General features: G+C 50.5%; 2 protein-coding genes across 5 annotated transcripts; both read right to left on the reverse strand.

The window, feature by feature from the left end:
• Positions 1–3764: 3764 nt before the first annotated feature.
• Positions 3765–17373, reverse strand: ACVRL1 (activin A receptor like type 1). 4 transcript variants are annotated; one of them, XM_068970985.1, is made up of 10 exons: positions 17276–17373; positions 12520–12588; positions 11725–11973; positions 11328–11539; positions 10979–11078; positions 10474–10620; positions 9915–10190; positions 8999–9196; positions 6112–6242; positions 3765–4825 (listed from the first exon to the last, which is right to left on the reverse strand). In XM_068970985.1, exons 2-10 carry the CDS (start codon positions 12581–12583, stop codon positions 4691–4693), a joined length of 1512 nt encoding a protein of 503 aa, XP_068827086.1. In that variant the 5' UTR covers positions 12584–12588; positions 17276–17373; the 3' UTR covers positions 3765–4690. The 4 variants fall into 4 exon arrangements, with proteins under 4 accessions (XP_068827086.1, XP_068827085.1, XP_068827087.1 ...); XM_068970984.1 differs by lacking the exon at positions 17276–17373 and having other exon boundaries at positions 12520–12637; XM_068970986.1 differs by lacking the exons at positions 10979–11078; positions 11328–11539; positions 17276–17373 and having other exon boundaries at positions 12520–12637.
• A 13434-nt stretch (positions 17374–30807) lies between these two features.
• ANKRD33 (ankyrin repeat domain 33) lies at positions 30808–33053 on the reverse strand. The gene is made up of 4 exons (XM_068972054.1): positions 32933–33053; positions 32614–32754; positions 31154–31543; positions 30808–30959 (listed from the first exon to the last, which is right to left on the reverse strand). Exons 1-4 carry the CDS (start codon positions 33051–33053, stop codon positions 30808–30810), a joined length of 804 nt encoding a protein of 267 aa, XP_068828155.1.
• Between the last annotated feature and the right edge of the window lie 36961 nt (positions 33054–70014).

A 70014-nucleotide genomic window follows, 5' to 3' on the forward strand; every position in this document is an offset into this window, starting at 1 on the left:
TGTCCAAGAGGGATAGCTGGGCCAAGCCAAGCTTTATGGTGGCTGAGAGGAACAGGTGTATCTAGATGTCTTCCTTCAAACCGGCAGAAGACTAAATCGAGGGTATGGGAACTGGCTGTTCTGGTAGAAGAGGCGGGAGCAGTTTGTGCAGAACAGAGCATGAGCCAGCCACCTTGTTTCCCGTTCCTTGCCTCTGCCTATCGGCTGCCCTTGAAAAGCTCCACACTGCTGGTGGTAACAAAGGAAATGCCAGTGTGCCTTTTGCCCTGCCCCTGTGTCTCCCCGGACAACCCGTCTGCCCCCCACCCTGCCACTGGCTCCTGCAGTCGGGGATCTAGGTCAGTAAGAGTGGGTGGGTGAGAAAGAACAGAGAAGAGACTCATCCAGACGTGACACCCCGCAGGGCAGCAGTGGCAACACTTTAACCTGAAAGCTGCCTGAAAATAGACTGTGTGTCTATGACATTATGCAAATCGTATGCAAAGTCAAGAAGCCCTCTGTCTCTATTTCTAGCAAACTGAATATGGTCCTGGTGGAAGCAGCTCATTCCAAGAGTCGCCCACCCACAGTGACGGCTGCACAGTCAGCATCCTTCCCCCCTCTGGACATGCACCCCTCCACACCACCCCCGGGGCTGAATAGACATGGAGATTTGCTGCCTCTTGGTCTGTTAATCTTGATGTGAGTGAAGCTCTGGAGGAAGAAGAGCCACCCTCTGTGAGGGCAGATGTAGCCAGGACTGAGGGAGAATGGTGACTTCGAGAGTAGGGAGAGCTGGGTACCACAAGGGCTTGGCAAAGGAAGTTGTGGTCATCAAAGCACATGCTCCAGGAAACAAGCTTCACTCTCATTTGGGCATGTTATAGACACTATCACCCCTGAGGGAGCATTCTTACCGCTTAGATGATCCCCTCCCTCTTTATATAGGTAAGGAAATTAGAGCCTGGGGTCCCCCCAGGAAAGCAGGACAAAACTGAGAAAAAGTTGATGGAGTTTCTTCTTTCAAAGGCAGGCAGGTTCCCTGAGGCTCTACATGGAGGCAGGGGCTTGGATGTCATGACCTTCTAACTCTGGAGGGGAATGGGCCAGTTCTTCTTTCCCAGATTGCAGCCTGTCTTGTGATTTCTTTTCCGCAACGTACTCACTGCATTTCTGTCCATAGTCAACGGTTATGTGGACATCAAGGTGGGATGTAAGGATCAGGGTCTGGCAGGGACAGGAGGGGAAAAGAACGCTCTCATTTTCTCCTTTTTCAAGCTGGTTTAAAAGGTCCTCTGGGAAAGAGCGCACTGTCCGCTGTGGGGGTCCATGGACAAAGACTTCTGGAGTCAGCAGCAGGCTCCAGGCATGAGCCACCTTGCGGGCTGCTAGGAGGAGGGGAGGTCCTCCGTGGTAAAAGAGAGGTCATCTTTTGATAAGGGTACCCCAGTTCTGTGATTCCCTAAGGGAGCCTCTACTGCAAAGGCACAGATTTCCTAGGCTGGGCAGTCAAATGGAAGAGTCACCTCTTGGCTTCTTCCAGTACCTGCCTCCCCTATGGCATGTCCCCACCCTCAATTTCGGGGGTGGGGGGAGGTGCTTTCTGAGGCCTCCCTGGACGCCAAGGTGGGTCCCGAGGATGGCGGTCACTTTCCCATCCTGGGGATGAGGAGTGACTCCTGGGAAGGGAGGGGTGGGCATTTAAAGAGGGAATTGAGAACAACGAATTCAGGCGGGCGTGTCCAAGCTGCCTCTGAGTGAAGACGCAGCTCCTTTCTAGATGTGGTTTTCGGGGGATAGTCCCTACAGAACAGAAGCATGGGTAAGCGCACGCACACTGCGGCCTGGGCGCGGCATTAAGAGGATCGCCAGCAGGGAAGGGCTCGCGGCCCCAAACGCGGGGCGGGGAAGGAGGCGGCTGCTGGGTCGCCCTTTGGCCAGCAGAGGGCGTGCGGAGGCGCCGCTAGAGGGCTGCTCCCAGCCGGCGGTGGGAATAGAGATTTGGGCGGCAGCTTGGCGTTCAAGCAGCCTCCTCCAGCAACTTTGACTTCTCTCTGCAGGGCAGAGCCCAGGCAGGATACCCTGGGACCATCTCCTTCTGCGTGCCCTGTTGTTCCCTCGGCGAACCAGAGGAAACCAGAGGCACCGACCTGGGAAGACTTAGCCAGAGCTCCGGACTCAACCGTGCTTTATTGAGGACCTACTATATGCTAAGCGGCTTCCCTGATAGCTCAGTTGGTAAAGAATCTGCCTGCAATGCAGGAGACCCCAGTTCGGTTCCTGGGTCGGGAAGATCTGCTGGAGAAGGGACAGGCTACCCACTCCAGTATTCTTGGGCTTCAGCTGGTAAAGAATCTGCCTGCAATGCGGGAGACCTGGTTCCATTCCTGGGTTGGTAAGATCTCCTGGAGAAGGGAATGACTACCCACTCCAGTATTCTGGCCTGGAGAATTCCATGGACTGTAGAGTCCATGGGGTTGCAAACAGTAGGACATGACTGAGCGACTTTCACTCACTCATGTGCTAAGCAGGAGTTAAGTGCTCCCACAAACAGTACCTCCAGGCTGAGAGACTGTAATATTGAGCCTGGAACACCATCCTGAACTCAGCAGCATTATGCCGACTTCTTTCACCAATGTCTCCAACTCTGGCCCCTTCTCTCAACCCTCCCCCATCACTTGGCCTCCTGCCTCAGACTTTCTCTTCTTAGGGATTTTCCAGCCTTTGGTCAGTCTCTGGCTTGGAGCCTAAGGAGACGTTTTGCCCCCAAAGTCCAGTAGAGAGAAAATCCTTCATGGGGATTCCTGGTCTAGGTGGGTTTCAGTGACCCAGAAGACATGACTCTGCCAGGAAGCAAAGTGCCCTGCGATGTTGTGGGAGCCTGGCAGGTTCGTGCAGCTTTCTATTTCACCCAGTTTCACTTCCTGCTTCTCCTCTGGGCCTTGCACAATGCTGGGAGGCAGCCTGGGAAAGTGCTGCTCTGATGGTGGAAGAACACTCGAGAAGCTGACCAGGGAGGCTGTGCTGAGGCGTTCCCAGCAGGAGGGGAGGAGGCTGTTTCCTTCACCTCCCGTGGAGAACTGAGGGCCCTTCTCCATGTCGTGCCATGGCCGAGGGATGCGAGACCAGGTCTTCCCAAGTTTGGGGCTGTCGTGTTCCCTAACCTGAGCCCCGAGCCTCACCCCCCAACCCTCAGGCCCTACCTCCAATCCAACTGCCCTCCACCCATCTACCCACTGAGGGCTCGGGTAACCTCCTCAACGCATGGACATACACCCTGGAACACCAAAAATTTGTCATTTCCAAATGCTGAACTTTCCATGTGTTTCTCTACAGCCATCAGGTTCTTCCTAGACACATATACTCTGGGGTCTGGCCAAACATGTGGGACTAGGAAGGCCACACAGGGGCCCGTGGGGGAAGAATCTGGGTGCTGGAGGTTTGTTGGCTACAGCCAGATTTCTTCTGAGCCTTGGATGCCCTGCAGGAAGCTCCCTCGGACCCTCTCAGCCCTGTGGAGAGAAGGTGAAGCCACAGAGCAGGTGAGTGGCTGATTCGCCTGGCGACGACCCAGGGTTGTCTGAGCCCAAGGATGGCCAGAGGCATGGGTTAAGACAGGAACTGGAGCTTGCAGAATTAGACCAGGAAACATTTCAGATACTCTTGGCCTCAGATAAAGTTATTTTCAAATTTCCATCTTGAGGCAAATTGCCAGGGGCTGGGGCATAAGGAGTACAAGGCACTGATGAACAGAGTTCTGACACAGGCTGATATTTCAAAGAACTTTAGAGCTGAAAAAACTTCTAAGGACATCAGGAGGAAACCTTTCGATACAGAGATGAAGAAACAAAGGTCCTGGTACAGGGAGGACCTCCTTTTTGTCACATAGAGCAAGCACCCAGACCAGACTCTGGGTCTCCTGACTCCCAGATGGGCCTTTCCCCGGCCACGCTCGGCCCCAACATCCTCTCATTTATTCTGGAAGTCTTGGGCCTTGCCCATCTGACCTGCCACTTCTCCACTGGCCACACCCACAGTAAGACTCCTTGGGTTTCATATCACAATAATTCAGCTAGGAAGGGGTGGGGGAGGGGCCGAGGATCAGGCTCCACCTCTGCAGGACAGAGGCAGCGGGGATGTGGGGGGTCATGTCTAGGAGACAGGGGCCCAAGGTGGCCTAGAGCTGAAATACAAACCCACAGAGAAAAGCTGATGGGCCCTGGGTGTCTGGGGCTTGGGCCAGAGGCTGAAGCCTGGCAGGGCAGGGTGTCTGCTGAAGGCTGGACAGGGCTCTGGGCCACCCTGGCAGCTCCAGTGGGGCAGTGGGGTTGACAGAGGGCAGGGGGTAAAGTGCAGGTCCAGGCTCTGGGCCCAGGACGGTTCCCTGGCTTGACCACTGTGGCTCTGGGATCTCTTGCATCCTGTCCTGAGGGTGGTAGGGGGTGCGTCCAGGGCATGGCGGGTAGGGAGGGAGCCAGGCGGCAGAGAGCCTGCTGCCTGGAGCAGGCCAGACAGTGGGGGATCGGGTTTCAGCCCAGCTGTATTTTTGGCTGGATGGGCTGGGGGCCGAGTTGGACAGGCACAGCTGCCCATAGAGGGGCACCCCCTCTCCGGCACACACACTCACAGAACGTCTACTCAGGCAGGCTGCCATCCACCAGCCACCCCACAGACACTGCAGGCAGAGGGGAGTCAGGCTTCAGCCCCATGGCTAGGGAATAGCTTTGGGCTTCTGGAGACCATTGCTGAGTTTCTGTAGGGTCTTCTTGATCCGCAGCGCAGTGAGGCGGGCAGAAGGGTTGGGGTACCAGCACTCCCGCATCATCTGAGCCAGGCCTGAGAGGACCTGGGGGGAGGGAGAGTGAAGGAGAGGGGAGGAAGTAGAGACATGGGTCAGGGACCGTGGAAAGGAAGAGGCAAGGAGGATGCCCAAGCGGACAGAAAAGTCAAGAAGAGGGAAACGAGAGTGTCGAAAATGAGAGGAGAGACAGCAGTGGTGAAAGGGAGATAGCGGGAACAGGGCAAGGATGAGAAAAGAAAGACAAAAATGGAAGAGGAAGGGAGTGGAGTGGGAAGGGCATGGAGAAAGGTAGGCAGGATGGAAAGAAGATGAACTCAGGCCTTCATGGACACCCTCCGGTGAGTACCCCCACTCTCACTCCACCCAGACCCAACAGAGGGGAGACCTGCAGGCCTTGGAGCTCTCAAATTCCCCTCTCTGAGGCCAGACCCCACTGCAGAAGGCAGCGGCTCCCAGTACCTCCACCAACCCTGGCCTGGTCCAGTGGACACTGGGAGATTGGGTGGTAGGTGCTGCTCTCAAAATGCATGTGTCCAAGAAGCTCAGTGGTCGCAGAGTGAGCCAGCCTCACCTCTGCCTTGGAACTCAAGCCAGTTCCTGGCAGGGACTGTATGTGTGTGTGCATAGGGGTGGCTTTTTGTGGCTCTGTAAATGTACTTGGGTCTGTGTATATATACATGTATACACATGTCAGTGTTCAGTCATTCATTCCATAAACATTGGTTGAGTACCTAGTGTGTGCCAGGCACTGTGACAGGGAACAAGGAGAAAAGTGCCAAGAGAGACAAAAGGTCTTTTTCTCTGTCTTCATGGGGCCAACAGTCTGGTATATATATGCATGTGTGTGTACCTGTGTGTACATGTGTGTGTACCTGTGAGTGTGTGCATGTGTGTGTACCTGTGAGTGTGTGCATGTGCGTGTCCCTGTGAGTGTGTGCATGTGTGTGTCCCTGTGAGTATGTACGTGTGTGTGTGTTTGTACAGAAGTGTGCATATGCCTATATTTGCCTATATATATGTATGTGTGCATTCTATACAAAGTATGTGGAGTGCTTTGAGAAAAAAGAACAACTAACTTCACAGCAAAAAATAGCAGAGAACCTCTGTCTTTGCAGGCAAGGTGAAACATTCTAAAAAAATCCCAGAATAACTGGAGGGTCTCTGGAGGTCCAGAGGCAGGAATGTGGGAGGGAGTACCCAGAGAGGTCCCCCGGGATCTCTCCCCTAGAGCCTACCCAGGGGAAGCAGAGGCCAGACATGAGTTCCTCAGCCTAGAAACCCCAGTGCTGAGCCACCACCCCACACCATCCCAGCACCCCCAGGGGTCTCACCGGGTCTGCAGCCAGCCGGTTGGGGATGGTGGGGGTCTGCTGGTCAACACACACCACTTTCTTCATGTCCTCAAAGCTGGGGTCATTGGGCACCACATCATAGAAGGGTGGCCGGTAGTCCTCCACGATGCCTGGGGATGTAGGACAATGGGACAGTCACTTGGGACCACAAACACGTCCCATACCACCCAGAAGTGAGCCTTGCCCACACTCAGTCCCAGGGTCCAGGAAACCAGCTGCCTGCCCATGCTACCTCTGAGAGGGACACCATAATATAATACATATATTTATAAACAATAATTACTGCCACTTATCTTACCCTTACCAAATATGCCAGGCATTGTGCTATAAAATGCACAATCCTGTTAGTCTTCACAGCAACCTGACCACCCATTTTACAGATGAAGAAACTGATGCTCAGAGAAGTTGAGCCCAAGGTTACACAGCTTGTAATGACAGAGTCAAGACTTAAACACATTGCATTCACAGGACAGATCTTGTTCCAGTCTTTCCACAGCTGCCTCTCACCCAGGGTCTGGGTGCTGCTTCCAGGCCCCAGCTATCAGAGATGCCCCAAAATAGCTAATGTTTACTGAGCAATTACTATGTGGCAGGCACTGTCCTAACCGTATGGCATTAGATCCTCACAAAACAACCCTATCAGATGAGGAAGACTATTAGCTCCACTTTATAAGCAATGAGGGGGCTCCCAAGTCACACTAGTGGTAAAGAACACATCTGCCAGTGCAGGAGGCTAAAGAGACTCGGGTTCTGTCCCTGAGTCAGGACGATCCCCTGGAGGAGGGCGTGGGAACCCACTCCAGTATTCTTGCCTGGAGAACCCCACGGACAGAGGAGCCTGGCAGGCTACAGTCCATGGAGTCGCAAAGAGCCGGACAGGACTGAAGCAACTTAGCACACACACACACACACACTGAAATTCAGGCCAGATTCAGGCCAGAGAGGTTAAGAAGCTTGTCTAAAATCACACAGATAGTAAGTGACAGAGCTAGGAGTTAAGCCCAGGAAGTCTTACCAAAGCCCATGCTCTTGACCTCCAAGCTACACTTGAGGGAGGGGGGCAGACTGCTGGGTAAGGATGTAGAATGAGGAGAAGGGGAAGAAAACACATCTTTGAAGGGAAGGAGATTTACCCAGGTCCAGATCACATCCACTCACTCTCAGGGGTGGCACAGGCCTCTGCTGACCCCCTCAGCCAGCAGTACCCTCTCCCCTCATCATCCCAAGTGTGCCATCCTGAGCAGGATCTTTCTGAAGATGATGCTGGTGGAGCGGCAGTCACTGAGGCAGAAGAGGCCAGACCCCAGAAAAGCACCTTAGGCCCCACCCTTCTTCCAGCCCGAGGCTGGGGGCTGCAGCCACACAGAACAGCCACAGCCTCAGGAGAGCCCGAGCCAGCTGTGCTCCCCGTGGCGGGCGTCCAGGCCGGCCCCCGTGCTGCTTGAGCCCTAATCAGTGCTGCGCAGAGGCCTGAGCGTGTCTAATGGGCCTTTAATCAGCGCCGGGGCTGACACCAGATTACAGTGTTTATAATGTGCCGCGAATCTGTGTGGAGCTGACAGAGCTTCCCTCCTCCCCAGGAGTCTGCAATCAGCCTCCTCTTCAGCCCAGGCTGGTCCAGCCTTCCTTTCCTGCCTGTGGCTGGGTCCAAGGGGCCTCGGTTGCTTCCAGGTGCCCCCTTTACCAGCCCCAGCCTCTGGAGTTTGTGTCTGAAGCTGAGCCCAGCAAGAGGGTTGTCCTCAACCTGTCAAGACTCCTGGCAGCCCCTCTCCGTGGACAGCCTCCACAAAGACTGACCAGCCTCCCTACCTGGTCCAGAGCACCACCCAGCACCCATCCACCCCAGGACTGGGAGGGCACCAGCCACAGGGCAGGCCCTCTCTGGGACCGTGAAGAATGAGGCTCCTGCGCCTGCTCCTCTCCGAGCTTCGGTTCTCTGTAGCACCCGTGGTAATAATGAGGCAGGAGGGACTTCCTTGGTGGTTCAGTGGTTAAGACTCCACTCTCAGTGCAGGGGGCACTGGTTCGATCTCTGGTCAGGGAACTAAGATACTGCATGCCGCACGGTGCAGCGAAAAATAGCAATAATAATAGTAAGGCATCAATAAGCAGGAAGTGCAGGCACTATTACATCCTGCATTTCTGTGGGAACAAGGACCAAAGAGGTGGAAGTAGCACAGTAACAAAGAGCACTGGTCCTGAGAGTCAAAGTGCCTGGTTTCAGACCCCAGTGCTGCCGCTAGCCAGCTGTGATTCTGTGCCTCAGTCCCCTCACCTGTAAAATGGGGGTGCTGCTCTGTCACGTATTTGTCATTACAACAATTGCCACCAATATTTACTGAACTCCACAACAGTTCCAGATACTGCCCTGATTACCTTATTTGGATTATCTCAACAGCTGGAAATTATTTTTCTTCTCGTTTTACAAATGAGGAAACTGAGGCACAGAAAAGTAAAGTACTTTGCACATGGCAAAAATCAGGCACTGAACTTAGTCTGATTTCCCTCCGTTGCTCTTAACCACTAAAGCATACCACCTCCCTGCCAACACAGGACAATTCAGTAGGATAATACATGTATACAGCATGACATCTGGCACATACTGAAACTCAATAAATGTTAGCTGCTATTAATATTTCTGTTGTTACCAATTACCCGAGATTTCGCAGCCAGAATCAGACTCAGATGAACCTGCAAAGGTCGCTCAGCTGAGCCAGCTGGTGAGTGACAGGAAAGGGAATTTGGAAGCCCCTCAGGCCACGGGCCGCCGCCGGAGACAGGAAGCCCCGCCTCCCACCTGTCTGCCTGGGCATCCTCCTGCCCTGTTCCCCTGTCCCGCCCTGTGCAGGGCGTGCCGGAGGCTCACCGTTGACAATGGTCCGGCGGGTGATCTCCCACAGCACCAGGCCAAAGGCCCAGATGTCCGTCCACTTGTAGGATTCGAAGCAGTCGGTTCGGATCTGCTCTTCCAGCACCTCGGGGGCCATGTACCGCTTGGTGCCCACTCGTGGGTTGTTGCCAATGTCCAGGTAATCGCTACCCTGGGAGTGCATCACAGCCAGGCCTGTGGGCACCGGGCCTGTCACTGCCGCTGCTCACCCGGGCCCACAGACAGGGCGGCCCTGGGGAGGCTGGAATCCCGGCGTGAGGTGAGAGGGCGACAGACGGCAGGACACAGAGGGGCCGGCAACTGGAGCCCGCCCTGAGCTGGGCTGGGAGCCAGCAGCCACAGGGAGAATAAGTGTCCCTGTCATACTTGGCCTGCGTGGCGCTCTCTAGGCGCAGGAATCCGGTGAGATGCGAGTAGGCAAGGCAGGCATATATTTCAGAACTGAATCCCAGCGCACAGTGACAGCGAGCAATGTGCTCAGCAAAGCCGGGATGAGAACCCAGGTTGCTGGCTCCCTGCCCCTTTCTCCCCACACCTGGAGCCTGGCTGAAGTGGTGGAAGGAGTCTGGGCTTGAAAATACTGTTAAGGCCGCTGGTGGTGTGTGGGGTTCTTGTGGAGGTGAGACGAGAACACACAGACACACATGCCTGTAAGTTTTAAAGTGCCAATCAGTGTACACACACACATACACACAGGAGGTGAGATGAGAACATACACACGTCTGTAAGCTTTAAAGCGCCAGTGTGTATACACACACCCCCACACCCTTGTGAGTTTTAATTCCGCCAGTCAGGCCACTGAAGCCAGGCATCCAAACAGGCGAAGGCAGAACCGTGGAGAGGGTGGGCGTTCGGACTCCACGCCTCTCAGAGGCCCACCCTCCGCGCTCACCCAGGTCGGCGATGCAGCACTGCAGGTTGCTCTTGACCAGCACGTTGCGGCTCTTGAGGTCGCGGTGGGCGATGGCCGGTTTGCCCTGCGTGCCGAAGATCTCCACGTGCAGGTGCGCCAGGCCGCAGGCCGCGGACACGGCTAGCTTCAGGGCCAGCTGAGGCTCCAGCGTCTGCCTCTGCAGAAAGTCGTAGAGCGAGCCGTGCTCGTGGTAGTGCGTGATGAGCCACAGCTGCGTGCTCGAGTTGCGGGAAGTCATGTCCGAGGCAATAAAGCCTGTGGGCGGAGGATCAGGTGGCTCACCGCGGGGCTAGGGATGAAGGAGGCCGGCCCGGTCAGGGTCGGGGCTGGGGAGACAGGATGGAGAGGTCAGGGCAAAGCTGGGAATGGGGTGGAGGCTGGTCTGGCTTAGGGCAGAGAGGAAGCTGGAGTCAGAAGCTGGGGCCGAGCGCAGCTGGGAGTCCTTCAAGGTTAGGTCGGTGTCCAGAGGCCGGGTGATGGGGCAGGGCGACGAGAACCCCGGGCCGGGCCCAGCGCTCCCTGCCCCCTGCCCGCTTGCCTAGGACGTTGTCGTGTCTGAGCAGCACTGTATTGTAGATCTCAGTCTCCCGGAACCAGGACTGCTCATCTCTGGAGGAGAAGATCTTGACGGCTACGCTCTCACCATGCCACAGGCCCCGCCACACCTCGCCGTAGCGGCCCTTTCCTGATCCAGCAACCAGAGAGGAGGGAGGGGGTCACATACTGAACACACAGAGCCCTTGGGCACAGTCACCCTCAGAAGAGGCCCCCCGCCCATTGCTACCCTGGCTCCGACTGCAGAATCTCTGAAGATTCTGTTTAACTGAATTCAGACCCACGCGCCTCTGGCAGGCCACCTCCATTTGCCTCTTGTTCCACCCCAGCTCCTGGCCAAGGATCAGGCACTGCCCCATCTCCAACCCCCTCCCTGACTGGCAGAATTCCTGTTCTGACCCAGGCCTGGGCCCACCTCTGACTCCCTCACCCCTCCAAGCTCAGTGGGAGCACTTGGTTCCCATCCCCTGAGCTCACCCACTGCTCACCCACACACTCCACCAGGGCAACCTGTCGAGCCACTGTCCTCTGCACCAGGAACGGGAGCCCTGAGCCACTGCCCGTGGTACAGCTACTGTCCAGGAGGTCCTGGGAGTACCGAGAGGCCACTGAGGGGCAGGCCCCACCCACCAAACCCATTTCCCTGTCCTCAGCCTGGGCCCCACTGCCTCATCTCGCCACACTTCTCACTCACAAACCCCTCCCGCCCAGTGCCAGCCAAACCTGAGTGCCCGCCTCGTGCCTTTCTCAGCCACCTGCCACTCTGTGCCCCCTCTGACTCTGTGGCTCCTGTCTACCCCCCACCACGCGGTGTCCCAGGTTCCCCCAGGCCCGCACCCCCAACATGCTGTCCCCCTGCTCAGATGGCTTCAGGATGAGGCTGGACTCGCCCAGCTCACTGTTCGCGCCCCGCTGCCTCTCCTTCCTCCGCCGGACATGCCACAGGCCCAGGGCACCCAGGACTACGAGCACTAGCAAGGCCAGCACGGGGCCCAGGATCAGAGGCAGCTGGCCATCTCCTTGCGGCTGCTCCGGAGGAGTCTGGGTGGCTGGCGGAAGAGGGATACTGAGGCCCAGCTTCCACCAGGCCGGATGCCCCCCACCTTCCACTCTGCCAGTCAGATCCCGGGGCCCTGCCTCCCCCACCCCCCAGGCCAGAGCCTGAGAGGCAAGAAGGGCAGGGAGGGCAGAGTCAGAGAAGCCCAGGAGGGGTTTCCGGGGCAGCCGGACGTACCTTCTAGCACCAGGGACACGTTGTGGTTGCAGAGGGGGCTGTGGCAGCAGTAGTGGTTGACGAACTCCGTGGGGCGTGCCCTACAGACCTCGGGGTGCATGTTCCCGCAGCCCCGGTATTCCCGGAGGTGTCCGTCCTCCCACACCAGCACAACTGTACACCAGGACCCCTGGCAGGTAGGCCCCTTGCAATGTGGGTTCTCACACGTGCAGGTCACCAGTGGGCCCCGTGAGGGTTTCAAGGGGTCACCTGAGGGACACACTAGAAGCTCAGCCACTCTGGGCCCAGCTCTCCAGGAGGAGCCTAACCCCTAAGTCTGCCCAACTGCCCCCTCCCTTCTGAGCTCTCAAACCAGCCCTTTGAGGTCCCAGTCCTTTAGTTCCATCCTCAGCCTTCCCTCTAGTGACATATCCCCACCAGGGGCAGCTGCCACCGTGAGAACCAGGCTTCTCTCCCTTCGCTGATCCTTGGACCTCTCCTCCAAGTTCCAGGCGCAGCAGGCCCCCAGCCCCAATGCTGAGAGCTCTACCAGGCCCCTCTGCCAACAGCCCCACTGTCTGAATCCCCATACACATGTTCCCACCCTGGAGTCTGAAAGAGCTCCAGCCTATTGGTTTGGATCAAGAAGCTAGCACAGGAGGGTTAGGGTAGCTGAGAGCTCAGTCTCACTGAACCCTGTCTCCCCAGTCCCTCTCCTCCCAGCTCCTCAGACTCAGCCCAACAAGAGCTGAGCCCAGACAGCCCTTTCTTTATCCCCTCAGGCCCCTGTTCCCTACCTGCTTCCCCAGTACTCACCCTGGGTCAGGCCCAAGGCCATCAGTAGCATCAGAAGCCTTCTCCTGGGAAGGTTCAAGGTCATGATCCCTGGAGAGGAGAAGGGGTACAATAACATCTATGAAATGTGATTACCCTCAGTGTTTTCAGCCACTGACTGTGGGTCCCTCCCACCCAGAGGAAATTGCTGGGAGATTTTTTTTTTTGTGGGGGGGGCAGGCAGGGAGGCCTCCTCCCTGCGTCTGGCTTTGGGGCGGGGCCTGCAGGGGAAGTCCTGGTTCACTTCCCCATGGAAACCATCCTGTTAGGGGTAAAGGGTGGGGAGCCATGCTTAAGTGAGTGAGAGCTTGGGGGACTCCCAGCTGTCCTGCCGCTGAGTGCAGACTGGAGGGCGCAGAGAGCGTGGGGCTGGGGTGGAAGGAGCATCTCTTCAGCAGTACCCCACCCCTGTCTGTCCCTGTCCCTTGCCCACCCCTTCCCAGCCTCCACCCCTGCCCACCCCTTTCCCAGTGCCCCCCCACCCCCACCCCAGGCCTGGCTGCCTCAAACATAAACAGGCTCCTGTCTTCACTTCCTGCCATTCAGGGTCCCGCCAAGCTGGGAACAGGAATCAAGATTGTTTAGATTGGGGTCTGGATAGAACAGGCAGGAGTCACGCACAGCAGGGAGCTCAGGACATGGTCTCAGGGCAGGCTGGAGTCGCTACAGGGTCTGCAGGAGCCACCCGGGGCTGGGACACCCCCATGACGGAATCCTCATACACCCTGTGGATCACAGAGCCCAGTTCCTTATTTCAGAGAAGATGGGGGTCAAGGCTCAGCCAGGAGAGGAGGCTTGTCCAAGGTCAAGTGGGGTTCAGTGGCAGAGGCAGGGGTACAACCCAGGTGTCCAGACGCCCAGTCCAGTGCTGCTTCTACTCCTTATCCCAGTCTGGGGCGCCAGCCCATGTCTGAGGTTGCATCAGCCACACCAAGCCTGGACAGTGCCAGGCCGCACTGTCTCTAAGGAACCTCCCTGCACCCTCATTAGACTATACGATGTCCTCTCTGAGCCACTCCCCTGCTTCTCTCTGTCCTTGAGGTCCTGGGAAAGAGTGGGGGTAGGGCCAGTGATGTGGAAGGGAAGTGAAACATACTTAGACATTGAATGTTTGACCTTCTGTTGTTGGTTAAGATTGAATTTTTCCAAAAGTTTGGTGGGGATTATTAGGGGAGTAATTCTGGTCTATGACAGTCCCATCTCAAGTCCCAGACCAGCTAGTGCTTCAGAAGTGACCTCCATCTTCATCTCTCAAAGGCTTAGAATGAAAAGATTAGGGCTGAGGCTGCAGCAAAAAGGACTGAGATCAGACAGCAAGAAGAACTTTCCGAATGGTGGAGAGTAGCAGATGTGTGCCTGGGGACAGAATGCCCAGGTAGGGGTAGCAGACATGAGGAAAGAGAACTGTCTTCTGGTGTAACATGGTAAGGCTGGAGGGCTGGGCATAGGGCCATATAGGCTGCAGAAGGCCCCTAGTCTAAGAATGATGCCAAATGAAGATCCATGATGCTGAGACTCTGAGGGCAGGATGACTGGGGGGTGGGGGGTGCTTCGTGGGCCTCGCTGGCTGGTGGCAGCTCTGGTCTTCCTGCCTGGGCTTCCTCTGCCCCAGAGGCCCAGGGCTGGGGGAGGAAATGGAGCCCTGGTCTGCTGCAGCTGTGTCCCCAGCCTCTGCCTGACCTCCTGTCTCATGCCCCTCCCGCAATACAGTGGGGACTCTGGCAAACACTCTGCAGTGGGACTGGTGGCCGGAGAAGGAACCCCAGACAAGCTGGCTTTGCTCACTGGGGTAAGGGCGGGAATCCATCCTTGGCAGTCTTTGCTCAGAAAGCAGCTGAAGGAGAGGGGATGAAGCAAGTAGGAAAAAGTGGGTAACAATAAGGATGATAGCCCGCATCCTTCTAGAATCCTCTCCCCATGCTTTCTCTTCTCTGTGCTCCGGTGCACCCTCTCACTACACTATTAAGCAGCAGAATCATCTCAAGTGCTTCATTAGAAATGCACTCTTTTTGGTCTCACTCCTGCTCCAGATTCTGGTTCAGTCCACTGGGACCAGTAAGAAACATGCATTAAAAAAAATTTCCCCAGGGAATTCAGATCAGTTTGTGTGGGTACCACACTTTGAACTGGGTCCTATTCAACTCCACGCTGGAGTGGAGTACAGAGGGCAGGGATTCTAATTCCCATCCAGGGACCTCTCCCCCACCTGCTTCCACGGGAGAAGGGACAGAAAAGGCTAAACACCGGAGCCAAGGACTTGGAGATGCTGCAGAGAGAGGGTGGGGTATGGGCTTTGTTCAGGCCATCTCCAGCCTGTGGGGCCCAAGAACAGTGCAGGGAGGGCTTGGCAGCATTTGCAGAATCTGCCTCTGGTCTAAAACTGGGAATGCAGTGAAGGAAAGCTGTGACTGTCCAATTTTTTACTGGGCTCAGAGTAAGATTCAGTACAGGAGGGTGCTGAGTCCAGATCAGTCCCAACTCAGAGCTGACCCAGCATAATGCGCCCTGACACCTGACTCCAGCACAGACAGACTCCTGGGGACTGGTAGACTCCTTTCCCACCTAACAAAACTTCTTGAATGATCTCCTGCTGACAGAAGCATCACAGTTTTTAGCCAGAAATCACAAATGCTAGACTAACTTCAAACATTAACTTATCCACTGTGAAATTCTTAGTAATGAGTTAGCCTTCTCTGAGTACTGCTTATGTGCTAAGTACTGAACTTTGATGGATGATCTCATTTAATCCTCACGACAATCTAATAGGGAAACGGAAGCTGGGGGATGTTAGGTTTCTTGCCCAGAATCACCATGTGTGTCTTGATCGACTTAAATTGCTGGTAACACATCCTCACTTGGTCATTTAATTTCTGCAGTTGCTTGGTGTTAGATCGGTCCCTCAAAGGAGGAAAAAGAGCAAGTGGGGGTTGTATTAACAGACTACAACTGTCATCGCCTGGCACCCAACATGCGTTTGTCTAGAAATCATCTATGTGCTATAGCCTTAGTCTTAGGTGGGGAGAACCAGAGGAAGGGTGTGCTCAGAAAGTGGAGGTCAGTTTCCTTCTTCCCAGCACACCTGAGGGATTGATTTAATGAGCTCCCATGAGTAGCAGTTTCTCAGCACAGCAGTACTGTCCTGGGGCTCCAAGGGCCTTTCTCTGTACATCAACAGGTCTTCCCCACACAGCAGAGGACCAGACTGAACTGCTCATGCTGGGTGGCCCCTTGCCATCACAAAGCACTTTCCTCTGCATCACTTCATTAGCCCTTCACAGTGCTGGACTGGGATGGAGCATCAGGTAGGGAGTTTAGGATCTCAGACGGAATGCAAAGGCAGCACAGTGTAGGACAGGGGTCAGGTTGTCGTCTCTGGATCATACAGACCCAGGTTCAAATCCTGCTTCTACCACTTAGGGCTGTGAGAGTTAGGGCAAGTTCCTTACACTTTCCTAAGCTTAAGATCCCCTATAAAAAATGAGAATAATAACAGTGCTCATTTCAAGACTTTCCTGGTGGTCCAGCGTTTAAGAATCTGCCTTGCAATGGAGGGGACACAGATTCAATCCCTGGTCCGGGAACTAAGATCCCACATGCCTCTGAACAACTAAGTCCACTCACCACAGCTACTGAGCCCACGGGCTCTAGAGCCCAGCACAACGAGTTCATGTGCCTCAGTGAAAAGATCCCATGTGCCACAATTAAGACCCAACATAGGCAAATAAATAACATAAAAAATTATAATAGTGCTCATAAGTGTACTAAGTGGTACACCATAAGCACTTAACAAAAGTTACTAAAAACCCAACTATCCGTGGAGCTTTGGACAGATGACTCACATCTGAATCTCTTTCCTCTTCTATAGGATGGACATAATAACACCTCTTGTTCTAGGTTGCGGCCAGGATTACTTGACAAAAATGTATTATACCTAAGTGTCCACATAGTAAGTACTCAATAAATAGAGGCTGTTTTTAACCACCTGATAGGATGAAAGGACAAATAAACAGTCAGAGATCAGGGATGTCAGACAGACGTTGACTTAGCCAGAAGCTGCCCATACAGAGAGGGTGAGAGCTACTGTCCACTATCCCCCTGTCCTTAGAAAAGAAAAGAGAGGGTGAGTGACCAGTTCACAGGTGGTCATAACAGCACTGGCCTCCGGGGCAGACTGAAAATCTGGGGCCCCAGACTGGAGGAAGAGAGGGATCCCCTTTGACTTGGATCCTGAAAGAAGTCCATGGCATGGGGGCTATGTGACCATACAGGGCTGGAGGTGAGGTTTGGGGGAAGGGGCCAGAGTGTCAGATTCCTGTAGCAAGACCCGCAAGGGCTGCTCTGGGAAAGATGGGCCTCATGGAGGGGCTCAACAGTGCTGGAAGTGGACACCCACCCCCAGGTCAAGCCAGGAGCCTGGAAGGACATGTGACCCCCTTCTCCATTAGTGAAGCAGAGTGGGTATCCTTCTGCCCATTTTATGGATGAGGATGGGAAAACAGCGAAGCTAAGTGGCCCCAGGAACAAAGTTTTCTGAATCCCAGTTCAGGTTCAATCCAATCCGCTGTAGTCTTAGGTGGGGTGATGGGCAGATGTTCGCGGAGGGCGAGGGGCAGCTTGCCCTACGAGGAGCTGGGACTGACCCTACGGCCACCTCTCTGAGGGTCTCTCTGGGATCTGCCGTGGCAAAGGGCCCATTGGGGTGGGGGTCAGCTGCCCCCCTCACCGGACTTCGACTCACCTCTGGGCCTGCCTTGAGGTCGGCGGGGCGCGGACGTGCAGCGGGCGGCCTCCTCCCCTCCCCGGCGGCGGCCGCGGTCACACGACGGGCGCTGGACAGCGGGCCGGGGTCCGAGGTCCGGGCGCGGCCCCAGGCGGGGCTGGGGCCGGGGAGGGGCTCGCTCGGCGCGGCTGGCGCAGCGGACTCCGGGGACTGGGAAAGGGGCCGGAGCAAAAATGTTTCTTATTCCAGCGTCTTCCTGCCTGGCCCGGCTCCACCACTCCCTCCTAATAAACCGTTTCCTATTGCCCAGCTAGCCGACGGCCGCCCGCTCGCCCCTAGCCAGGGCTCAGAGCCGGACCCTCCCTTGCGCGCAGCAGCAGACCCCTAGGGCGGCCTCCCCCTCGGCTGCCCCTGCCGGGGGATCAAGGCCGCGCCCCCGCCTCCAGCCTCCCACATCCGCCTCCCCGAGGGGGCGGGCCTTGGCCTTGGGCTGCAGGGGGTCTCGTGGGGTCCAGGCCCAGAGCCATCCGGGCCACAGCCTGGATGCGAGGCACCCTCCGTCGACCGGCCTGGGGAGGGGTGGAGTTGGAGGCTCCCCTCCCGCCTGGAGCCGCTGAGGGATGCCGCGGAACCCCTGACGAGAAGGAGGCACCGAGGGAAGGACATGCGGGGAGGGCAGATGGACAGAAGTTACCTGTCTTCCCACCCACAACTCCGGATCCTCTGCGTGCCTACGAGGCTCAGCAGCAAGGGCAGACTTTGGGGCTAGCAGCCTGAAATATTTTGTCTCCGCCCTCTGTCCCCCTCCCTCCGAGATTCCCTACATCGTCCAACTCCTTCAGCCTCCTCCCCGGGGCCCCTTCACCCCCTCTTATTCCCTCCCCTCTTCCGCAGCCTCTATCTGCGCAGCGCTCAGCGCAGGGCAAACAGGCCCAGAAGCGGCAGCTGTGGGTCAGTGGTGACGGGTCTGAGTCCTTTCGGCGGCAGCGCAGCTCAGTGACAGGGACGCCTCTTCCCACCAGGGGCGGCCAGAATGGAGTGAGAGGCCTTGGACTGCCCCCTTCTAGGCTGGCCCTTCACCCCACCAAATGGACCTCTAGATGTGGGGAGCCCCAGCTCCCTGGGGACATTGCAGGGACAAGGTGGAAAAGATGCGTTGCGGAGGGGAGTAGAATGGCTTCTCCCAGAGAGAGAAGCAAACCCTTCCTCCTAATGGCCCTCCCGGGGATCAGAGCAACCACTGTGAGCACCTTGAAGGCAGCACTCCACTTTATCCCTGTGCTGTGCTTAGGTGCTCAGTCATGTCTGATTCTTTGCCACCCCCTAGACTGCAGCCTCCTCTGTCCATGGGGATTCTCCAGGCAAAGAATAATGGAGTGGGCTGCCATGCCCTCCCCCAGGGAATCTTCCCAACCCAGGGGTGGAAGCCAGGTCTCCAGTATTGCAGGCAGATTTTTTAGTGTCTGAGCTACCAGGGAAGGCCACTTTATCCCTAGTCTCTAGATTACCCACAAAGACTCTGAAATCTGAATCCGGACTAGTTGTGTAACCCTAGACACGTGACACCTCTCCTAATTCTGACCTTCAGTCTCCCATCTGCTAAATGGGCATAATAAACAGTTCTGGTCTCATATGGTTGCTGGGAGAATGAAGGGACGTGATGCTTATCTTGGCTCATAGCAAAGGCACTAGCTGAATGAGACTGACACAGGCTGGCTAAAGCCCTCCATCAGAGAGTATAATTAAGTTAATGAATGAAAAGGCTGGGGAGAAGATGGCCTCAGAGCTAGGTGGAAAGACATGGGTGTTAGAAGCAGAACAGACTTCTAAGGTGTCTTGCTCTAATATGGGGATTCTGTAAGATGGGCCAGGACATCTCCAGCCACCCCCTCCACACACACACCCTTTGACAGGAATAGAGGCTGGGGGAGACAATGACTAAAGGCTCAGGCAGGCATCAATTGTTGACTGACCTCACTTCCTCCGCTGAAACCCTCCCCAGCCCCCACCCACAGCAGCTTCACAGCTTGCAAGCATTGTGAATTCCAGAACCAAGGCACACCCAAACTTCAGTGTCAGGGCAGAACTGTGTCCTGCAGCCAATAGGAAGTACTATGGGATTACAGTATCTACTCTTTCAGATTATAGCAGCTGCTTCGGCACTCTATTAGCTAGAGAACTGGGAGTGTGGCTGGTGTCCATCCTTCATACCCACTCTCACCTTGCTATGGCTTCTGATAAACCCTTCTCAATCCCAACCCACCGATGTCTGTCCTGGGAGATGGAAGTTGGGGCTCCCCCAAGGGAAGCATTCAGTCTGAAACACACACCGAGAACAGAAACATGGAGATGAACTGAGCACCGCTGGGGAGAGTCGGGGGATGGGGGGCTTTATCTAGGAAAAGCTCATGAAACAGATAAAAGGAGAGAAGGGTTTGGAGGAGGAAGTCGGGGTCCGATGGGGCGGGGGTGGGGTGGGTGGAACGGCTGTTCCTTAGTGCCTGAGTCTCCCCACCTCTCCAGAGCATGGAATCTTCTGGACTTTGTGTTCTTTGGGGCTTCTTGGGGACTCTGTGCTTCCCCTCCCTAGGGAAGACATCAGAGGAGGGATGCAGAGTTGGAAAAAGCGCTGGAGACTCAGCCCAATGAGGAAAGGGAAAAGGAATTACAGACTGTGTCCAAGTCTACAAGAATTAATTACTCAAAAGGACCAGCTGTTCCTTATATTCAGTGAGGACAGAACAAAAGGAAACAGGCCTGAAGGGCTAAGACTTATATTTAGACATTTAGAAGGATTTCCCAGCAGTGTGTAAAGCTGAGGCCCAGAGGTCCTAGGAAGGGTAGGTGGGGGTGACCTCTCAAGGAGATTCTCACCATGCAGGAGATGTGGGCCTGGCATGAAGGCAGGGGATTGAACAACCTGACCTTTCAGGATCAGCTGAGTACTGAGTTCAAGCATTGCTTCTGACACTAGGGCAGGGCCGACTTTGTGGGTGTCTAACCTGTGCAGACCCACAGCTCCCTACACTGGGTTTAATGCTCTGCTGTTGCCATCTTAGAATTCTGACTCATGTTTGAACAGAAAGCCTAGCATTTTCATTTTGTACTGGGCCCTACAAATTATGTAGCCGGTTCTGCACAGGATGAGTAGGAAAGAAAAGCCAGGCATAGGAGGTAGGGCTGGGTGGGTGGGGAGTTAGCAGAGGGTAAGGTGGGTTTGGTTTCATTTTAATTGTAGAGTGGGAAATTAAAGTCAGACAACCTAAGGATTTTTCAAATGTGAGAGACATGGAAACATTAGAACAGGGTACCAGAGAAGGAAGAACTGTGGGTCTCTTCACGGAAGTGGGGTGGATCCCTGTGAATTCCATTTATGCACCTACTCAACACATAGGAGAGGGTCTCAGCTCTGTGGGCTTCAGGGAGAGGATATTCCCTCCCTGGGCCTCCTCTGCTGAGGCCAGAGGCACCATGGAGTCCTGGCAAGAGAGGTAACCCTGGGGAAGTGGGGCCTCAGTGCCAGCCTGACTTGGACTGGATACCCCCAAAGGCTCTTCCCAGCTGAGTGCTGTTTTCTTTGATTCTAAGATTCAGGAAACCGCCTGCTCCCAGGATCTGACACCATAGCTCAGGTGAAAAGGCAGTTTGGCCAATGCTAAGTTTGATGAGGGTGGGGCGGCCAGAGCTCTGCCCAGCACCTCAGGAAGAGGTTGGCAGACAGGGACCACATTTGCGTCACTGAGTCACCTTCCTCTTCCTCTCCAGCTCCTCCAGGATGTCCCCAGGATGGCTTTGTCCACTCTTTGCCCACCCAGAGCCAGAGCCCCAAAGATGACTCATCTCAGGAGAGAATCTCTTAAGAAACGAGAGCATGTCAGGGCAGGAGTTTGTGACAAGATGGTGCCCGCACGATGCCGGGGGGACCTGGGCTCTGTTCAGAGGCTGCCCCCGCACCACCTCTTGGCAGTCCAGCCACCTGTGGATTGCCCCTTCCCGTGAGCCTCCTTGAGGATGACTCTCCTCCACCCAACTGCCCGTGTTGGAGGGCAGCATCCAGCCTCAGAGTTGGAGGCCCTGCGTGTGAGGCTCAGGTTCCATATCTGTATGAAGGGGATGCCAACTCTGTCTCTACCACATTCTCCAAATAAAAGCAAAAGACCCAGGACTCCCCTGGTGGTCCAGTGGCTAAGACTCCATTCTCCCAGTGAGAGGGGCCTAGGCTCAACCCTTGGTCAGGGAACTAGATCCCACATGGTGCAACTAAGATCCAGTGCAGGAAAATTATTATTATTATTATTTTAAAGGCCTGGAAGCTTCCTTTTCCAGATGTAAAACCCTCACAGACACCTGGTTTTGAGAGAGGGAGGCTGAGCTGTGGGGCAAGATAAACAGCATGAACGGAGAATGAGGAGGGCGGAGGCTTGGCTGTGTGGCAGGGGGGTGAATTTCCTTACCTGTTCAAATACCAGGGCTAAATGTTGCCTCGTCTATGAATAGCACTCTGAGGGGTTGTTGTAGAGATGAGTGTAGAGCCGCTGCACAGGACTTTGAGGGATGAGGCAGCCATTCTGAAAATAACTCAGGAAATCCCAAATAGGCACCAAGTAAATATATATATATTTTTAATTCTGCAGAAGAGTTTACCGTGACAAGCGACTCTCATCCCCAGACCCTCCTGCTGGGGCCAATCCCTTCCCAAAGCTATTAATTTCTCTGACATTTACTTCGATCACTCTAAATAATATGCATACACTTGGTATCTCTAGATTTTTTTTCAAGTTTATTGAGGCATAACTGGCAAATATAGTTGTAAGATATTTAAAATATAAACACTGTAAATCAACTATACTTCAATGTTTTAAAAGATGCAAGCTTTTTTAAAAAGATATTTAAAGTGTACTTCATGGTGATTTGATGTACATGGTCATTGTGAAAGGATTCTTCCCATCTAGTTAATCAACACATCCATCACCTCACATATTCATCTTTTATTTATTCTTTTTTGGTGAGAAGTTTTTTGGGCAAGTAAAATTTAAGTTCTATTCTCTCAGCTAATTTCAGTTATCCAACACGGTATTATGAACGACAGTTGTCACTGAGTGAAGGGTTCCTGTGCCCACTGTGGAGAAAACCCAACTCCGACAGTGGGAGTTTGCAGCAAAGTAAGGAGTTATTGCAGGGCACCAAGCGAGGGACTGGAAGACAAGCCTCCCACTTGGTCTTGGAGTTAGGGATTTTTTAAGGGGAAGAACAAAGAGGCTGGGATTAATCATCGTCTTGTGACAGTTCTGTGACTTTTCTTAATCGTAGTATTGAGAATCGGGATATCTCTGGTTTATGATTCTCTGGCCAGGTGGTTCGTGGCTTTGGGGTCTGTTAGTTCATCTTGCCCTGGAGAAACAACCTGAGTTTGTACATTAATGACGATATTTATATTAGCAATTTTAGTCATGAACGATGTTATCAGCAACAGCAGTTTTAGTCATCTGACTGATGGATTGGTGTTCAGTTAGCACAGGATTGAGGTCAGAGGGAACAAGAAAGGGAGCACGTTTTGGATAAAGAGATTGATCATAAACTTGGTAAGGGAACTCTGTTTTAGGGGGTCTCGGTGTCACAGTTGCCATGTTATACATTAGATCCTCAGACCTTATTCACCTTAGAGCTGAAAGTATGTATCCTTTACCAACCTCTCTCCATTTCTCCACCCCTCTGCCTCTGGCAATCACTTTTCCACTCTCAGTTGTTATGAGTTTGACTTGCTTTTAGATTCCACATGTAAGGGATCCCATGCAATATTTGTCTCTCTGCTATCTCTAGATTTTAAAGCTTCAGAATTAGGTCACTTAGGTTCTCTTCCTTCTAATTATTGATCATATGTCATTCTTTTTGTAAATTTAACAATATACCTTTGTGCTTAGTCGCTCAGTCGTGTCTGACTCTTTGCAACCCCATGGACTGCAGCTCACCAGACTTCTCTGTCCATGGAGATTCTCCAGGCAAGAATACTGAGAGGTTGCCATGCCCTCCTCCAGGGATCAAACCTAAGTCTCCCACATTAGAGGTGGATTTTTTACCATCTGGGCCACAGGGGAAGCCCAATATACCTTTAGTTCCTGTTCTGTTTGTATCACACAGTGTCTCTTGACTTTTCAGTGCGTCAGGAGAGTGAAGCTACGATTCTGCCACAGTAAAGGAAGATGTGGGGTTCAGTGGCTAAGACTCCGTGCTTCCAACGCAGAGGAAGTGGGGTTGATCCCTAGTCGGTGATCTCACATGCTGCATGGCATGGCAAAGCTAAAAAGGGGAAGAAGAGTCCACTGATTTTGGTTTGGGAGGATGTTCCTTTGAAACTCAGGACATGAAGATGCCCTGCAGGTCTAGTTGAGCATTTTGTATGCCACAGGAGTTCCCAGGGCATCGAGGCTTTTGCCCACTCTAAACAGAAGCAGGGCCTGAGTTTGCTGGAGTGAGGGTGGGCAGAGTTGCCCAGCAAGGGGAAATGGGCCTGCCAGGCTCTTGAGTGGTACTAAGGAGATCCTTGCTGCTGGAAGAGAGAGTCTGAGGGGTTAAGGGAATCATTCCCAATGGGGAAGGCTTGGTATTTGTTCAAGGAGGGGGGTCTCTAGGAGAAGGGGGAGTCCTCGTTGTACACGAAGGCTGGGAGAGAGATTGTTTGAAAGAGACGCCGAGTGGCTGGGTGAGGCCAGAGGCCAGCGGGATTTCCTTCAGCTCCCGCCACTCGGGTGGGTGGGACCGGATTGTTGGATCGGGACACAGGAATCTGCCTTTGTTTCCAGCTGGAGGGGAAATGCCACAAATCCTGCCCCTTTCCTACCCCTTCCAGCATCCGTGCCCAGACGCTGCCCTTCCCAGCGCCAGGGGGCCTGGCACTGAGGGTTCCCAGCGACCTCTTGTCTCCAAGACTCCCTCATCCGCAGGCTCTGCCCCTTGTTCCCCAGGGCAGATCCCAGATGTAGGACGAAGGGGAGGGGGCTAGCCAAGGCTGGTGTGGAGGAAATAACCATACAGCTGGATTTAGGCTTCATCTGCCCACCTCTCTCCTTCCCCTGAGAGGACCGTGGATTTCACAGTTGAGGAAGGTACCTAGGTGTGTGGGGAGAACTCGAGGGTCAGGCTGGGACCTCCCTCGACCCCCCAACTCCCGCTCCCCACGGTTAGACAGACTCTGCAGCCTCCAACACAGTCACACAGGCCATGTGTGGAGCCAGGTGGCTGGGGGACCACACAGTGTTGGGGAGCAGTGGGGATCAGAAGGGGAGGGGTGGGCCAGGAACCTCAGGGAGTAGGGGGACCCTGCCTTTATTTTTTCCTTTGTCAGTGAACAGATGGGTTTTGCAGCTGTGTGAAGGGGTGTTTATGTGTGCTTGTGTGGGTGGCTTCTCTGTGTGTGACTAGGAGTTTGTGGACCAATGGGCCTGTGTGTATTTCTGTGCCTGTGTGCCCACAGGCCCCCGTGGGCCCTGGCTGACTGTGTGTCCGCATGTGACGCTGCGTGTGCGACTACGAGTGATGCAGAGTCTGTCCAACCCCATGCCTTGCATGCCTTGCATTCCCTTCAGTGTGGTATCTTCCTTAAACATGGGAAGCCATGGGCCCTCTGAGGCAGAGAGAGCATGACTGGCTGTTGACCGGTGGGGTGGGTGATACATAGATGTTTTCAACTATTTGGAAAATAAGACAGCTGGAGAGGAGGGAATCCTGTCCAGGTGCCCCAGGTGGGGAAAAGCGGGACAGAAACCAATGAGCCCCAACTTGTCTTTCTGTCCTCCCCACATATGTGCACTCCCTTGCCTTCTCTTGACCTAACAGGGGTCTCCTAGGCCGTTTCCTGGAATAACCAGGGGCACTGCCACTCCTGGAACCAGGGCAGCCCCTGAAAAGAAGAGGGAGATGATAACGGCACCTCTGAGCATCCCAGAGAATGGTCAGATACAACTTAGCAACAGAACAAGCATCCCAGGCCTTGGTGGAACCTATACACATTCACTGAACCTGTATGGGTCAGGCACAGAGCCAGGGGTGAGGAAGACAGACATGGTTTCTGCCTTTGCAGGAGTGAGGGGGGGGGCGGTTTCCCAGGAGTCCCCACAGCCTGGCTGACATTCCAATGAGGATAGTCAACCTGCAGTCCTCTCTGGAGGAGCCAGTCTGCCAGGCTGGTGGGCCATGCCTGTTGCAGTGTTGGGAATGGGCTTAGGCTGCAGAACTGTGTGTGGGAGAGCAGATCTGAGAAGGTCATCTGGGAGAAGTGTGTGTTCTCATTCAAGGGCCACCAGAATAGTATCCAAGACTCGCAGGGGAAGCCATGGGGTTCCAAGGACACATCCACTGGCCCCCTCCACGGAACTGCCCCCTCGCCACTTCCTTACCCATTGCCGCCAAGTGCAGTAACAAAAGCTGCTGTTTACCAGGTGCTGACTGTGAGCCAGGGCATGCTCTATGCCTGGCGTGCCTCCCACTGTTTAGGCTGCACAGCAGCCCTGGGAAGTAGCAATTGGGTATTATCACCATTGGATGTTACAAAGGAGGAGACCAAGGCTGGAGAGGACCTGGTCACAGAGATAAGAGGCCAGGCCAGGAGTCAAACCCAGTTCTGCGGGTTGCAGCAGGGCGGCTCTGATGTGGCCTGTGTTCTTTATCGCCAGGGGCCTTGTCCTGGGCTCCTTGGCCTCTGCTGACCGGGACTCAGTTGGGAAGCATCATGAGCCGGGCTAGGGTGTGGAGAAGCTGGGATGCTAGTGGAGGGGTTGACTCACGGCGGCACAAGTAGAATGACCCACTAGGCTGCTTTTCTTACTGGTGACCTGAAGGGCTGTCAGGAGCTGCTAGAGGATTAAAGAGAAATGGCTTGACCTGGGACTCTAGCTGCCCTGGAGATGGCCAGGGATGGAGAGGTGGGTATTCTTCAAGGTGGAAAGGCTCCCTCTGCTGGAAAATGTTGTATGACCTGTGGCCCAGGTGTGAGTGCCTGCCCATGGAACCTCCCAGCCCAGATGTACCCCAGGCCAGCCCGCTGGGAGGGAGAGCCACAGGGGATAGTTCTCTGGCCCTGAGGATGCCACGGTCACTGCTGCACATTCGTAAAACTCAAACCGGTTAGAAGCCGGGGAGAGAGTCTCAAGAGAACCGGGGAGCCTGGGCTGTGGGTGGGGGCGTGTGCTACAGTGGAAGGGACATGGGATCCAGAGCCCACAGACTTGAACTCCAAGTACCACTTAGCCACTCACCAGCTGGTGACCTTGGGCAAGTAGCTTAACCTTCACCTTGCCTCAATTTCCTCAACTGTAAAAGAGGAGGGTTGCAAGAATTAGGCCAGGCACAGGCTTTCCAGGTTGCACTAGTGGTAAAGAACCTACCTGCCGGTGCAGGTGCCATTAGAGACTCCTGGGTGAGGAAGATCCCAGGAGAGAAAACTTTGCAACCTATTCCAGTGCTTTTGCCGCGAGAATCCCATGGACAGAGGAACCTGATGGGCTGCAGTTCATGGGGTTGCAAAGACTCAGACATGACTAAAGCAACTTGGCGCATGGTGCAGACAGCTGCATTTGTTCATCTAATCCTCACAACAGCCCTACGTGCTAATGTTACCTCCACTCTACATATGAGAGTCTTGAGGCTTAGAAAGTTCCTATAACTTACCAGAGCCCAAAGGCAAGCTCCTAGGCTGAAGCATGTAACCCCCATGCTGTTCCAAGCCTGTCACGTGGTTCCTCTCCTGGCTGCAATGCCCAGTGCCAGGGCTGGCTTCTTGGGCTTTGATTGCAGCAGTGGTCGAGGAGGAAAGAACTCTAGCTCCATTCTGGAGGCTTGGAAGCAACTCAATCAAACTCAGTTCTCCAAGGCCCTTCCATAGCACTTCAGCTCTTGGCAGCACTTTACAGTACATAGATCCTCTTTACCTTTATTAGCTAATGCACCTTTCTAATAATCCTGTTTGCCCCCAATTAACAGACGAGAAAAAGAGAGGTAAGAGAAACTTAAGTGTCTTATTCAGGATCACACAGGTAGGGAATGGCAAAGTTAGCCTTGAATCCACTCTGGTCCACCACAGTTTCTAGGAGAAATCACAATCTAACCCTAATAGTTGCTGTCACCTCAGCATGGGTGTGTGTTTTCCTCTGTTTAAAGAACAAATGTGTTTTATTTATTTTAAATTGAGGTATATACATGTACACCCATGGCTGTTTTATGTCAATGTATGGCAAAAACCACTACAATATTGTAATCAGCCTCCAATTAAAATAAATTTTAAAAAATAATTTGAGGTATAATTTACTACAATACTATATAAATTTCAGTTGTATAGTGATTTACAATGTTAAAGGTTATATTCCATTTATAGTTATTTTAAAGTATTTGCTATATTCCCGTGGTATACAGTATTTCCTTGTAATTTTATTTTATACATGGTAGTTTGTACCTCTTAATTGCCTAACCTTATCTTTCCCCTCCCACTTCCCTCTTCCCTTGGGTTACCACCAGTTTATCCTCTTTATCTGTGAGTCTATTTCTTATTTGTTATGCTCACTAATTTTTTATTTTTTTATTTTTCACACAGCATTTGTCTTCCTCTGACTTATTTCACTTAGCATAATACCCTCCAAGTCCATTCATGTTGTTGCAAATGCCAAAATTTTATTCTTTTCTCATAGTGGTGTTCCATTGTGTGCATATGTATATATACATAACATATTTTTATTCATCCATCTTTTGATGGACACAAGAGCAGATTCATTTTTAAGTCTTTCAAAATTTGGTAATACATGACTAAAAAGTCAAAACATTTTGTGCGGAAGAATTGCAAATAATTTTTGTAGATATTCCACCCCCAAGAGAATGCAGTGTACTTCCCCACTCTTTAAGTGTGGGCTTCAGATAATGACAGTACAATATAGAAAGGCAGGGCAGAGTAACAGAACAGTGGAGAACCTGAAACAAATACCACTTTAGCCAGGTGATCGAGTCATGTTTCTAACAGGGTATGTATCCTGGACACAATGTTAAGAGAATGGCACATAACCTCTGTGGTCTTCTTCCCCAAAACCCACAACCCGGTCTATTCAGAAAAACCTCAGACAAATCCCAGGTAAGGGACCACCTACAAAATACTCACCAAGCATCCTCAAGACTGTCAAGGTTATCGGAAACAAGGAAAATCTGAGAAACTGTCACAGTCAAGAGGAATCTTTGGAAACATGATGGCTAAATGGAAGGAATCCTAGACAGACAAAGGATGTTCAGAAAAAACTAAGGAAACCTGAATTAAGAATTCAGTTCAGTTCAGTTCAGTCGCTCAGTCATGTCCGACTCTTTGCGACCCCATGAATCGCAGCACTCCAGGCCTACGTGTCCATCATCAACTCTCGGAGTTCACTCAGACTCACGTCCATCGAGTCGGTGATGCCATCCAGCCATCTCATTTTCTGTCGTCCCCTTCTCCTCCTGCCCCCAATCCCTCCCAGCATCAGAGTCTTTTCCAATGAGTCAACTCTTCGCGTATGGTGGCCAGAGTATTGGAGTTTCAGCTTTAGCATCAGTCCTTCCAAAGAACACCCAGGACTGATCTCCTTCAGAATGGACTGGTTGGATCTCCTTGCAGTCCAAGGGACTCTCAAGAGTCTTCTCCAACACCACAGTTCAAAAGCATCAATTCTTCAGCGCTCAGCTTTCTTCACAGTCCAACTCTCCCATCCATACATGACCACTGGAAAAACCACAGCCTTGACTAGATGGACCTTTGTTGGCAAAGCAATGTCTCTGCTTTTGAATATGCTATCTAGGTTGGTCATAACTTTCCTTCCAAGGAGTCACGTGTCTTTTAATTTCATGGCTGCATTCACCATCTGCAGTGATTTTGGAGCCCCCCAAAAAATAAAGTCTGACACTGTTTCCACTGTTTCCCCATCTATTTCCCATGAAGTGATGGGACCAGATGCCATGATCTTCGTTTTCTGAATGTTGAGCTTTAAGCCAACTTTTTCACTCTCCTCTTTCACTTTCATCAAGAGGCTTTTTAGTTCCTCTTCACTTTCTGCCATAAGGGTGGTGTTACCTGCATAATGGACTTTACTAATAGTAATGTATTAATATTCACCCATTAATTAACAAATATACTATACTTATGTCAATAAAAGATGATACTGGATGTGAGGTATATGGAAACCTTCTGCACAACCTTCACAATTTTTCTGTAAATCTAAAACTGCTAGAAAAAAATTAACTTTACTTTTTAAAGAAGCTTGAAGTTTCAAAAAAAAAAATACTCAGTGAAAAGTCTCCCTTCTACCCTTGATCATCTGCTCAGTTTTCTTCCCCTCCAAACCACCATGCCTCTTTCCAGGAGGGTTCCAATGAGGCAGCATGGTTTTGTGTTAAGAGTCTGGCCCCCACAACTGGAATAACTGGCCCTCAGTCTTGATCTCTGTTGGTTTCTAGCTGTGGGACCCTGGCAGTTCCTTACCCTCTCTGTGCCTTGTGCCCTCAAAGCTAAAATCCTCATAAAATTATTGGGAGTGTTAAATGTATTAATGTATCTAATAAGCATCTTATAAGTGTTTGCTTTTATTATTGCATATAAGTAAGCAAATATATTTATGCAACAAATATGCTAATAAAAAATATCCAAAACTTGCAAATAAGGCACATCAAAAAATCACTAAGTGCCCTTTTAGAGTTATTTTAGATCACTGGCTAATAACCCCACCTATGGGTCAGCCGGGGGAAGTAACTGCTATATGATTTGCTATTGATTGATTAGTGTGCAGACTCTATAAAAAGGTTAACTTGTAGAAGATTGATGAATAGCAATTATTTTTGCCTGGTAGGAAAAAAAAATGTTATGGTTTTATTGCCAAGTAGGAATTAATTTCTTTGTATCTAACTTTGCGATCTTATTCAAGCATTCCTTTTCCCCCTGTCAATAATAATTTTTCATTTCTTCCTTTTTTCTATATTTATTTTTTTAGTATTATTCGTTTGGCTGTCCCAGCACATGGAATCTTGTTCCCTGACCAGGGATCAAACCTGGACCTCTTACATTGGGAATGTAGACTCTTAATCACTGGATCACAAGGGAAGTCCTCATTTCTTCCTTTGATCCATCCTGCTGGTTTACTCATTAAGCAGTTAAAAAACCTTGGTTCTCACTACATATCTGTATTAGCCAAGTTTACCTTGGTGCAAATTTTGCTCTGACAAATCGTACCATGCCATATACACGGTCCTACCCTTTGGGTTTTTTTTCACTTAATACATCTTGAAGATAGTTTCACATCAGAATATAAAGAGCTTCCTTACTCCTGTTTTGCCACTGTATAGAATACATCATATGGTTATGCAGTATTTACACTCAGAATCAATTTAGCCAGCCCCCTACTGATGAACATTTAAGTTGCTTCTACTCTTTTATTGTTGCAAACAATGCTGTATGAATAACCCTGTGCACAGCCAGAGACAGAGCCACTCAGAAGCGGATGGGAAGGCTGAAGGGCCTCTAGAGGGCAAAGGAGCCTAAGGGAGGGGCCTGGTTACCTGCTCCCAGCCCAGCCTAGCCGGTCTTCCCCTGGGTCTGTGACAATCCAGCCTCCTCCTGTCTCCTCCTCTCCATCCTGAGCTCCTGGTATCTCCAGACAGGAAGGGACAGCCTTCGGTTCCCTGAAGACCTGAACTCTGGCTTCCACTGAATGCCAGTGGATGGTGCCTTGGAGAGGAGGATCTTGGGGGCTCGGGGCCTGGGGCTGGTACTATCCCTGGGCTGGAGCCACTGAGGGCACATGCTTAACACACCCTGAGGGCTCTGGTAGGGGATGAAGACCCGGGGCCCAGGGACTTCCTGAGGGGGCTGGGGGTCAGGGGGAGGGGGCGGGGCAGTGCCTAGCAGCTCTGGTACAGACTTCCTTCGGGTTCCCAGTGCAGGGGGTTGGTCAGGGCACAGGGTGTGGCAGGCGGTGGTGAGGAAAGGACTGGCCAGGCTGGTCGTGATGGTCACAAGGTGGTCCAGGACACCCCCTTCCTGAGGAGACTGGACAAAAGGGAGGGTCAAGGTGGCCTGCAGTCGCTCCAGGAGAGACGGGGCGGCCTGAGCCTGGGCCACGAGCCCGGGCAAGGCTGGCCACTCAGGCTGATAATGCCGGCTGAGCTGCTCCACTTGGGGCCGCCGCAGCAGCTGCCGGATCCTCTGCACCGTGTCGAAGCTGTCTGTCAGAAATGCCCACTCCAGGGCGGTCTTGCCCCGGACGGGATCCGCTGCTGTCAGGTCAGCACCTGGGGGGTGGGGGGCACAGGAGTGTCATGGGGTGGGACAGGGAATTGCTGACTTGCAGAAGGACAGGTTCTTTAGCAGTAGGACTTAGTGTCTCATCCTGTTGCAGCTGGAAGCTGAGGATCCTCAGTGGCTACAGCCCAGGGTCAGTACCAGCCCCAGATTCAACTTCTGGTTTAGGACTGATGAAGAAATTGGAGTCCAGCGAGGGGAAAAGACTTCAGAGAGACCTACTGGGGGGATCTCCAAACCTGGCGTAGAACAGAGACCCTCTGAGCTAAGGCACTGACCAGAGGGATGGTGTGCAGGTTGCCCAGGATGGGGGGGTCAAGCTGCATCCCCTGGAGCAGGTGGGGGGGATCCTGCTGGTTCCCACTCCTGGTTCCTCCCTTCACCACCACACCCCCCTAATCCTGGGACGCAGGGAGTGGCTGTCACTTTGAAACAAAGGAGGGGGTGCAGACCTTCCTTCCTTCTCACCCCAAACCCAGTCTGATGCAATGGGGAAGGGAAAAGCTGGAGGCTGGGGGTCCCCAAAGTGAACAACAGAGGGCAGACCCACATCATGGAGTAATGAGGGTCTGAGAATCCCCAGACAATGTGGACTTCACCCCAGGACAACTCTACACTGCCCCTACGTCTCAACTGTCCATCACTGCATCCCTGGAACTCTGGCTCCTCAGAGCTGGAAATCAGCCCAGAGAAGGCCATCACTCTTGTTACACTGGGTAGGTTCACAGAGGGAAGCCGTTTGCCCACAGTCACTCAGCTGGTGGCAGAGCCGGGATGAGAACTCGAGAATCTGGTTCCAGACTCCAGCTTTTTTTTGGTATTAGGTTATCTAGCTGGTCCAGTTATCCTCCCAAGCTTTTTTTTCTGGGACCATCATTCACAGTGTAAATAGAGCTCTCAATAGCTGGACCCTTTGTCAGAAGCCCCAGCACACTCTCAACTCCAGGAGGTCAGTCTGGATTGATCTTCCTTCTCCATCTCTTTCCTCATTGCAACTATGACAGCAGGCAGTGCTGGTGGGGAGGGATGGGGGAGGGACTCGAGGCCACTGATCCTGCACCTGCCATGAGGAGGGCAGCGACACATTCCGAGCGATCCCGCATGGCGGCCTTCATCAGCGCGGTCAGTCCCCGCTGGTCCCGGCGCTCCAGGTCAAGGCCTGCATAGTAGTTGATCAGGTGACTCACCAGAGACACGTGGCCTACAAGGCACCAAGGGCTGAGCTTAGCTACTCAAGAAAGGGATGACAAAGCCCCAAACCCACCCTCCACCCAACAAGGCAGCATCTGGGGTGTGAGAACGTCATTGCAGACAGTGCGGGGCTATGGTCAGGTCTGGAGCAGGGGTACTGATTAAGGATGGGGTTAGCAGCCTCTCACCTGCTTGGGCAGCCAGCATGAGGGCTGTGTCCCCTTCTTTGTCCTGCTGGTTCACATCCAGGAAAGGACAGCGGCTGAGCAGGGCCACCACACTTTGGAAACCATGGTAGCAGGCGACCATGAGGCCTGTCTGGAGGAGGGGCAGCTCAGCCCCTGTGGTTTCCTCCAGGAGCTCCTTGGGGGCCCTGTGTCCTCTAACCCACAACTGTCTCAGAGATGTCCCAGGCCCTGGGAAGACCCACTCTTACCCACTCCCTCCTGAGGACCCAGGTGATGGGTGCTGACCCTGAAGCTCACAGCGCCCTTGCTGCCCTGCAAAGCCCCCTGGGGTGGCTCACCCTCCCGTTGCCATCCACCTGGGTGGCTTCCTCTGGGGAGACTCCATCATCCAGCATGGCTTGCAGCTGGGCAGGGTCATTGCGGACACAGGCCCAGTACAGGGGCCCCAGTGTGCAGCTTGGGGTAGAGGCCTCACTGCCCAGGCAGGACGGGGCCTCAGACGTGTCCAGCCCTCCCTTCTGCCAGGTCGGCTCCTGGTCTTCCATCTTAGAGCCAAGAAGGTGATTGGCTCCTTCTCACGCAGTTTGCATCTATAACACAAGATGAGGGGAACAGTGTCTCCCTGGACCCCAGGAGGGATCCCAGAAGTTGTGACTGCCCACCTGGCCCTGGGGAGAGCTTTTTCTTGCTGGAGTCTCCCGTCCCATTCTTGGAGAGAGGACAAACGCCTGGCAGAGAGTTGCAAGAGTCTTAAAAGGACAGGAGTCCTTCACTATTAAATGAGGATCCTAGTAAGATTCAAGGAGAGGGGCGGTCTTCTCTTTCCCATGGGACCTTACCTGGGGTTCGCAGGGTCCCTAGCAGGCAGTCACTGCTGGGGCCCAGCCTGGAGCCCACAGCAGCCCCCAGACTCCTGGAGCACACTCACCGAGTCTCTGGAGTGTCTCGAGGTGGACTATCCGCCCCAGGAAGCAACGCTGGTAACAGATGGCTCGACTTAACGGAAAAAGCTGCCTGTAACACCTCGGAGCTGAGCTGGATCAAGCCGGGTTAGTTGCGGGGAGGCGGTGGCGGGGGAAGCAGGGCGGGGCCGGCGCTCTCCTGTCCAAGATGACAGAGACCCGCCCCCAAAGCCTGCCCAGAGTGGGCGGGGCCCGAGTCAGGGCAGCTCCGCCCCCGCGGAGGCGGTTCTGGGAGTAAGCACCCCATCTCCCGCGACGCACTCACCTTGCGCCTTAAGCGGGGACTGGCTGTCTCAGAAGCCGATCCTTCGATGGTGGAAGGGCTACGACGTCCCCAAACTCACTCTCAAAAAGTCCCTTCTTCCTTGGTGGAGCGGGGTCTTGGTGAGGGGGTGGTGGTGGAAGAGGGTGCTAGTGACGACATCTCACTAAACAGGGGCTGGAGCAGAGATGGGGGTTCCAGGGGTCACCCGGATCTATTTTTTGAGGTTCTGGAGAAATTAAAGTATAAAGAATTGCTAATTAAGGGTACAAAAATTATGATATAGAAAAGTTACTGGATTCGTTTGTTGTGGTAAATTAAATATGAAATATTTAAACTGTTGATATCTAAATGAATTCATTTGATTATGTAAGCCGTTTATTTATAGTTATTTATAAATTAATAATGAAGTATTGTTAAACCATTCTTTAAGTTAAATTACTATTAAATATCAAGTTTAATGAATTGGTTTGGGGCCTCGGGTGTAGAAAATGGAGAAAGTCATATTCCTCTGCTTATATCAGTCCAATTATAAGACTGTATGAGCTCTCTCTCTTGTTTTACTTTACTTTATTTGGTTTATCTCTTTCATCCCTGATCTCCAGAGCCCATTCTCCTTTCCTTTACCAATTGACACAAATATCCTTGAAAATGTACATTTCATTGAGAAAGGTAGTGTTGATTTGTGTACGTTTTAACTAGCACCTTGCTTCCCTTGTGGCTCAGCTGGTAAAGAATCTGCCTGCAATGCAGGAGACCTGGGTTCGATCCCTAGGTTGGGAAGATCCCCTGGAGAAGGGAAAGGCTACCCACGCCAATATTCTGGCCTGGAGAATTCCATGGACTGTATAGTCCGTGGGGTCACAAAGAGTCCCACACGACTGAGGGACTTTCACTTTCACGTTAACTGACACCCTGGATTGTGCTAAGCTCATTGTGTTTCTTCTTTTCACTCACAGCTCTGTTTTCAGCTTCTGTCCTTGTTGCATTCCTTGCAGTGTATCGGTCAGGAGTGCCTTTGGTTGTAAGTAATCAAAAACTGACCTCAGCAGTGTGGTGTCTGCCACAGACGGTTCAACATCCATCCAAAACTACAGATGCTGAAAAGCGAAAATGACACCTCCCAGATTCTTGTGAGCTAGGAATCTATGATTTATGTTCTGCTCTTGTGCGAGACATAAATTTGGAATACAGCTAAGTAGCATGGGACATCCGTTTTGCTGTCACAGATCATGATAGATGCAGGGGGATTCTGGTGAGTAGCTTCCTGATTCATCGGCTTCCTGTAGTAATGACTGTTGTTTTCCCCATCACAGGCAGAGGTCATGTGCCTCTCGAAGCTGGGAGTTGTTCCTGGACCTAAAGCCTGCTTCTCCATTTAAACTAGCCAGATTTATTTCTATTGTCTGTAATTGAACAGACACTCTGACACATGCGGCTTAAACAAATAGAGATTGATTCTTCATACAAGATAAAAAGTGCAGGGATAAAAAACTGTTGGTGTTGATTTAGAAAGTTAAGATGTCAAGGTCTGGGATCCCCTGGTAGCTCAGTGGTAAAGAATACGCCTACCAATGCAGGAGACACAGGTTCGATCCCTGATCCAGGAGGATCGCACATGCTGAGGTGTGCCACAACTATTGAGCCTATGCTCTCCAGCCTAGGAAATACAGCTACTGAACCCATGTGCCTGGAGTCTGAGCTCTGCAACAAGACAGTGTACCGCAGTGAGAAGCCTGCAAACCACAGCTGGAGAGCAGCCTCTGCGTGCCGCAGCGAGAGACAAAGTCTGCGGAGTAACAAAGACCCGGCACAGCCAGTAAAGAAAGAAAGAAAATGATATATATATATATAAAGATGTCAAGGTCTTCTCTAGGAGTCTCTTGGCTTTCCCTCATGGTCACAAGATGGCTGCTGTACCCATAGCCATCACAGCAAAATGTGGTGAATGCACACTATGGATTTTGTGCAGCGGCTGGAAGAAATCGACTGGATTATTTGTTAGACATCACTGATAGATAATGCAGTTCCTATCCACAGCCCCCCATTCTCTCTCGTCACCTTTTAGTTAGGTAAGGCAAAGTAACACAATTTTGGCCAATGAAATGCAAGCAGCACTCTGATAGGTGAGGATCCTGGAAAAATCTTTGTTCTCTTGATAAAATATGTGCAGTGTACCTTTTAACCTGTCTTTCTTCCCTATTCCTGCTGCATAGAATTCTATAGAGTGCATCCATTGCATTTTACTTATCTCCTCTTCCAGTGTTGGATACACATGTTGTCTCCAACTTCATGCCACTGCAAATAATGCTGCAGCGAGCATCCTTGTACATCTCTAGTTGTAGAGCTGAGAAAGAGCTTCTCTGAGACTGCTAGGTCATAGGACATACACATACTTATTGACCAGGTCCTGTCAGATTGCTCCCTATCTTGCAGTGTACCCGCCAACAGTGCACTGAAGTATCCCAAATCCGTACCAACCCTTGTACTTATTTGGCCTTTTAATTTAAAAACATATATATAGTTATGTATTTGGCTGCACCGGGTCTTAGTTGTGGCACACAGGATCTTTACTTGCGGCATGCAAACTCTTAGTTGCCACATGTTCCCCGCCCAGGGATCAAACCCGGGCCCCTTTCATTGGGAGCACAGAGTCTTAGCCATTGGACCACCAGGGAAGTCCCCTTCGATTTCTAATTTTTGTCAATCTGATAGTACAGAACTATAAAGGGATACGGCTATTTTGCATTGGATTTTTCTGATTATTAACAAGTTGAGCATCTCTACATACCTGACAGTCATTCTTGTTTCCCCTCCAGGGAATCACCTGTTGATAGTATTGGTCCAGTGTTCTATTGGATTTGCCTGTCTTTTTCTTATTGAATTTTCAAGAATTCCTTTTAATATTCTAGATAATAAACACATAGTTAGACGGGTTTTGGGTGTGGCAACTATATAAAACTTTCTGTCAGCTTTATCTGTTGTGAACTTTATTGATAGAAATCCTAAAGTTTGATGTGGTTAAACTCATAAAAATTTCTCCTTATACTTGGTGCTTTCGAGTCTTGCTTCAGAAGAATTTCCCATTCCAAGATCACAAGAATCTTCATTTCTTTTATTAATCTTGCAGGTTTTTTCAGTATTTAGTCTTTAATCCATCTGGAATTTACTTTTTTTTTTTTTTTTGGAATTTACTTTTATATATGGTATGAGGAAGACTCTGCTATGAACTGAATTGGGTCCCCCTAAAATTCATATGTTGAAGCCTTGACCCCTTACTGTGACTATATTTGGAGATAGGGACATAATGGAGGTAATTAGGATTAAATGAGGTCATAGGGTAAGGCCCCAATCCAATAGGGGTCTGCTGTCCTTTTATTTCTTTAATTAATAAAAATTTTTGGCTGCGCTGGGTCTTTGTTGTGGTGCACGGGGTTTCTCTAGTTGCGGCGCTTGTGGCCTTCTGTTGCCCCACAGGGGTTTCTCCTTGCTGTGCGCAGGCTTAGTTGCCCTGTGGCATGTGCAATCTTGGTTCCCCAACCAAGGATCAAATCCACGTCCCCTGCATGGGAAGGCGGGTTCTCAACCACTGGACCACCAGGGAGGCCCTGGGACTGCTATCCTTTTAAGAAAAGGAAGAAAAATAGAAGAGGAAGAAAGGAAGCGACGTCGGAGCACGCTCCCTCTTTCTTTGTCTTCTTCTTCCTCCCCCTGCCATGCCAGCCCCAGTGTAAGGACAGTGGAAAGGCCATGAGAAGATACAGTGAGAAGACAGCCATCTACAAGCCGTCTACAGGAGAGACCTCTTACAGGAAACCAACCCTGCTGACATCTTGATCTTGGACTTCCAGCCTCCAGAACTGTGAGAAAATTCATTTCTATGGTTTAAGCCTCCTATTCTCTGGTCGCTTGTCATGGCAGTTCAAACAGACTAATATAAAATCCAGCCTTTTCTCCAACTAGTGAATAACCCCATCTATTAAGCAATTGTCTTTCCCCTGATTTGTAGCATCATCTTTACCATCTATAAACTTTGAGTTCTCTTTAAAGTTTCATGTTGTGTTTAAGTTCTCTTTTATCATTTTATTAGAGCCTTCCTCTGCTCATGCAACACTGATTTTACTACATCAGTTTTGCAGCATGTTTGACTATCTAACGGGGTGAGCTCTCCATCTTTCATTTCTTTTTCAAAATTGATTTTTATCTTTTCATATAAAATTACAAATCAGTTTGCTGAATTCTTTAGAAAAGAATTTGCCAGCATTTTGATAGGAATTGCATTGAATTTATAGATTAATTTGAAGACAGTTGACTGCTTCACAATGCTAAATTTTCTCTTCCACAGAACAGGGTATATTTATTCATTTTCCAGATTTTCCTTTACGTCCTTCAATAGTGTTAACTTTTCGTCTTCTCCAGGACAGTCTTATACATTCACTGGTAGGTGGATTCCTAGATTCTCTCTAGTTTTTCTTGCTACCATATTGAAGTCTCATGTTTTTGTTTTGCTTATTGTTGATGTAGATGCAACTTTTTCTTAGCCTTCATGTATGCTGAATCAGATTAAGCACAATCCCCAGTTAATGACATATTCTCCTTATTGATGCCTGTATAATCTGCTTTTATTTTATTCAGTTCAGTTCAGTTCAGTCGCTCAGTCGTGTCCGACTCTTTGCAACCCCATGAATCGCAGCACACCAGGCCTCCCTGTCCATCACCAATTCCTGGAGTATACCCAAACTCATGTGCATCGAGTTGGTGATGCCATCCAGCCATCTCATCCTCTGTCATCCCCTTCTCCTCCTGTCCCCAATCCCTCCCAGCATCAGGGTGTTTTCCAATAAGTCAACTCTTCGCATGAGGTGGCCAAAGTATTGGAGTTTCAGCTTTAGCATCAGTCCTTCCAAAGAACACCCAGGGCTGATCTCCTTTAGAATGGACTGGTTGGATCTCCTTGCAGTCCAAGGGACTCTCAAAAGTCTTCACCAACACCACAGTTAGTTAATTATTTTTAATAAGGCAATAAGCACCCAGAATAACAAGCAAAATCTCCATGCAAAAGCTAGAATCAAAATCTCCATGCAAAAGCTAGAATCTGACATCACACAACATGATTTCTTCAATTACCCTCTGTCTCTCCCCACTCAAGGCAGCTGTAATCCTGAATTTCATATCCATTATTTTGTTGCTTTCCTTGATATAGTGTTTTATTGCATCTTTAGATATCCTTCAAAGTATATACATTATGTATCTTATACATGTATAATTCAGGTATTTTAGTTTGCAGGATGTAAATGCTGTGGTAGTCATTTGCTGTCTGCTTTTATCATTGAATAACATTTGCTAAGAGTCACTCATACTGTTGCGTGGTGCTACAGTCCATTCATCTTGGTTGCTATGTAATACTCTACTGTCTGAATATACCACAGCTATCCTACTGCCTTATAGATGGATATGGGGGTGTTTCCAAGTTTCTGCTACTATAAATTGTGCTTGAGTTTGCCTAACTCAACAACTGTCCTCAGACTAAAGTACATTCCTTGCTCTGTTTCCCTGAGTTTCTACCTTCCCTTAGATTTCAACCTAATAAATTCTTGCTCTCTAGCCAATTCTTCTGGCTTTTAAATAATTTGCACTTGTATTTTAACTAGCATTTTTACTGTTTTACTCAGAAAGATTAGCTCCAAGTCCAGCCAGTCATATTATTGGAAATAGAATTTCCTCTAATCCTAATTAAAAAATCAGTCTAATAGGAAAATGGGCAAAAGACATGGTAATTAATTCATAGAATAAATACAAATGGCCAAAATAAGTATATGAAAAGATGCTTCATTTCACAAGTAAGCAGGAAAAGGCAGATTAAAACAATAACGAAATATTACTTTGGACCATTATTTCAGCAAAAATTAAACATTAATAATTTTAAATGCTTACACTGTTGGAAGAATGTAAATTAGCAGAGTATTTTTGGAAATTATTTTGACAGTGTCTATCAAAATAACAAATGTACGTACACATTAACCCAGCACTTTGGGAAAGTGCCTTCCCCAAACAGCACTTGCATATGTGAACAAAGATATACGGGATATACTTTGCAGCATTATTTGAATTGAAAATGTCACTCAGTCATGTCCAACTCTATGTGACCCCATGAACTGAAGCTTGCCAGGTTCCTCTGTCCATGGGGTTTCCCAGGAAAGAAAACTGGAGTGGGTAGCCATTCCCTTCTCCAGATCTTCCTGACCCGGGTCTCTTATATTGCAGGCAGATTATTCATATTAATTTTTTTAATTTTAGAAACAACTTTTAAATGTTCATCAGTAGAAAAAGGGCTTGAAAAAATATGCACATGCAAATTTTGCCTTCATTAAAAAATAATAGCGTACATCCCTATGGACTGCTGTGGAAACAGCTCTTAGATGTGTTAAGAAGAAGAAAAACCCAAGGTAACATATATGTGGTATGTGTGTGCATGCACACACACAGTTGGCTGCTTACATGTATGTAAAGGCCTGAAACAGTAGTTCTCAACATCGGCTGCACAGTGTATTTTAAAAATAGTGATACCTGGAACCACCCCAGAGATTCTGAGGTAATTGGTCTGGGGCACAACTTGGGCAATGGAATTTAAAAAATCTCCCCATGTGATCCTAGTGTGCAGGCAAAGTTGAGAACTGCTGTAAAGAATGAAGCTCATTAAAATGTTGGCGGTAAGGAACATCCCTGGTGGTCCAGTGGTTAAGACTCCACGCTTCGAATGCAGGGAGGGTGGGTTTGATCCCCATCAGGGAACATGCCACACACACACACACACAAAATGTTGGCAATAATTAACTTAAGGAGGGGGATAGGAATGAAGTGAAAGGGGACCTTCATATTTTTTTTTTTAATGTTTGAATCTTCCACCAGGATAATTATTTCTTGATGACGAAAAGGGAAACGAAAAGAAGCAGAAATAGTTCCTCCTCTTCTTCCCCAGCCTTTCCTGTATAGAGTTCATCATTCCTGAGTGCTCTGTTCTTCATTCACTCACGATTCATTCATTCAACAACTATTCATTGAGCCCTGCTTTGTGTCAGGCACACATTCTGGCTCTGGTGCTTTTCACACTAGTTATCACACTAGTTATCGTTAATCTTGTACTTGGCTGTTTCCCGCACCTGGATCCCCTCTGTCTCCTGCATGTGGGACAGTGTCCACCACTCCGAAAATTCATTCACCGCATTCATGTGAATTTCCTGAGTCTCTCCTTTGATCTCAACCCCTCAGCACCCCTCAGGAGTGACTGTAGAGGGCTAGGAGCCTTTAACCTGTTCTGAGAGTCCCATAGCTAAAACATCTAGCTGGGTGAAAGGGGCTTTCACATTTTGCTTTTTCAATTCTCTTCCTTTCTAGAGAAAGTCTAAGCAGTCCACTACACTCCACCCCCAGCCTCTTCAAGGGTCCTGTTTCTGCAAGGCCACTCTCAGCCAACAGGTGGCAGCCCTGTGCAGGAATTGGGAGAGCACACCCAGCCCAAAAGAATGGAGGGTTCTGGGGTCAGGCGCAGGGGCAGGTCTTGGCAGGACAAGTGCACAGAGGGAAAGGGGTGGGGTTTCATTTTTGGCACAAAGTGCAAAGGACAAGAGAGTTATTTTTGTAGGTCAACATTAACCAACTGGTCTGGGTACCCAGGTTTGTGAGGTTTCTTTCCCCTTCCATCTGCAGCAGTGCCCCCTTTGGAGGTGTCCTCTCCAGGCTTTGTCCTCAAGAGGACTCTCTGTTCCTCCCCAGCCCCTGTTCAGCACCCCAGCCTGGGTCTTGACTCTTCCTGCCTGTATATGTCTTTGCTGATAGAGATGATTATGGCGGTGGGAGAATGGAGGTTGCTGGTTAATGTGTAGAATAAGGATAACATCTTGGGTGATACAGGGACCCTCTGTCAGGTACATTTCCTTCCGGAGTCTCATGTGGCAGACTCAAGGATTAACAGTGAAGGAACTGTCCAGGTTATCCTGCTATTATCTCTGAGCTGCTGAGGTCTGACAAAAGTTCTCCAGAATGCTCTTTTCTTGCCACTCCGGTTTCTCTTCAGCCTGGCTCTCTTCACTGCCTTCTGTCTGTCTGTCTCCTTTCTGTCTGGCTTCACTTTTTATCCATCCTTTCAGCTTTTGATCTTTCTCATCTTATTGTCTGGATCCTTCTTTTTATCCTTCTAACTCTCTCTCTTAAGTCCTGATAATATACATTGTTTAGAACACAAGCTTGATTCTCTATCTCGCTCTCTGACTGTCATGCCATATCTCCAGCCATCTAATCCTCTGGGCTGGGGTTTTCAGGAGTCTTGACTTGTGGAATTCAATCAGGGGAAAAAAAGGGGGGGGCGGTTAGGGAGAGCACAGTCGCAAATTTGCAGAGAAAGAGCTCAGCAAAGTCTTGGGTGCAATCTAGAACACAGATCAGTCACCTGTTGGGAGTCAAATGTCTTGTCAGCTCCTCTTCCTTTTTTCCAGAATCTTTCTCCAGCATGAGCCCCTCTACTCCCACCCTACATGCTTAGTGGCAGGTACAGCTAGGGCCAGAGGTCAGTAGGGAAATGGGCCAACCCCGCTTAAGGACTAGACATGGAATGGGACTCAGCAGGCTGGGCGGAGAATGGAGGAGGTGGCCTCTGACCCCAGCTCTGGCCCCTTCTGGGGGTCCTGTGTGACCTGCCATAGGTCATGGCCCCTCCTCCCCAACGACAATCTACATCACAAAACCCACAGCTCGTAACTCACTGCCAACCAGGGAAGTCTGGGATTGATTTAGGGCCCCCTCTGATCAGTTCACCCTCACTAGACTGTGGCCCCTGGGGGTGGGGTGGGGATGAGGGTCATGGGTGAAGTTCAGGCAGGGGTATCCTGGCCCAGGACTACATCATACCTGTGGCACTCTTAGTGGATTTGTTGGGGGGAGGGATCCAGGCATAGGAACTCAAGTTTCTCACCCACCAGCCCATCCGCGCTGGCTCAGCCCAGGGCCATACTGAGGGAGCAGCGTCCATGGCTTATTAGGTTTGCAGGGTTGGCGTCCTCAGGATTCAGGTCCCTGGCATCTTACAAAGCAAAGAGAGCCTTCTCACCCACCAAGGGATTAGGTAGCTGAGTCCTAAATAAGCCCCTCCACCCATCACCACAAACCTCATGTATACTGCTGGGCTCAGGGCGAATCTTCCCAGGCTAGGGTTTCACAGTCCACCTTCAATTACATGTGTGTTTCACCTGGTGCATTTCATGTTGTTAGTTTCCATCCATCCACTATACATTTCTGGAGATAATCACTAAGAATCTCCTCCACTTGGAATGTTGCCAAGTTTTTTGAGCATCATCCACAGTAAATATGGGCTTCCCTGGTGACTCAGACGGTAAAAAATCTGCCTGCCAATGCAGGAGACCTGGGTCAGGAAGATCCCCTGGAGAAGGAAATGGCAACCCACTCCAGTATTCTTGCTTGGAGAATCCCATGGACAAGAAGAGCTTGGTGGGCTACAGTCCATGGGGTCGCAAAGAGACACGACTGAGCAACTAACACACAGTAAAGACATCTACCTCTGGCCCTAGGACACATGAATATGCATACAGCTAAAAGCAAAGTGTGGGGCTTCCCTGGCGGTCCAGTGGTTAGGTCCAGGCGGCTGCCAAAGCAGGGGACACGAGTTCAATCCCTGGTCCGGAAAGATCCCCCATGCTGTGGAGCAACTAAGTCTGTGAGCCACAGCTCCTGAAGTCTGTGTGCTCTAGAGCCCATGTTCCACGACAAGAGAAACCACCGAAATGAGACGCCTGTTCCCCTGCGAGTAGGGAGCCCCTCACTCTCTGAAAACTAAAGGAAGCCTGGGTGCAGCAATGACCACCCAGTGCACCCATCAATACATAAACAATTAAATAAATAAAAGCAAAGTGTAATAAAACCGTGTTTGGCACTGTGATGTTTTCTACTCCATTTTAAGAAACATTAAAAAAAATACTTTTATGAACCACTAAGGGGCTGACAGTTTATAAGTAACTTCTTACATTTTTTACAGCTTCACAAGCTGTTAACGCCCATTTTACAAACGGGAAAATCCGAATCATCTTCATAAAAGCCGGTGAGGTCGTCAGGAAGGGTTCTCTCATTGACCCATTTTATAGATGAAGAGACACAGACTCTGAGAGGTTCATGGACCTGCTTGGGATCACCCAGCTGGTGAGTGACAGAGACGGCCTTCCAAGACAGTCTGCCCTGGGCAGGGTGGCTCTGTGGCCCTCACACACTGTGGCGCCCCTCCTCAACCCTCCCCACTGATATCTTTGTCTCTTTCCAGTTTGAAGGCCATCTCTTCCAAGGGGAAGATGGAGGGCCAGAACAGCTGAGTAATTCTGTTTTCCATGTCATCTGTTAACCCTGCACCATCTGCCAAATCTACTCTCAGCCCCGACCGGCTCTCTCTGAGTGGCTGAAGTCGGGGAGGAGGCGTTTTCCTGGGGTCTGGACTCAGAACACCCACAGAAAACTCATTTTTCTGCTCAGAACCAACAGCAGCGGCCTAGAATTACAGGGCGTGTCAGGGAGTGGAGCGAGAGGGGAGAAAGGATTTTCCGACATCAGAGGGACAGAACAATAGCAGTCCCCCGCCCCCTCCTCTTCAGGGGCTTGTCTTCAGACCCCTCACACCTTCACCTTGGTGAGGCCCTGGAACGGTGGGGAGGGTGAGTTGACCACAGCAACCAGAGCTAAGACGTAAGTCCATCTTACAGGGAGCTGAGGCAGATTTATGGGGCCTCGGGTGTGGCCGGCTGTTACTCAGCCTCTGACTTTTTAATTCCCCAGCCTCCTCACCCAGCCCGCCTCCTCCCCAAGAAGGCTTTTGTGCAGGACAATGAGGAATCTATAAATTCCGGGGGACATGGACGTGGGGGAGGGGAGCACTGGTCACTTCGGCTCAGCGTAGACAGCAAAGGGGGGGCCTTCACGGACCTGCCGCGTCTCAACTGTTCCACACAGGCCCAGAGAGAACGGTGGGGCCAAGCCTTACCACTGCCTTTGACAGACAACAAGCTGAGCCTCCCAGGCGAAGGGTGTCTCTAGGCCCTGCTTCGTTCACTCCGTCTTTGGGTTCGGGTGTCAATACACCACTGCACTTATTTATTCTCCCTCTCTTCCTCATCCCCTAGTCATTCCCTCACCCGGGCATTATTCACTCAACAAACACTCACTGAGTACTAAGTGTCCAGGTCAAGGGTGGGGGACACAACGGGCAGACCTCGGCTGGCCCTGGAGGAGCACACAGCAGACAGCTGTGGCTCAGAGGGGCCAAAGTGGAGCTCTAACCTTAGTCTTTCAGGCTGGCAACCTTCACCCTCCTCTTTTTCCTCAGCAGGTCCTCTGCAGGTGATGTCCTTCCATTGGCTTTTTTTTTTTTATATATAGAAGCCTAGTTGATTTACAATGTTGTGTTAGTTTCAGGTATACGGCAAAGCAATTCAGTTACACACGTATCTTTATTTTTTTCAGATTCTTTTCCCTTATAGGTTAGAGCATTTTTAATGTACCTGCCAAGGGCTCTGGGAGTTAGGGATTATGTAAGTGTCCTCGGACACTTTGCTAATATGGCGCTGAGAAGGTAAGTGGTTGCCCTCTGGCAGGGAACAGCCCACCAGGACCCAGGCCCTTACCTCTGCATCACAGCTGCACCTCTGGGTGCTGCAGGGACCCAGAGCAAGGGCATGGGCTGTGGCCTAGATGTCCTCTTCTACTCACTTGCCCAAACTAGCCCTGGGCCACCATACTGACCCTTCCTCAGTTTTCTGTTCTTCTGTTCTGTTCCACCTTCATGCAGTACTAAATGCCCCATGCTCAACCGTGTATTTACTCACCTCACCCTTCCATTGTATGATAATAATTAATGAATCCAATGCTTATGATGCATGTGTATGTTTGCTGAACAATCACACATCCTGTGTGTCCTGTTGTGTGTCTACTTGTAAACTGGGGATATTTGTACATACTTCGTCATACAAATTAATCAAGCCGTGTGAAGCACTTAATACCTGGCACATAGTAAGTGTTCAGTAAATGTGGTTGCTAAGATTTCTCTTACTGGAAACCACAGGCTGGTCCACATGAATGAGGCATATGGGTGAACACAAGGGTTTGCAGCAGGTCCCTCTCAAAGAGTAGCCCCTGAGAGGTGAGCAGATGGCCCACAGTCCAGTTCATTTCCCAGGGACTCCCGCATTCCTGAAATGAATGGAGATGTTGAGCACTTTCTAGGTCTGTGCTGGGTGTCAGGCTAGCAGACAACAAGAAACATCCCCAAATTCACGGAGCTGGCCTTCTGGTAGATGAAACAGACCACAAACCAAGTGAATGAAGAAGACAGTTACAGAAAGTGCTACGTCCTGCGGAAGATACAGATAAGGCTAAGTGACACAGTACATCGGCAGATGGCGCGTGGGGCTGCTTCAGTATTGAGGTCAGGGCTGATGAGGAGGTGACATCCCTGTGAAAAACCTGGGCAGAGCGTTCCGGGAAAAGGGATCCTCATGGCCAAGGCCAGAGACGGGGGAAAGCTTGTCAAGTTGAAGGAGCAGAAAGGCAGCCAGTGGGAGCAGAGCCCAAGCAGAACAGGGAATGATGGAAGAGAGGTCGGCACAGGCAGGGGCCAGGGTGAGAAGTTGGGGCTCTCCTCCAGGGGAAGCCATGGAGGTTGTTTAGCAGGAGTGACATGCTCTGATTTGTTGTCTGATTTGTATTTTTAACGGGCCCCTGGCAGCTGGGTGAGCTGTCTCTTGACCCGAGAGGGAGCTTCTGCAGTTGTGCAAGGAAGTAGGAGTAATAGGGGCTTGCACCCTGGAGAGAGTGCCAAGCAGGGGCTGATCCAAGATACATCTTGGAGAGAATTCCCTGCTGGTCTAGTGGTTAGGGCTCCGTGCTCTCACTGCCAATGGCCTGGTTCAGCTCCTGCTTGGAGAACTAAAATCCCACAAACCCAGCAGTGTGGCAAGATACTATCTTGGAGGTAGAAAAACATTTGCTAGTGGACTGGACAACGGAAGGACGGGAAAGAAATTCGGGAAGGAGACAAACAGCCCAGAACCCGGGTTTGCAAAGCTGTCTGAGCCCTGGATCTTGAGAGCCCTTTTGCTCTCTCTGGCCCTGCCCCACAGAGGTCATTTGCATTCCTTGACACAGTCGGCTGCCCTAAAGCAGGGGCAGTCCAGGATCGTTCTTTCCATCCCTCGGTGAGAAAAGGTGCCCCATGCCTTCCTCCAGAGTCAACACCTGCCAAAGTGAAGCTTGGATTTCAGACCATTCACTCCCGGCCATTGTTGAGACCACAACCCGCACAAGCGCACAGCTCCCCTCTCCCCAGCCTGGACCACTGGCCCGGCCTGAAACATCCTCGGATCTCAGACCTACAGGCGACGGGCTTGTAAGGACATCGGCCTGAGACGACTCAGGGCAGGAGCGGAAAGGGAGTCCCTTCCCGGACCTGCGCCCCCGACCCCGCTCCCTGCCGCGGAGGCCGCTGCCCCTCCCGCCCGCGAAAGCTCGAGAAGCCGATCTTCCGGCCTCGGGCTACGGGCGGGGGAGGGTCCGAGCGGTAATTGCTGCCATCTGCTCCCTCCTCCCCTCCCCTGCCCCCGAGCCTGGGGGAGGGGCTGAGGCGTCCCAAACAACCCCTCTTACGCGCACCCTCGGCACGCGGGAGTTCAGGGGTGACCGGCGAACGCGCCTTCGGGCGAATGCAGGGGGCCCACGAGAGCGCCCCCACCCTCCTCTCTGGCAGCGGACGAGCGATGCCCTCCTGGAATCCCCCAGAGTTCAGGTTCTGCTCCTCTGGGATAGGGACTTAGGAAGCATCCTGGGAGCGGTCCTACCTCAACTCACTATCGCAGGCTCTGGTCCGTGGTTGAGGCTTGTTTTGGGATACTGACGCGTCCATCTCTCAACTGCAGGGCTGTGACTGGTGTTGGGGGGAGGGGAGGGTGTGGAACTCTAGGCTGGATCTGGAAGAAAGGCGGCTGGAGACCGAACTTGGCTCTCAGAGTCCTCCCTCCGGCTGGGCTCAAATTCTCAAAGGGTTGCTCCTCAAGGGTGGCTCATCCTGAATAGGTTCCTCCTCTGTGAAATGAGGATACCCCAAGATCTACTTCTTGGGTGATTCCACCCAGGGCTGCTTGCTAGACCAGGAGCATCAGGCCTGCCCCTGGGCATGGGGAGGCCCTGAGCAGGGGAGTGATGACAGGGGAAGGTGTGTGACCCTGTGGAAGGTGCTGTGACCCTGGGGAGGGGACCCTGAGGAGGTAGGGATTCTGCTGGGGAAGAGGGAAGGTGGGCTAGGGACTGGAGGCCGGGGAACAGATTATGGGAGCAGCCTTACTGGTTTCACACCCATCACCTGGGGTCTCTGCAACTTCAGGTCGTTTAGATATTGTTCACCTGACCTCTATCCCTGTACTGATGACAGCTCCGAGCACTGGGGATGCCCACAGGGCAGAGTACCCCCACTGCCCTGCCACAGGGAGCCACTGCCCAAATGCTTACGCTTCTTCACACCTACCCGCAGGGTCTAAACAACCACACAGGTGCAGAAGCCCAGGTAATGGTCCTGAGTGAGATTTGTTCAGTCAATAAGTCATGTCCGATGCTTTGAGACCCCATGGACTGCAGCACACCAGGTTTCCCTGTCCATCATTATCTCCTGGAATTTGCTCTAACTCATGTCTGTTGAGTCACTGATGCCATCCAGCCATCTCATCCTCTGTCGTCCCCTTCGCCTCCTGCCTTCAGTCTTTCCCAGCATCAGGGCCTTTTCAAATGAGTCAGTTCTTCACATCAGGTGGCCAAAGTATTGGAGTTTCAGCTTCAGCATCAGTCCTTCCAATGAATATTCAGGGTTGATTTCCTTTAGGATTGACTGGGTTGATTTCCTTGCTGTCCAAGGTACTGTCAAGAGTCTTCTCCAGCACCACAGTTCAAAGCATCAGTTCTTCAGTGCTCAGCCTTCTTTATAGTCCAACTCTCACATCTGTACATGACTACTGGAAAAACCATAGCTTTGACTAGACGGACCTTTGTTGGCAAAGTAATGTCTCTGCTTTTTAATATGCTAAGTTTGTCATAGCTTTTCTTCTAAGGAGCAAAGGTCTTTTAATTTCATGGCTGTGGTCACCGTCCACAGTGATTTTAGAGCCCAAGAAAAAAAATCTGTCACTGTTTCCATTTTTTCCCTATCTGTTTGCCCTAAAATGATGAGACCAGATGACATGATCTTAGTTTTTGGAATGTTGGGTTTTAAGCCAGCTCTTTCACTCTCCTCTTTTGCCCCTCATCAAGAAACTCTTTAGTCCCTCTTCATTTTTTACCATTAGAGTGGTATTATCTCCATATCTGAGGTTGTTGACATTTCTCCCAGCAATCTTGATTCCAGTTTGTGATTCAGCCTGGCATTTCACATGATGTACTCTGCACAGAAGTTAAATAAGCAGGGTGACAATATATACAGCCTTGACATACTCCTTTCCCATGTTCCATGTCCAGTTCCAACTGTTGCTTCTTGACCTGCATATAGGTTTCTCAGGAGGCAGGTAAGGTGGTCTGGTATTTCCATTTCTTTAAGAATTTTCCACAGTTTGTTGTGATCCATACAGTCAAAGGCTTTCGTGTGGTCAATGAAGCAGAGGTAGATGTTTTTCTGGCATTCTTTTGCTTTTTCTATGGACCCAACAGGTGTTGGCAGTTTGATCTCTGGTTCTTCTGCCTTCTAAACCCAGCTTGTACATCTGGAAGTTCTCGGTTCATATACTGCTGAAGCCTAGCTTGAAGGATTTTGAGCATTACCTTGCTAGTATGTGAAATGAGCACAACTGTAGGGTAGTTTAAACATTCTTTGGCATTGCCTTTCTTTGGGAGTGGGATGAAAACTGAGTTTCCAGTCCTGTGGCCACTGCTGAGTTTTCCAAATTTGCTGGTGTATTGAATGGAGCACTTTCACAGCATCATCTTTTAGAATTTGAAATGGCTCAGTTGGAATTTCATCCCTTCCACTAGCTTTGTTCGTAGTAAGGCCCACTTGACTTGGCACTCCAGCATGTCTGGCTCTAGGTGAGTGACCACCCCATCGTGGTTATCTGGGTCATTAAGACATTTTTTGTGTAGTTCTTCTATGTATTCTTGCCACCTCTTCTTAATCTTTTCTGCTTCTGTTAAGTCCATACCGTTTCTGTCCTTTATGTGTCCATCTGTGTATGAAATGTTCCCTTGGTATCTCTAATTTTCTTGAAGACATCTCTAGTCTTTCCCATTCTATTGTTTTCCTCTATTTCTTTGCACTGTTCACTAGGAAGGCTTTCTTATCTCTCTTTGCTATTCTCTGGAACTCTGCATTCAGTTGGGTATATCTTTCCATTTCCCCTTTGCCTTTCGCTTCTCTTCTTCTCTTAACTATTTGTAAGACTTCCTCAGACAACCATTTTGCCTTCTTGCATTTCTTTTTGGGGGGGATGGTTTTGGTGAGATTAGGCTTCTAGCTACACCAAGCCCATACCTACCTCCTCTTGTCAAGGTCCCCAGATGGCACAGGTATCCTTCCTGCTGAGAACCTAGGACCTCACTGTGGAGTCCTTTCCTTGTACCAAGGCCACAGACATGGGGCCCAGAACCAAGGTCACCTCCAGAATTGACTGAGCCCCTTTGTAACCATTACCAAAAGCCCCCCAGTCCTCACCAGCAAGCTTCCTGACTCCATATTCAACAAAAATGGCCACCTTGGTATTCACCCTATAGCATCCTAATCACTCTCCTAATGCCACCCTTCCAGCAGAAATTTTTTTGTCTTGAGGCTAAACAAACTGGCTACTAACTCAGGAAAATTGTTGCCTCTCCCTTGAGCCGGCCCACTGTTCTAAGAGTGTCTAGTCGGTTCTCTCTGTTCTGTCGGGAGATCAGCCTGTTGTGTTTTCTATGCCCACATCATCTCTGCTCTTTGTTGTTAATAAACTCACTCCTTTCTGAAATGCTCTGTGTTTGGAAATTGTTTTTCGTCCTGTGCTCAGACTGCCACGACACACAAATTCAGCACAGAATCCCTGCTACCTCCCCTCCTGCAACCTTGCCGTGTCCAACAAACTTGTGTTTGCCACTGAGGCCAGCTCCACAGGGGTGGAGTTGCAGCTTCCTCCCCCCAACCATCTCTACCTCTGGCCTGATGGCCTGATTCCTCAACGCAGGTGAGTCCTGGGGATGCCCAGCAGGCCTGCTCCCAGCCCTCAAGAGGCTCTCACCGCAGAGCGGGGATGCAATGTGAGGTGTTCCAGCATCCTCAGGAGCACTGGACAACTTGACGGTCCTGCCTGCTTAGAGGTGTCAGGAGGATGACTTCTGGGTTGGGGCTGGAAGGAAAAATAAAACTTCATGGGGCAGGAAGAACAGCATGTGCTAAGACTCCGGAGTGTGGAGGTAGTGATGTAGCAGGAGTGTTGGAGGGGAGGAACTGACTGGGATAAGGAGGTGTGTGAAAGGAGGCTGAAGAGGCGTATACCTTAGACTTGGGTTTGTTGTAGCAATTTGACGTGTCAGCACAGGGAGGGACAGACAGGAACATAAGAGGCTAGAAGAAGTGAAACTGACAGAAAGTAAGATTAAAAGGTGGGCTTGCTGATGGTTCATACGGTAAAGAATCTGCCTGCAGTGCAGGAGACCTGGGTTTGATCCCTGGGTCAGGAAAATCCTCTGGAGAAGGGAATGTCTACCAACTCCAGTATTCTTGCCTGAAGAATTCCACGGACAGAAGAGCCTGGAGGGCTACAGTCCATGGGGGTCACAAAGAGTCAGAGAGGACTGAGTGACTAACACTTTCACTTTTTTTCAAGATTAAAAGGTGGGTACTAGCCCCGTGATTAAAAAGGCCATTCATTCATCTGGGCCCCAGACCTAGAAGACAATAGGGACTAGTGGGACTGTGGCTCTCATGTCAGCCCCAGGGATTCCCTTCTGAAGACCATAGTTGCTACTCACCTCTGGCCAGTTGTTGCCATGCCAGCTTCCAAGTTTAGTGTTGTCAGCTATTTTCAAGAAAAATTAGAAATGTAGAGCTTTACGGGTTGCTTCCTGGTTTATAAATGTTGACAACTCTTTTAAAACTTTAAAATGGTGTGTGTGTCTAAAACACATGTAGCACAGATATATCTGAGGATGCAAACAGTGACAGCTATGGAGATGTTGGAAAGCTGCTGGAAGTTTTATAAAAGGGAAATGATCTTTATAACAGGCCTGAGTTTTAGGCCCACTCAGGGGCATTATGGAGGCAAGTCCTGGCCAGTGAGGGCAGTTGCAAGTGTTAGAACCGGAAGAGCTGAGGCCTGAACACAAGCAGCTGACCTGGAAAGGAGGGAAGGTTCTGGGTGTACCATATGGGTCTTCAGGAATTAGCCTCCCCTTTAAGACATTATAAAACATCATATAGTGGGTGGGGAGGCCTCTCTGGAGTGGGATGCCACAGAAAATCCCCAAGGTTGCACTTGGGTAGGCAGGCCACTTGGCAGAACTGGGTAAGACATTCCAAACAGCCCCATGAGGGAGGGGCTGTGTTGGGGGAGGGGCTCAGGAATCCGCCTGGCCTTCAGGAAGACCCCAGCCAGTCCTAATGGGAACCACACGTGGGGTGAGGTGAAATCCTGGATTGCCTGTGACGGCTGGCTTTGGAATCGGACACTTGGCTCAGGTCACTCCTGACCCGCTCAAGTCTGAGGCCTCCCTGGCTCCCTTCCTAATCGCTGCCAGACACATTCTGCCCTGCACCCAGCTCTGGGGCCTGCCTGGGTCCTGGAGAGGAGGTGCTTCCCAGTACCTCCCCCCTCCCCAGTTTCCTGCTGAGAGAGAACCTAAGCTCTTGAGAAGTATGGATTCTCAGATCAGAATCCTAGGTTTCCTGCTGGGCCAAGGGTTGATGCTCTCAGAATATCAGAATCAGAAGTCCTTTACATTGTCCCCCAAAACAATGTGTCCCGAACTTCACACCCCTCTTGGAGCCCTGAGCTGCTACTGGCCTTGTATAAACTGGTGCTGTCAGCCTTCATCTTGCCCCTGTAGCATCCATGAGGCTCTCTGTGGCTCCCACAGGGATAACTTCCTGCAGGACCTCAGACACCCGGGGCAGGGAGCAGTCCAAAGGGCAGGGCAAGAGCCTTGTGAGCAGGTGGTTTGCTCCCAAGGATTCCCTATAAAAGCAGGTTAGGGGAATAGGTGTCTCCTAGCATACTTCCTTGTGCTCTCTCTTCCCCCTGACTCAAACACCTCCTGGCCCAGGGACTGGAACTGTGTCACAAGCTGTCTTAACACAACACAGCAGGTGTAGGAAACTCCTAGTCCTTATTCAAGTGGGTCGCTCCAGCCTTATGGCCATGGCTGTCATCATACCTGCTAACCCCTCTTCATAACCCTCTACCAATGGTGTGTATGTGTGTGGGGGTGGGCGTGAGGGGTTCACTTCCTGCTCAACTGCAGGACCCGCTCAGTGGTCCCCTACAGGCCCAGCCCCCTTCCTCCTGGGTCTCCTCCTTGAGAAGTTCCAGGCAGCCTGCTCAGCATCAGGCCAGGGGCCCAGGAGCTTGGACAGGCTGCATTCCTGGAGGAAGTGGAGAGGAGAGCAGCACTGCACAGAACCCCCTCCTCCCTTCCAACACAGACCCCAGGCTGCCCAGCCTGGAGCTCTCTTCTCCAGCCTGCTGAAGATGGCCAGAGCAATGCCAGCAAAGCTCCTGGCAAAGGCAGCAATGCCAGGAACCTAGGAGCTTCTCCTGGGCTCTGCTGAGGAGTAAGCCACCTGTACTTGGAGCTATTCCATCCCTGAGGGAACCTAAGGTTTTCCAGCATTATAATGACCCACAGGGGGCACTAGGTAAGAGGCCCATGGGGTGAGACGGCAGGAATGCAGGGCAGAGGGACAGGGCAACTCTTTGGTATAACTTAGCACCACACTCCTGCAAGGCAGCTCCATCTCCAGGGCGCAAGATCTTAGGGACTTGCAGAGAGAAATCAGGCCCAGCAGAATGGTGGTCAGACAGCAGTTGTAGGAGATGATAGAGTGCTGGGGAGGAACAAGGAAACTCCTCCGGAACTGTAGGTTCGGGTAGTCCCTCCAACCCAATCCACCCCCATCCTCCAGCCAGGTTTCGGGAAGCTCTCCCAATGAATATTTAATAGCTCAGCGCTGGGCCTGATTGAATTTTAATGCTGGCGACCCGAGAGCTCCAGCCGAGTTCAGGCAATTAGTCAGGAGCCATTAACTGCTGACGGAGCTGATTTATGGGCGGGACTGGTGGTGGGTGGTGGGGGAGCCCAAGCTGCGAGGAGGCCCCGATAGGGCGACAAAATCTCTAGGGTGAGCCAATCCCTACGGCTGTCTTGGCTTGGTTTGCATCTCATTTGCATAGCACTCCCACTAGGCAAATCTGGGTGGTTAGGAAACCCAAGGATAGGGGCATCTGTCTGAGAACTGGACCCAGGCTTGGCCCTCTTCCTGAGGCCTCACTGGCATTTATGTTAAGGAAAACCACGCTGTGTTTTGCACGTGGAATTTCATTATTCAAAGGACCTCTTTGCCACACACTCACATCTAGGTAAGGCCCAGTTCTGGGGGAAAATTCCAAAGGAGAAGCAAGAGGGGTAGAGAGCAGGGCTGACCTGGGCACCCTGGGCAAAGCTGAGGGGCCTGGGGACCTAACAAAGGACTCTGGGTTAAAACAGACAGGAGAACTAACTGTGACTCTGTGCATTCCATGGCTCTCCCACCTCCCTGAGTCACCGCCCCTGCCGGTGCTAGGTACCTCCTTTGCTTCTCAGAAGGAGGTTCTGCACTGATGCGGATGAGAGTTGTGGGTTTTCATAGGACTGAATTATGCCTCCGAGGCCTGGGAATGAATTCAAGGGGCTCTTGGGGGAGATGACCCTCCTCCCTTACTACCCCTCATCCCCCTGACCTGTGTGAATGAGCTGGGACTCAGCCTGGAGTGCTCTATTGAACTATGCCCGACCCCTTAAATCGCAGGTCAAGGATTTAGCTGGCCTGTCGGCTGCCACTCTGGCAGGTGGCCTCCTCCTCACCAGCCCCCACGCCTGTCTGAGCCTTCAACCACTGAGGATGTGGTGGAGAGCGGCATCCTTCTCCTGGGGTCCACGCCTTATCTGAGCTGGAGTGATCTTTACTGAGGGGGGGGGGCAATGGAAAGGAATGGAAAGAGCTCCGCGCTGAGAAGCCAGTCCCTACAGGGAGGCTTGGAGAGAGGCTGGCAGGGAGCGGGAGGATCATTAGTCAAGGATGGCTTCCTGGAAGAGGGAGGGCAGAGTAGTGCCTGGGAGGAAGGGAGGGGCGGGTCAAAGAAAAAGAAAAGGAGAGGAAATCTCCTGCAGCGGAGCACCCTGCTGGAATCAGGAGAAGGTGAAATGTTAAGCTCAAAACTGTCCATCCCTGTCAGCGGTAGCGCAGTAGGAGCCTGCCTGCTTAGGCAGGTGAGGTGGAGTGTGAAGAGAAAATGAAAATTCCTATCACTACTGTGTGCCAGGCACTATGCTGAGCACTTTAAATATATTGTTTTATCTAATCTTTATAGCATTCTCAGTAGGAGGGTGAAAAAACTGGCTTGAAACTCAACCTTAAAAAAAAAAAACACTAAGATTATGGCATCCAATCCCATCACTTTAGGGCAAATAGAAGGGGAAAAAGTGGAAGCAGTAACATTTTATTTTCCTGGGCTCCAAAATCACTGTGGACAGCCATGAAATTAAAAGACACTCCTTGGAAGGAAAGCTATGACAAACCTAGACAGCGTGTTAAAAAGCAGACATCACGTTGCTGACAAAGGTCTGTCTAGTTGAAGCTACGGTTTCTCCAGGAGTTGTGTGCAGATATGAGAGTTGGCCCATAAAGAAGGCTGAGTGCCAAAGAACTGATGCTTTCCAATTGTGGTGCCTCAGAAGATTCTCAAGAGTCCCTTGGACTGCAAGATCAAACCAGTCAGTCCTAAAGGCAATCAACCCTGAATATTCATTGGAAGGACTGATGCTAAAGCTGAAGTTCCAATATTTTGGCCACCTGATGCGAAGAGCCAATTCACTGGAAAAGATCCTGATGCTAGGAAAGATTGAAGGCATAAGGAGAAGGGGGTGGCAGAGGATGAATGATGGTTAGATAGCATCACCGACTCAATGGACATGAATTTGAGCAAACTCCAGGAGATAGTGGAGGACAGAGGAGCCTGTCTCACTGCAGTCACTGGTGTCCCAAAGAGTCAGACACAACTTAAGGGCTGAACAAGTTTTCTTAGAACTCCCAATTTACGGATGAGGACTCCGAAGCTCCAAGAGAAGGGGTAACTTGCCCATGATCACATAGCTACTTGTTGGCAGAGTCTTTGCTCTTGTCCACCGCTCCATCCTGCTCAGAGGCATCTCAAATTCAACTTATAACTCTTTTTTATGCTTTCCAAATCGACTTCTTATCCCATTTTTTTTGGCTGTGCTGCACAGGATCCTAGTTCCCCGACAATGGATAGAACCCGGGCCCCCTGCAGTGGAAGCACAGACTCTGAATCACTGGACTGCCAGGAAAGTCCTCTCCCATGTTTCTTAACTTCCCTCTACCAGCTTCCCTCTAACTGGTGATAAAAACAGATACTGCAGGTAATCTTTGCCAAAATCCTGAGAAACAATCCCGTCTACACTGATACCCAAGCCTGAGTCCTTGGTGTAATCAATGATTTACAATTCTGGGAACTACTTCCTAAAGATTTCTGAATTCTGTTCCCACCTCTTCCCCTTGGTTCATCCCAGGTAATTCTCAGGTCAGGTGAGGTAAGACAGGAGCCCTTACTATGTGCCAGGCCCTGTGCTAAGAGCATTCCTGCATTTTCTCTTAATTAATCCTCACCAGAAGTCCAAGATCACTACGAACAAAGCTAGTGGAGGCGATGAAAGTCCAGTGGAGCTATTTCAAATCCTGAAAGATGATGCTGTGAAAGTGCTGCACTCAATATGCCAGCAAATTTGGAAAACTCAGCAGGGGCCACAGGACTGGAAAAGGTCAGTTTTCATTCCAATCCCAAAGAAAGGCAATGCCAAAGAATGCTCAAACTACCACACAATTGCACCTATCTCATACGCTAGTAAAGTAATGCTCAAAATTCTCCAAGCCAGGCTTTAGCAGTACGTGAACCGTGAACTTCCAGATGTTCAAGCTGGTTTTAGAAAAGGGAGAGGAAACAGAGATCAAAATGCCAACATCCGCTGGATCATGGAAAAAGCAAGAGAGTTCCAGAAAAACATCTATTTCTGCTTTATTGACTATGCCAAAGCCTTTGATTGTGTGGATCACAATAAACTGTGGACAATTCTGAAAGAGATGGGAATACCAGACCACCTAAGCTGCCTCTTGAGAAGCCTATGTGCAGATCAGGAAGCAACAGTTAGAACTGGACATGGAACAACAGACTGGTTCCAAATAGGAAAAGGAGTACGTCAAGGCTGTATATTGTCACACTGCTTATTTAACTTCTGTGCAGAGTACATCATGAGAAATGCTGGACTGGAAGAAGCACAAGCTGGAATCAAGGTTGCTGGGAGAAATATCAATAACCTCAGATATGCAGATGACACCACCCTTATGGCAGAAAGTGAAGAAGAACTAAAAAGCCTCTTGATGAAAGTGAAAGAGGAGAGTGAAAAGGTTGGCTTAAAGCTCAACATTCAGAAAATGAAGGTCATGGCATCCAGTCCCATCACGTCATGGCAAATAGATGGGGAAACAGTGGAAACAGTGTCAGACTTTGTATTTTTGGGCTCCAAAATCACTGCAGATGGCGACTGCAGCCATGAAATTAAAAGACGCTTACTCCTTGGAAGAAAAGTTATGGCCAACCTAGATAGCATATTGAAAACCAGAGACATTACTTTGCCAACAAAGGTCCATCTAGTCAAGGCTATGGTTTTTCCAGTAGTCATGTATGGATGTGAGAGTTGGACTGTGAAGAAAGCTGAGTGCCGAAGAATTGATGCTTTTGAACTGTGGTGTTGGAGAAGACTCCTGAGAGGCCCTTGGAGTGCAAGGAGACCCAACCAGTCCATTCTAAGGGAGATCAGTCCTGGGTGTTCTTTGGAGGGAATGATGCTAAAGCTGAAGCTCCCGTACTTTGGCCATGTCACGCGAAGAGTTGACTCACTGGAAAAGACTTTGATGCTGGGAGGGATTGGGGGCAGGAGGAAAAGGGAATGACAGAGGATGAGATGGTTGGATGGCATCACTGACTAAATGAACATGAGTTTGAGTGAACTCTGGGAGCTGGTGATGGACAGGGAGGCCTGGAGTGCTGCGATTCATGGGGCCGCAAAGAGTCGGAGATGACTGAGCAACTGAACTGAGAAGTTCAAGAGTGGGTCCTTTGATTGGTAGGTCATCATGTTTCAAACAAGGTGAAGAAAGTCAAGAAATGGTCCGAAGAAACCCCTAGTGGTACTGGGCTCACTATGATGTTGGGGTGGGGAGGAGACCCTACCAGATGACACAGAGCTCCAAAATCTCTTGCCCTTTTCAGCTGTTCATAGCAGTTCACAGTTTCCTCGACTGGCTCTGTGTCCTGACTTCAGGGTGCTTCTCCCAGCTTTGACAGAGGAATTGGGCTTCAAGTGACAGAAGACCCCACTTAAATATGCCCTAACCAGTAGGATGTTTGTTTATTTTGTTGCAAAGCAAGACTTAATATATGGGGCTGTTGGCTAATTCAGCGACACAGCAATGTTGTCAAGGAGCTACGTTTCCTTCCTTCCTTGTTACTTTTTTCATTCTTTACTTCTTTTATTAACTTTACTGAAATTACATGCAGTAGAATGCACATTTAAAAAATACAGTTTGATGAGTTTTGACAAATATATACCTGGTAGCCACCGTTCCAAACAAGATATAGAACACTGATATCATGCCAGGAAGCTCTCTTGTGTCTACATGAAGTCCCTTCCTCCCTCATCCTCATAGGTAACCCCTGATCTGACTTCTACCTTCATAGATCAGTCTTGTGTGTTCTAGGCCTTCCTATGAATGGAGTCATATTATACATACTCTTTTGTGTCTGACTGTTTTGCTTCAGACAGTGTTTTTGAGACTCATCCATTTAGTTGCATGTGAGAGTCGGACACGACTGAGTGACCTCCCTTTCCCTTTTCACTTTCATGCACTGGAGAAGGAAATGGCAACCCACTCCAGTGTTCTTGCCTGGAGAATCCCAGTGACGGCGGAGCCTGGTGGGCTGCCGTCTATGGGGTCGCACAGAGTCGGACACGACTGAAGTGACTTAGCTTCGCAGCATCACTAGCTCATTTTTATTGCTGAGTAGGATTCCATTCTCTGAATACTCTACGGTATTGCATTCTTTTTTCTCTGCCATTTTTATCATGTTGGTTTACATCCTTGTACCCTAACTTTTCTTAAAATCACAGGATGGCTCTGCAATACTAGATACCACGTACAGACAACAATATTCAGGGTACAAGAAAAGCTGTTTCTCCTTTGGCTTCTGAGAAGTCTTTCCAGAGTTCTCCCGAAGAACCTCCTCTCATGCATTATAGGCCCAAATCATGTAAGTCATATTACATGTCCACTCTTTTTAAAAACTAATTAATTTGTTTGGCTGCTTCGGGTCTTAATGGCAGCACATGGGATCTTCCATTGTGGTGCAAGGGTAACTGAGTTGCCCCAGGGCATGTGCGATCTAGTTCCTCAACCAAGGTGTGAACCCATGTCCCCTGCATTGGAAGGTGGATTCCTTTTTAATTTTATTTTACTTATGTATGTGTTTTGCCTGTGCTGGGTCTTTGATGCTGCATGGGCTTTCCTCTAGCTGTGGTGAGTGGGGGCTACTCTGCAGTGGCAGTGCTCGGGCTTCCAACTGCTGTAGCCTCTTTGGTTATGGAGCACAGGCTCGAGGCACACAGGCTAGTAGTTGTGGTACACAGGCTTGGTCGCTCTCTGGCATGTGGGATCTTCCTCGACCCGGGATTTAACCTGTGTCTCCTGCACTGGCAGGCAGATTCTTACCACTGAGCCAGTAGGGAAGCTCAGAAGGTGGATTCTTAACCATCAAATCACCAGGGAATTCCTTACATGTCCGTTCTTAAACCAAACACTGCCAGAGAATAGAATTCCCACAGGTTTCTCAGACTAATCCAGACTCACCCCTGGGGCTGGGGAGGGGCTTGGCCTCCCCTAAAGAAACTGGCAGCCTGGTCCCTGAAATAAACCAAGGCTCTGTTAGCAAGAACTGGGGGGCAATGATTGTCGGTCAATAATCAGTAGTCTCTGCTTTATCTGATTCTTCAATGTTAACAACTCAGGTTTTGTTCAGGGATCCACCTCTCAAGAAATGTAACCCATTTCCAACAAAGGGGTAAACCCAGATGGAGTGAATCCTGATATGTCTATGTCAGTCCTAGTAATCCTGCCCACCCCCTGCCCCAACCCAACCAGAGGTTGGTTTAAGTATGAGAACTGTGGAAGACACTGATTGTAGCCACCTAACATCCATTCTTCTGTCTTATTCCTTAACAGTAAAGAGCTGCATTTTATTTAGGGTGACACAGTGCTCTGCTGAAAAAATATTTTCAGTTTTTCTTGTAGCTACATATGGCCCTGTGACCAAGTTCTGACCAAAACGATGTAAATAGAATCGCTGGTGGAACATCTGAGAAGGTTGCTTACGAGAGCTGATTCTGCTGAGGAACAACCTCCGGCCCTTCATTTTTGCTACTTTTGGTCTACAACATGGATCCAACACGGTCTACAACATGGAACTCCAGCGGCTATTTTGGAACATGAAGTGAATTTGAGAATGAAATCATGTGAGATATACACTGAAACTTTAGAGCCAGCACACCAGCACCATCCATTTTCAGACTTTTTAAATTTATTTATTTTAGGCGAGAAGTGGATTTATTCAGAGAGAGGCACACTCACAGACAGAGCATGGGCCGTCGTCGTAGGGTGAGTGCGGCCAGACTTCTTTTATATGAGAAAGAATAAACTTCAATATTGTTTGAATCACTCTGAATTTTGCCAACATCTACAACTGATGAACATAGGCAATAATGATTTCTGGTCAAAGAGACGAGAGGGAAAATCTTCTGGACGTCTCTGTGAGAAGTTTCTTTTTTCTCAAAAGGAGGTACCAGAGAGGAATAGTTGGGCCCATGAGGGATGATTAGAACTACATTCAGGCATTTTGTGACTTGAGGGGAACCATCTAGGGACACAACAGAGATGGTGAGGGTGCTGGATATGAAGATGGAAGGAACCTGGGTCCCTGAAGAAGGTGCTGAGTCTCTGAATTAATCAACTCTGGAGTTACCATTTCTCATTCTTATGTAAAGTATTGTGTTTGATCAATTCAGAAATGCACATTAGGTCACATTGTAGCGTTTCTGAAATCAGTATGCATCCAACTATGAGCAGCGCCTTAACCCGCTGTCAGCCAGGTAGCAGGTGTGCTTTACAGCTGGACATGTGTCCTTGCTGCACGTGTACACATTTTGGTGACTTTCCTGCTGTCATGATTGGACAGTCGCAGCCCAGTGATGTTTCAGTCAATAAACCATATAAGGACTCTCTGGGTTCTGACTGATATCTAGAAATTTTTATCAGCTATCTGTCAAGATCATCTGCCAGCATCAAGGCTTCCAGAATGAATACTGGGGGCTTAAAAGGAAGCCTCAAGGTTAACAGCGAATATGGTAGACAACCTGCAGAATAGTCCCCAGTGGTCATCACCTCCTGCTAGTCACACCCCTGTGTAGCCCCTTCCCACAACGTTCTGGTTTGGTCTTTGTGATCGGTTAGCATAGGGCAGAAATCAGGAGTCTATGTCACTTTCAGTATTAGGATATAAAAAGGCTGTGGCTTCTGTCTCGGATGACTGACTGAGTGGGAAGTAGATTCTGCTGCCCACAGCTTGAGGGCCAGCTTGTAAGACTCTGCCCCAGAAACATCCAGCTAAACCACTCCCAGATTCCTAACCAATAAAAATGATAACATAATAAATGTTTGTCTCTTTTAACTGCTGAGATTTGGGGTACTTTTTTTTTTTAATAGAGCAACGAACACTTAATTCAGTGGAGCAGTCATTTAAGAAATATTGTCTCACCAGTCCTTAAATCTACCCTGATGAGGAGTCCATGAAGAAAAACATTGGCAGCTCAGAGTTGAAAAGTGATTCCAAGAATCAGACTCTGGATGTAATAAACTGAAAGAAATTCGTAAGTAATTTATTTCACCCATGTCTTCCTTGTTCAATAGGTGCAAAAGTAATTTATGTTTAAAAGTAGGGACTTCCCTGGTGGTCCAGTTGTTAAGAATGTGCCTTCTAATGTAGGGGATGCAGGTTTGATCGCTGGTCAGGGAACTAAGATCCCACATGTCATGGGGCAAGCCCGAGCATCACATCTAGAGAAATCTCATGCACAGCAGCAAAGAATAAAAAAAAGTCAAAGGAAAAAAAAAGTGTATTTCCACATAAGTTCAAAAGGACATTTTAAGTAAATGTAAAATAAAAATCTAAGTGATAAGAAATCATTGTGTGTGAGTATGTGTGTGTTAGTTGCTCAGTCGTACCCAACTCTTTGTGACCCCATGGACTGTAGCTCACCAGGCTCCTCTGTCCATCCATGGAATTCTCCAGGCAAGAATACTGGAGTGGGTAGCCGTTCCCCTCCTCAGGAGATGTTCCTATCTCAGGGATTTAACCTGGGTCTCCCATACCACAGGCAGATTCTTCACCGTCTGAGCAACCTGGGAGTGAAAGTGGCTCAGTCGTGCCTGACTCTTTGCCACTCCATGGACTTTGGAGTGGGTAGCCTTTCCCTTCTCTAGGGGATCGAACCCAGGTCTCCCGCATTGCAGGCAGAGGATTCTTTACCAGCTGAGCTACTACGGAGCAACCCGGGAAGCCCTAAGAAATCATTATGTCAGTTTAATTGGCAGTGCTTTTTCTTTCTAATGGTACATAAAGTAACAGTGCTTCTTAATATCAGTGGCATCTAAATTGGATGAAATATGATCATGTGTTTTGCTTACTGTACAACACATTGTGAGGCCAGTTTTCTGGGATTTGCAGTTGAAGATTCTAACTCAGCTGTATAGGAGAGGGTTGAGGAGGAAGTGAGTAAGGAGGAGGAGAGAACAGTCTGTGAGGGAGACTAGGAGGAGGTCGGGCAGGGGTCTGTAGTCAACAGCTCTAAAGTATTTACAGGAAACCATGTTGCTCACTATTTTAAGTGTATTAGTCCTAAGCCTCCAGTGTGTTATTAAGGTCCTAGCAATTGCTGGCTATGTTGGAAATACTTGCATTTCCCAAAAAAAGTAAAGACATGTGACCTGACACAGTAATTTTCCTATATTTAAACTTTTTTTAACCCACCCGTACCCCCCCTCCCCCACCCAAAGCCATGCTTTTAGTTTTACAGCTTTAGGGCTCATACAAGGGCAAGTGGAAACATGCCAGACAGAGGCTTCCCTGGGACATAGGTTGCCCCTCATCTCCCAGAGCAGAGGCCAGTTGTTGGGAAAATGTCCAGGGGCCAGAATCTCAACTAGGCAAGAAAGGGGACTGGGGCTAGGGATCCAGATAGCTTTAGAGTTAGGTGTGAATCGCGATTCCTACATCCTTGACGACTCAGTCGTTTGTTTCATGAACATCTCATCCTTCCTTGGGAAAGCCGCGTGAGGACTGGGCATCTATCATCAACCCACTTTACAGATTGGAAAGCTGAGGGGAGAGGGTTAATTTACAGGGTGAAGGACACACCAAGATTTGAATTCAGGCAGTCTAGCTCCAGAGCCTGTGCCTGTCTCAGTCACTGCCTTAGGACAGTTTAGATCTGCGGGAAATTTAGCAATCGCTGATCCAAACCCTTGATTTTACAGTTGAGGAAGCAGCGGTTTCACAGAGGGTGCAAGCCTTGCCCAAGATCTACACTGAAGCGTGGCTGGGCGGACCCGAGCTGGGGCGCTCTGGATTAGAGCTGGTAAATGAAGGAGGCGGAGGAGGGGGCTGTAGGCACCCGGAAGCACTGCCCCTCCCCACCTCGCCCCCAGTGCAAAGCGCCCCATCTTTCCATCTTGAGAACGGGTTTTACTTGGTGGGAGGAGGGGTGGGGGTGGCCTCGGAAAGCCACCGGCCTCCTTCATTCCCGGGATTCCCTGAGGGAGCCATTGTCCAGGAGGAATGTTCGGCGGCAGCCCCGAGGGGGCGGGGCCTCTCTGCGTGCCCTAGACAAGCCTGCTTTGTGCTCTCCACTCAGGGCCCCTCCTGGCCTTCCCACTATTTTTCAGGGCTTCCAGGACGGGTCGCTAAAGGAGGAAGCTGTTGGAAAATGCCTGGGCCTTGGGAGAGGCACTGGGCCCTGAAACGCAAGTCTAGGAGGGCTGCCTGGAGGAGATGTGAGGGTATCACCCAGAGACCTGGGGGTAGTGGCTCCTCAAAGCTAAAAATTTGCATTCCCAGCATCTTATTACTAGAATTTGATCCTAATCGGACACACGCACAAAGGTGAGTGTTACAAGTCAGTTCATCACGCTTTTATTTCCTGGGGGGGGGAATTGACAACAAAGGAAATTGTTAAATTAATTCTTGCATGTCCAGATGATGGCATATTAAACTGTCATTAAAATTATGTGATATAAACAATAAGGATTAATCATATAGCACAGGGAACTATATTCAATATCTTGTAATAAACTATAATGGAAGAGAATCAGAAACAAGAATATAGATATATACATATATATGTATTGCAGGGTCACTTTGCAGTACACCTGAAACTATCACAATATTGTAAATCAACCATACTTCAATAAAAAATTATGTGATATAAATATATGTATAGATAGGAAAAGATACTCAAAATACTTGTTTATTGAGAAAAGCAGCTTATAAAATAGTGTCAATCTCTCTATATACATACATATCTAGAAAAATAGTCTCTCTTATTCCAAAATCTTACTAGTGGTTTTCTCTGAGTGGTAGGATTAAAGAGTGTTTGATTTTGAAAACAAATTTTTGTTTTGTGCTTGTCTGTATTTTCTGATTCTAGAAGATACTGTAAAAAGATGTTTTGTGTAACTAAAGTAGTGTGTGTGTGTATGTTTGTGTGTGTGTGTGATAACTGCCTGCTGCTTAGGCTGGGCTCCCCCCACAGGAGAAGTTTCTCCAGTTCTCAACGGTAGGCAGGGACAGCTGTTCAAGCATCAGAAAAAATGAAGTGAGCATCAGACAGGCAATGTGTCTGAGCCCAGTAATAATAGCAACAACTTGCTTAGCACTTCACACAGTGCTTCCACACACACAGTCTTATTTGAATGCTACCACAACCCTCTCAGGACACATCCTTCACCTTTTACAGGTGAGGAGCCAGGCTCCAGCCGCTAAGAGCTCCTCCTCTGCCGCTGGCAGCGACAGGCAAGTAGGGGAGCTAGGATTGAATCCAGGGTCTCAGATCTCCAGTCACCGCATCCCACTGCTTCCCCACGCATGCCCACTTCAGCATCTGCATTGTCCCTGCACCTGTCCCCCTCCTCCTCTGACTGTGAGTTCCTCTGGTGCACTTAACAGTGTTATTCAAGTCTCTGTTCCCAGGGCTTAATACATGGTAGGCATCAGTACATGCTATTGAATGAACAATGAGTGAACAAACAAACATTCAAACCTGGAGCCCTGGTGAAGTAAGTTTTAGTAGTTCCCAAACCAGTTCTTTGTAGCCCATGTCTCTTTATATTTGCTGTTCTGTATTTATTTCCTTTTTGGTCTTTAATACTTGCAAAGCCTTTTGGAAAATGGCTGACAGAGAGTGTGTGGGAACAGCTCTTCGTCTGGATCTGAACCAAAGCTTTAAAAAGGCTCCCACTACGCACTAGGCAACAGTAAGTGGAGGCAGCCACCCTACAGGCCAAGGGCACAGAGGTGAAGCCCTAGGTGAGCTTTCCCTGCCTGGAGGGAGGGTTTCTATCCAGGACCAGTGCTTGGAAGGGATGGGGTTCCTCATTTTGAGTACAGATCCTTCCAGACCCCAGACCCAGAATGGTGGACGTTCCTTCGTTGGAGAGAGGGCTGTGGTTACAGAGGCTGGGCCAATCAGGGAAGGCATCCTGGAGGAGAGACCTGGGAGGCTGATTGAGGAAGGGGAGAGGCCAGGGCAGAGGGGAGAAAAGCAGGGAACATGCCTGAGCAGTTGGGCGCTGGATGATTTAAGTACAACCAGATGTGCTGGGAATCTCCTGTCAGGCCCAGCCCCAGTGAGGGCAGCGTGGGGGTGGGGGAGATCTCTGGGCCACTTGGATTTCCAGTTCCCCATTCTGCCCTGGATCTGTAAGCTTTAAGGAAGGGAGAAGCCAGTGGAGTTCCAGAGGAGCTGGCATGTGAGAGAGTGAGCCAGGCAGGCTTGGGTGGAGTCTTCTGCCTTTGGATAGGGTATAGGAAGGGAAGGGTTCTTCCAGGAAGCAGGATATTTATTGGGCTCAATCCCTGTAACCTAGAAAAAAGGATTAGGAGAGCCCTGGGGTAGGAGTTACCAGCTCTGCTGGGAGTAGGGGATAGCTAGGGAAACTACAGAAGAGGACATATCTAAGTTGGGGTTCTGCAGGATGAATAGGAGTTGCCCAAGCAGAATAGGGGAAATGATACTCCAGGGTGGAAGACTCTGTGGTTTTAAAATGGTGTGGGTGCTTAGCGAGAGGTTCTGTGGGGGTATATCATAGGGGTACGTGGTGGGATGACAGTTCCGTATGGGGTGCTGTCCCAAAGGCCAGGATGGGGGTGGGATGGGTATGCTATTGCTCACAGACCAAATGGCAGAGCCAGAGGAGGTATGAGGATTTTGGAAGTGGGTCCCCAAGTGTTGGGCCTCTGGAGGAAAGGAGGGGGCTGAGAGCCAGCCCCAGCTCCTCCCCCAAGTCTTAAGTGGTCTGGCACAGAGCTGTGTCTGCCCAGAAGAAAGGGTGCTTTTTTTATTCTCAAGGAAGCTTTTAAGAGCCCTTGGCTAGCTGTGAGGTGGGGATTGGACCCAGACCCAGACTGTAGCTCACTAGGAAGGCAAAGTTGGTATAAGCACACAAAGAGTAAGTGAGGGCATGAGCAGGGTTGGGGAGCCACTGGGAACTGGGCCTTAAGTCCAAACAGCCAGTAAGAGAAGGGCTAAGGCTCCACTTGCAGGGGAGTAGCCTGAGCCCAGGGTGAGTGGGGGGTGTGGTAGCCAGTGGGTGTGGTATGCTCTGGGCACACACCCTAGTCCCCCAGCCTGGACACACTTCCTTCCTTTCTTGCTTCTTAATGACTCCTGAGTGGCTGATCCAGAGGACTACAAAGAGAGGTCTCTCCGCCCTGCCCTTTCCTCTTCCTCTCTTCCACTTCTTTCTCCCTTCCTCCCCCTACCCCCATTCTTCCCCAGGCCCTTTTCTTTCCTTCCTTCTCACCCCACCTGCTCCTCCCTCCCTCTCTGGCTTCTGCATATTCCCTAACTTTCTTCTTTCTCCCTTCAAAACCCTTCATGCTGATTCTCCCTGGGCTGGCAGGGGTTATTTTCCTTGATGTTTTCAGAAAGGCCTTGCTGCAAGCAAGTCTCTGGGCCAGGAAGATCACACAGACACACCTCTGCACACAAACCCATGTCTCACACCCACACGCACACCTGCATGCCTTTTCAGCACGCCCAAGCATAGTGTCTGCCTCCTCCTTGGATGTCACATGAGCAAAAGGGCTGGGAAAGAATGGAGGGCTCTCTGCAGAGGCCAAGCAGAGCATTACCGTCAACACTACCACTATCATTATCCAATCCATCGCCAGGCACTTGACCTACCCCGGGATGATCACAAGACCAGCCAGAATCTGTCCTCAGCAGGGGGCTCTTAGGGCACAGATCCCTCGCCCTCGACTGGGGACAGTCAGGAGTCCTCAGAGAACAGACCCTCCCCCAAGGCCCCGCCCAGGAGGGCAGACATGATGAAGGGCCATTTGCCAGGATTGAGTATTTGTCAGCCCAGGAGGCTGGATGATGTATTAACAGGACTTTAATGAGCTTGGGGAGGAGGAGCCACACGTCACTGCCTGAGCCTGGTGGGCAGAGGAGTGACCAGATCAACCTCACCTCCATCTACTAACATAAGTCAACCTATGCCTGTTTGCCTCCAAGTTGCAGCCCTTTCCCTCGTGAAGTCTGGTAAAGGCCTCTCAGTATGCTATCTTAGGGAAGGCCTTCCTGAGGTCTAACCTCATCTTTCATACCAGCTCTGGAGGAATGGGGGAGGGGTGTGTGTGAAGGAGAACCCCATCGCTGCTCCAAGGGAGCACCTTATCAACTCCTTCCTCCACCCGCACTCCTGTCATCCACTCCACCCTGGAGCCTGGAGGAGCATGGCCTCCACTGACACCTAGCCACACTGCCCTAGCAATGCCAGTCGGCCTCCAGGCACCAGTGCTGCTGGCTGGGGTCACTCAGCTCATGTGGACATTCCCCTTATTCCTGCCCCTAACCCTTGGGGACCCTGACAGATAGGGTGGAAAGAGTACAGTCAATTCTAGATTCAACTTTGCTGTGTGACCCCAAGCGTGTCTCCTCTCTGGTCCTCAGATACCCCATCAGTAAAGAAATTCTCAACAAATTCCTTCTCCTTCCGTTGTCTCGGGTTTGTCCCTTCAACTTGGGGTTCAGTTTGCTGACAGCAGCTATGGCTCCATTTCTTCTGCCTTTCCAATTTTGAAGCCAGAGTTTTCAAATGCCCCACCATTCTGACCCTGTGCCAAGGTGTGGTCCTAGGGATGTAGAGTAGAGAGGAAGAGAGAGTTCTGGGGTCCGAGAAGATCCTGACTTTGGTGAATTCCAGAAACTGCCTGGGTTCTAGTCTTGCTTTCTTCTGTGGATTGGGGAAAATATAGGAGCCTCCTGGTTTCCCTTAAGGGTACTTACTTTGGGAGATCAAAACCCAGAGCTACCAGAGAGGGCTGGTGAGACCCCAGAGGAACCACTACTAGCAGAAGGGAAGGGGAGAGTTTAGAATTCTACAAAACACTGAGGACAGAACACTACCGGGCAGCTGGAGTGAGAGCACAAGGGTAACCTTGTCCAGCTAGTGCTCAGAGAGGGTGAGCAGCGCCGGAAGGAAACAAAAAACATCTCAGAAGGCACACCCACAAGCACTGCCCTTGCGTGGGAGCACAGGCGATCTTGGGACCCGTGGTGCTCAGCATCTCCTAAGGAGGAAATGTATCTGGAATTTCCAACCTAAGCTTGGATCTCTCTCCTACAACTTCCTGGGGCAAAGTGGGTTCTGTGGGCTGCTCGCTCTGCAGGTTTCCTTTCCTGTCTGGATCGCTGCTGAAGCCTTGAGTCACTGTGTCTGACAGAATTCTACCCTCGGAGGTGCTGCCCCGGGAGAAGGATGTGCCTTTGGGACGCTAGGTGTTCCCAGCACAGAGTGGACGCTCGCAATGTTTGAATGAATGCACTCATCAATGAACGCCTTTGGACAACTCTTAAGCAGATCACAGGTGCGGGATTCATCCTGCTTGGCTCAGTGTGGCTGCTGTCTTCTTGGGGAAAGCCCTCCAGTGAAGCTCACAGTTTAGACATCACATCCCACCCTCCATTGCTCACCTCCTGGGCCCTCGGTTTTTCCCCCGAACCCACCCCACTTGGAGTCCGCGCAGAGCAGTGGACTTGCTGAGCTGCGTGTATCCCACCCACTCTGTGCATCCGGGCTGGCAAAGCCAACAGTTCACCTGGGGCAGGTGGGAGGGTGGGAATGAAAGAGTGAGTCCACCAGGCTTTGG

Source organism: Capricornis sumatraensis, chromosome 4, assembly GCF_032405125.1.
Source record: "Capricornis sumatraensis isolate serow.1 chromosome 4, serow.2, whole genome shotgun sequence".
Lineage (NCBI taxonomy): Eukaryota > Metazoa > Chordata > Mammalia > Artiodactyla > Bovidae > Capricornis > Capricornis sumatraensis.

Coding starts and splice junctions, on each gene's coding strand:
- ACVRL1 (XM_068970984.1), bottom strand. CDS start 12,616: ATGTTATTGTACCCCTTCTCCTCTCCAGGGATCATGACCTTGAACCTT. Junction 11,540..11,724: donor CGTGTCCCTGGTGCTAGAAG/GTACGTCCGGCT, acceptor CTCTTCCGCCAG/CCACCCAGACTCCTCCGGAG. Junction 11,079..11,327: donor AGGGGGACAGCATGTTGGGG/GTGCGGGCCTGG, acceptor CGGTACTCCCAG/GACCTCCTGGACAGTAGCTG.
- ANKRD33 (XM_068972054.1), bottom strand. CDS start 33,053: ATGGTCGCCTGCTACCATGGTTTCCAAAGTGTGGTGGCCCTGCTCAGC. Junction 32,755..32,932: donor CATGCTGGCTGCCCAAGCAG/GTGAGAGGCTGC, acceptor GGTGCCTTGTAG/GCCACGTGTCTCTGGTGAGT. Junction 31,544..32,613: donor CGCTGCCCTCCTCATGGCAG/GTGCAGGATCAG, acceptor CCCACCCCCCAG/GTGCTGACCTGACAGCAGCG.